General features: G+C 41.7%; 2 protein-coding genes across 3 annotated transcripts; both read left to right on the top strand.

The window, feature by feature from the left end:
- Window positions 1-18,603: 18,603 nt before the first annotated feature.
- On the top strand, window positions 18,604-48,523 carry GABRR3 (gamma-aminobutyric acid type A receptor subunit rho3). Its single transcript, XM_074572845.1, has 9 exons — window positions 18,604-18,731; window positions 27,035-27,147; window positions 36,610-36,677; window positions 37,840-38,063; window positions 40,957-41,039; window positions 41,895-42,035; window positions 44,785-44,937; window positions 47,136-47,332; window positions 48,221-48,523. Exons 1-9 carry the CDS (start codon window positions 18,604-18,606, stop codon window positions 48,521-48,523), a joined length of 1,410 nt encoding a protein of 469 aa, XP_074428946.1.
- A 4,582-nt stretch (window positions 48,524-53,105) lies between these two features.
- On the top strand, window positions 53,106-71,213 carry RIOX2 (ribosomal oxygenase 2). 2 transcript variants are annotated; one of them, XM_074597983.1, is made up of 10 exons: window positions 53,106-53,389; window positions 57,123-57,558; window positions 58,946-59,065; window positions 60,245-60,373; window positions 63,272-63,375; window positions 66,678-66,780; window positions 67,811-67,976; window positions 68,492-68,580; window positions 69,521-69,631; window positions 70,961-71,213. In XM_074597983.1, exons 2-10 carry the CDS (start codon window positions 57,127-57,129, stop codon window positions 71,120-71,122), a joined length of 1,416 nt encoding a protein of 471 aa, XP_074454084.1. In that variant the 5' UTR covers window positions 53,106-53,389; window positions 57,123-57,126; the 3' UTR covers window positions 71,123-71,213. The 2 variants fall into 2 exon arrangements, with proteins under 2 accessions (XP_074454084.1, XP_074454075.1); XM_074597974.1 differs by having other exon boundaries at window positions 53,384-53,408.
- Window positions 71,214-71,542: the final 329 nt, after the last annotated feature.

Below are 71,542 nucleotides of genomic sequence, written 5' to 3'. Positions count from 1 at the left end.
GAGGAGTTCATGGAAGTGGCAGAACAACCAGGTAAAACAGCAACAGAAATCTTTCCCTTAACTTAGCAGTTGCTGGTGAAGTGTACTGAAGGAAAACCAGGAAGGGAGCTGTCAGAGAAGACAAGGTCCCATGAACAACTTGCCTGAGACTTATGGAGACAGCTCGAGGAGATGATCAATTTTGTTGTCATGGAGGCACCAGCTAATTTCTGAAAGTTAGAAAGGTAGAGTGGGAGGAAGGGCAACTTCTTCAAGATTAGAGAAGTGCAGCACTTGTAAGCAAAGAAGATAAAGCAGTTTAAAATAATGGAGAGAATACTAGTACATGAAAAGCAAAGGAAATGAAGGGATGATTTAAGAAGAGTGCAAAATGGATTACTTTCCCCTGAGGTGTTGAAAAGACCAAGCTCTTAGCACAACTGACATCTTTGTAGAAAATTAAATCTCCTGAAAGCTGGAAGTAACATCTAGCAAACCACAAACTGCTAGAAAATAACTGCTTTACTGGGTTTCAGGAATAACTATCAATACTCTAACGTATGGATGCCGGGATGGCCAGCTGTCAGAGGGATCTATTCCACTTTCCACCCCCACCCTCCCCAATTCCCTTAAGATACTGGAGCCTCCATCTGCTCTTCACAACAAAGAAAAGCAGAAACCTGTTATTCTCCTTGGGAGGAGTAGAAATTCTGCACTGAAAAGCAAATTTTCTCTGCCTTCTTTTTGTGGTGATGGTGGTGGGTAGGACCAGTCTGATTAATTAAGAACTACCAAGATTAGTTTCAGGAGCTAAGCATACCTGCCCAGAGAAACCACTGTCACTGTCAGAGCTGGTACCAAGGATACATCCCAAAGGGAACACCTCATTCTGTGATAGCCTCCAAATCTTTGTTACAGCTCTCCCTTTCATCTGTCTTCTCTCTGAGTAGTGCTTCTTTTCCTCTTCTGCTTGTGGCGCAGGATTCTATTTCTTTGTTTTAAGGTCTTGTGGGCATCCAAACTTGCCAGTAAGTAACATGGACATTAAAAGCACATTTACATAGGGCCTTTACTCTTTAAGAAAAGAAAGACATGTAGAAAACGGAAGCATTACCTTTAAGCTTAATTCGCCTCACTGCGGCTGAGGATAATGGTACTAAGAGGATACAAGGTCTTAATTGCAGAGGTTTAAAAATCCTTTGATAGTCCAAAAGAGAGGGGCAGTAGCAGTGATGCCAGACTTTCAGTTTCACCATTCTCCTTTTCCACACTAGCTTTTCCTTCTCAGAAGAGATCATCTTCTTCCCTAGAGTGACTGGCATTTCTGTAACTACTGAGGGGTCACTTTACTTCCAGAGCATTTTCCTACACAGTATAAGGGTGCTGCTCCACAGCCCTCATCTTCCTGGCCTGTGGGTCTTGTTCCTTCTCCCTGCCTGCCTTGGAGCTGCCTGCTCCACCACTGCAGCACAGGCTGGGACTGCAGGAATGAGGTAGGAGTGGAGAACAGCAATGCCTCCCGTAGCTTTTCAAAAGCTCAGAACTATTTGTCACTCCTGCAAATAAACATCTGACAGAAACATATGGCTAGGAATGAGCAATAGCCCCCTACGCTCACTCACACGGGAGCTGGCTTGATGTAACGTACGGAAGAAAGAGGGAGGGGGAAATGAATTTCTTTAAAACTAGGGAATTAAAATGTCCTCAAAAGTGATCTGTGCAAAATAGCTGCCAGTTCCAACTGCTTGAGTAGTGTTTCTCTCAAATTTTGTCTCTCCTAGCTTCCCACAGTCTAACTATTGCAGGAATCAAGCAGTCATGTACCAAATTTCTCCATTGTGTTGTATCTTGCATTCGAGGTGGTTCTGCTGTGTTGGCTTGTCACTGCCAACTGCCTGCTGTCCAGATGCGGAGTTTACCTGTCATCCTCCTCCTGTGAGTTTTGCCCAAACATCCAGAATTTTCTGAGCCTTGCTGGGTCAATTCTGGTCTTCTTTTTGTATAAATAGTCGAGGTCTTCAGTGGGACTAGGAAAGAGAACTGCTGAGATTCAAGCAATAGGTGCACAGCAGCTTTATCTTGGCAAGTCTTATCACAGGATTGTCCCAGAGACTCCGTGGAGGTTCTTGGGAGGAGAAGATGTGGCTGGAGCAAGTGGCCTAAGGCAGCCCCAGGCCACAGGGAAAGACATGAGAATCTGGGCAATACCCTGCAACAAAATTCCACTCCACTTGTTTGTATCCATGGCTCCTCTCCTTCCCTCTGTTTTGCCTCAGTTGATAATAGGGTTGTTTATTTTTAGGCTAGTTTTCCTAAAAATGCATAAAATGTTCAGGACCATCTAAACTGAGATCTACAGAACAGGGAGAAAATGTCAGCTGGGAGTCATTCCTGGAGCTGGAGGCTAGAAGGAGCACCATTTGTGGCAGCTACTTTAAGCGTTCCTTCAGCAGTGGAAAGGTCATCTGGTTACACCATTGCTTTTTTTAAATCTCTATTTGTAAACTGGTGGAGGGAGCGAGGGAGCGTCTGAAACTAGGTGCTGTGATCTGTTCTTCAGAGCAGTACCTCTCTGCTCTGTACAGAGAGCAGAGATAAAACACAATGGATGCCCACAATGTACTGTACTCTTTCTGTACAATGTTGATGGCAAATTAAGATCTGACACTATAGGCATGTGGAATGCAAAGGTATTAGGGGGAAATCACAGAACGCCTTTGCAACTGGTTATTCAGGATGCAACATCTTCTCCCTCCTGCTGTGAGCGATGTTGATCAGACAGTTACTCGAAGTTGTTGTTTTTAAAATAATCCGGTATTTCAGGGGTTTTCACAACCTCATCTCCCAAGTCAACCATACCTGAAGTGATTGCCTTCAGAGGATTCTCTTTCCCTGACCAGTTGAGTCTGCCGATTCTCCAGTACTGTGCATACCTGATAACAACTTGAGGTCTGAGCAACCACCATGTCAACACACAGAAAGAAAACAATGAATAAACAATAATGCAATAAAAAATAAAGCAAGAGCACAGCACAGACTTTTTAGGCTATTTTATGCTGTCTTCCTGATTCAGACCTTGAATTCCTGGTCGCACTTATTTAAGACTTCAAACTCCAGGTCAATGCTGTGTTTCTGTTTTCTATAGCCTGTTCTTGGTGTGTGGTCTGTATTGACTCTTCATAAGGAAGATATCTGCCTGCCTATTGCATCTCATGTTTTCAAGTTCGGGATGACAAATTTCCTTCTGGTTCGCCAGTAGAAGCCAAGACCACACTCCCCGTACCTTTTATCTGTTGAGACAGCAGCAATTCTTCCTCAAAAATAATAGTTTTTTGATGCCTTTCTCATTTCACAACAGTTGCATTGGGCAACTCTTCGTTTTGATTTCTGGAAGGTGAGCACAGAAGGGTGGAGCTCCTGTACTATGCAGTTGTCTTCCCTAGAAATGCAGAAAAACTGGACTTTCTCAGTTCCAAATACTGTGTGAAGTAATGAGTTTCATCATTAACAAAAGAAGAGGAACTCATACCTGCAAGATGGGCTAGGCTTACAAGGAAATGTAACATGCATCTGTATGACTAATTAAAAGCTACAAGAACACAAAGTTTGCACTTAACCAAACATAAATAATTATGGCATCAAATTCAAAAATAGAACGGGTCTTTAATCAACTTGTAATCAGTGCGATTCCCACAGAGCAGGTATAAGCATCCCTAAGTTTTCACTCGCACTTCCACCTGCTTAAAGTCCACTGGACCCGAAGATTGCAGGAGAAGTTTAAGGGCTGTTTTGGGGTGTTTGTGTGACCCTGGGCTCTGAAGAATTCCAGAGTGCTGTGTCCCAGACTTCACAATGCTCATTCGGTATGCTGTACTATTAACTGGCAGGAAGTCTCATGGAGTTGGTGGAGAAATTGTGTCTTGTTTTCAGGCCAGACTAAATTTAGGAAAAATGCTGAATGAAACAGACTCCTCCATTTTTCAGGATAACCATCAGGAAAAGTTTAGCTTTTGGGAGACATTGTTCCTGATCATCCTTCACAGCTGAACAGATATCCCTGGTAGAACACCACCACTTTAGCTTCTTTTTTTAAAAAAAACCTCAAAAACTCTAAAGCTGAGTAACTTAAGAAAAATTGTTATTTTGATGGGTATTTATTTAACAAGTCATTTCATGGTGGAAACCCCTTCATATCAGAGACTGCTGAGAATAGTCTCTTCCGTCAGCATAGTTCAGCCTTCAGAAAAGGCTTCTTTTTCAGGAAAATCGTATTTTCTATTTTTGAATAAATGTTAAGGTGCCTTTCTGTAAGTCTTTTTAATCTTGCTGGAGGTATAAAACAAGATATAAGCAGAAATTAAATTAATCTTACTTTAGGTGCTAGATTTAGGCACTCATGTAAGTATGTTGACTTCAGCTATGAGCAAAGTTTAACACGTGATGAGTGTCTGTTTGATGACGGCCTTCTCTTTCCCCTTCCCCTCACTGCTGTTGGGTTCACCACTGTCCTCTCTGCTGAGGAGATGCATGTAAGCCCTGCCCGGCAGTGGCAGCAGCATGGCTTAACTCCACATTAGGTGTTATGGCAAGATAGCTGCCATCCCATCCCTGGCAACCAGGCTGCTCTTGGACATTGATTAGGAAGCAATTGCAGGAGTTGGGAACCGGCAAAATATTTTCTTTTTTCTCAAAATATTTTCAAAAATATTTTCTCAAAAACAATGCCAGAGAGGGCATGTTGCAGGAAGAGGGAAATCAGTTTCCCCTTTTCAGATTATTCTAATGAATGGCCAATAACTTCTGCACGGCCTCACTTCCATGAGAGGCTCAAGCTGGCCCAGAAGCTGCCACCACAGCAGCAGCAAGGACATGGTGACAGCCCAGCCGCAGTGGCAAGGAGCTGGATGGCAGCTCGCTTCCACTGCTCCGTCTGCGCTGAGCTCGCTGCCCGAGCTCCCAGGCTGCTCCTCCAGTCTGCTCACCAACCTCCGCGTTTCGGGGCCTGTGGCATCACAGTAGTTTTAGGTTGTCAGACCATAAGCCAGCAACAGATCTGTAGATGAACGGACCGCAGGCTTCACGTGGTCGTCGGCAATGACACAGAGGAAATAACGTGCTGCGGGCAACACTATGCTTAGCTCTGCCTGTCAGCTTCAATTTTAGCTCTTTAATTTCCTGTGGCTGCAAATGACGGTGAAGGGCTGCGCTATCATTTAAAGACTCTGTCTTATACTACATGTTTTTTAGAATGGAGACTGTAATTTTTTTATATCCATCCTCAGGATCTTGATCTGATGCTGCTCCTTGACTAAAGTCTTTAGAAACTATCCTAGATTAAAAATATTAATTTGTATTTTTTATATATATATATTCAAGGGGCTTTGAGGACCTGAAGAAAATCACTTGCTTTCTTCTAATCCTATAAATGTTGGGAGCCATTGTGTTTTATCTCCAAAATTCACTACTATAGAAAAGAAATAAGAATTGTGTTGGCCCTGTCATATTTGATTGTACTGGGTATATGCATGTAGCTATTTAGATGAGGTGTGTTTGCATTTCTTCTCTTTCTTCTTACTGCCTGCTAATCAATCCACTGGGTTATGTAAAATGGAGAAAGTGGAATCATACATCTGTTGTGAAATGAAAGCCAGTGGCCTGGATGGCCCCTTTACAGTGTTTTAAAGTCTCCCCCCCCACCACCAGAAAGGGTAAAATGGATTTTTGATGATCTCTTGTTTTTCTCTGGAATTTTTACATGAATAACAACTACTCTGTCTTCACACCAGAAAAAAAAAAAAAAAGAAAAAAAAGTGGTTTGACACTGAGTAAGCCACCCTGGAGATGACTCATGAGCTTTTACTTCAGTATGACTATTGTAGCATCCTGACCTATACTTCCCATTTGAATTTGAATTCTCCTAGCTGGCCCACGGTAGAAATCATCCCTTTGTCTTGTGTAAGATCTTAGAAAAAGAAGGATATTCCGGTGTAATGAAAATGCATTATTTTCAGTGATGACAAAGCCAATAATAACACCCTTACCTAATCCTTTTATACACTTCGGAGGTTTTGCTGAGAGTTACAGCTTTTACTTGACTAGCTGTGTTCTGGGCAGGAGAAGATGAAAGTGAGAAATTGTCTTGTAAAAACACATGGAAACACATGTCCACAAGAGAAAATTTAAGGCAAAGAGGATTTTCGAAGTGTAAACAAAAGTGTGAATCATTGCCAATGGGCATTAAAAAGCTTCATGACTGCTTTTTACTTCAGTTTGCGTAGCTGCACTTTCAGGCTCACTCTCGGTGACCAGGTACAATCTTTCTAAACCCTACATTTTCCTCCTGTAGATAAAGCTTCATATCAGAGCATTGCTGATCTAGGGTTTAATAAGGAAAAGGATAAGGATACAGCTGCCTACCTCACTCCTTCTGTAGTAGTAACATTTGTATTAATACGTATTTTTGTATATAGGTTGGAATTGAGATCCTGCAGGATCAGAGAATTGACACAGAGGGGTAGAAACTCTACCGAAAACAAGCAATGAATGTTTACCCAATGCTTTCAACTACAAATACAATAAAAAATACAGAAGTGGGTATGTTCATTTGATGCTGCAGAACAGAAAACAGCTTTTCAAACAGCTTTTCTTACAAAATGCTGAAAACCCTGCAGGCTGCAGAAAGCAGATGGTTAATAACTGACCCTGTCTCTCTGTTGCATTGAATCATGATACGCTAGATGCTGTATCCTTTACACTATCCTTTTCTCTATTGCTGAACACCTCGATCTGCAGCCTGAAAAGCAAAGAGGTAAAAGAAGCCTTGTGAAAAGCAGAAAAGTGAGAAATGATTTTTCAGTGAAAGATTCAGAATCAGTTTATTTATCCCTAGGATTCCACAAATTGTGATTTTAGAGCCCTGAGTTTCTTGCCTCTTTTTCAGTTCTCTCTTGACGCAGTGGGATGAGACTCACATGATGCAAACGGGGATGCTATCACATGTATTTTCAATGTGATTTTTTTTTTTAAAAAACAGCTAGGAATAAAATCCCTCACTATCGCCATTGGTGGGAGGCACCCACATACCAAATAATCCATCAGTGCACGTAGATGTGGTGTGTTCGCCACAAGTTCATGGGGCTGGGAGTTGTGGGATGTTAACTGAGGCTGCCGACTGTAACTCTGGAAGCCTGGGCGTGTTGGAGAGTCTGCCTGCAGTGGGACTGAGCGATACCTCCTGCTGCGGGAGGGTCGCACACTTCGGGAATGATCAAGCCTAAGTAAGTTACACAATGGTGTGCATTGACAACAGCTGCACGTTGCCCTCCATGTGCTGAACGAAGCTCCTTTTGTTACAGAAAGAAAAAAAAAAATCCACTTCAGAAATATTGGAGAGGATTCTGTAGTGAGTCTTAGGCAGCGAGTTCCTGAGCCTGTGAAACCCAGTGCTTTGCTACAGGTTTTAATCAACTCAGTGTTTATTCAGAAAGAGGCATAAATCCAGTGCCCCTAAAAATTAACCTAATTTTTGACTAGGACTCAAGGTCCTAGGTTTCAGTTAGCTCATACTTCTGGAAATGTCTCAGGCAGAGTTTGCACGTACATTTCCCCATCCACACAATATTAATCATACTCCTGCCATCTCAGGGTGCCGGAGTATCTCTGCATTTATCTCTGCATTTCCCAAGCATAAAATTTGTTTCTTTCTCTTCATATTCTCCAGGTCCACGCAATATGGACTGACACCCCCCCCCCCCAGCTATACCTAGCAAGTTTAGCACCTTCCTTTTTATGGCATTCTGCTGAACACTGTGGACCTAGAACAGGCTGTAATGTAATACTTGGCAGATCAACACTCCCTGTGAAACAAAACTTTCTTTTATCTTGTTATTGGAAAAGCTTTTAAATGTGAACACTCAAGACTAGCAAAGTAGAAGGCAAGCAAAACAGTATCTCATATCTGCTATTGAAAATCACTTATCCTCAAGTCACCCTGACTATTTGCACTTGGCAACTTTTGAAGTTTGGGGACAAAATTTCCACATCGGCAAATCTGTAGTCTTTATTTCCACCACAGATATCTTGACAGTCCTGCTAATATTGGTGACAGATGAAGGCCATTGCTGAGTCTCTAGGAATGCCTTATGCTGAGGTGATCAGATTAAAAGTGAAAAAAGGACGTGGGCTGTAAGGAACCTTTTCCCCTACTTACCATGTGCAACAGAGTGATGCCACCTGCATCAGGTCACAGATGTCAGTGCAGATGGTATGTCACCTTACGTAATCTGGCAGAGGCCATGCGATAGTAGGACACTCCGTCTGGATCAGGTTATACAACAGAGGAGGTGTTTCAGTCTGATGGCACGAACCAGCATCTGGACTGGGGCCTGTGTCCCCCTACATGCAACGTGAATTACAAGGATTCAGAGAAACTGGGACCTCTTGCAGTTAATAGATTAAAATATTTTACTTAAGATCTCCAACACAAGCAATCCCAAGTAAATAAAGAACAAAACAATGCACAAGGAATGCCAGAAAAAGGCGGTGGCAGAGGCACGTTCAAGACGAGGAGGTATTTCTCCCCGGGCTGGGTATCGATGCTGCGAAGCTCCCTGCTGGGGGCTGTTAGGGATGCTGGTGCTTTAAACTGTGTCTCTCTAGCCAGGAACACTGTTTCTAAGCAGACTCCACCTGCGTACCACCACTAACTACAATACGCTTAATCTACATAAGGTAATTAGGCTATTACCAATACTAGGTTATTCCTGGAGAGGTGTGCTCATTTCTTACTAATGAATGTCTTCAGCTTTTTCTAGTGTTCGTATTTCCGATCAGCCTGACTAAGGCCCATCTGTTCACCTACAGCTACTTGTCGTACGTCATGTAGCTCCTACCTTTATTTCAATTTTAAATGATTTCTAATGGTCTCTTGTACCATATAATATACTGAGGGTCTCTAAAGGAATTAAGATTAAATTATAGCCACCAGAGCCTATTTTATTCTTGTGCTAAGGGTTGGAAATCAGTCTCTGCAAGGAATGTCAGGACAACCTGTGTCAAAGGTCTGGACAAAAAGGCTCTGGACAACCTGTGGCAAAAGTCTGCTGAGGAAAAGCAGGCTGCTCAATATGGACTTGTAAACTGGGCTCCTCTTGGCCAAACTGCGACATATCACAAGCCCCACATCCACTTTTTTTTTTCCCCCCCCTCCCCTGATGCTGTCCCCTTCTCTTTTTATCAGCTTATACTTTCCGAAAATCCCCGGCTCAGACGGCCTGCTGGCCTTCATACGGCTTTTGTCTCACACCGTTCTCCGGATGAGGACCCTCTCCCTCAGGTCTGCTGAAGAGCCTCCCTCCCCCTGCAGCAGCAGGCTCTCCCTCTGCTCCACCTGCCACCCGCGGAGGCCATTTTCTCTCCTCCCCCCGCCCCTCCCCAGCCTTTCTCGCCCCCCACAACCTTCCCCACCGCAGTCGCGGGAGAGGAAGGCAGGCCAGGCAGCCGCCGGGCCGTGGCCCCCTCCCGCCACGCCGGAGCCCCCGGGCCGCCCGCCGCCGTTGCCGGCGGGGGTGGGGTCCTGCCGGGGCTCCGGTGAGCCGCACCTGTGGGCGCCCCTCCGCCGCGGGCGCGGCTGGCGCTGCCATCTTGCGGCCGTTCGTCGGCAGTGACCGTTCCTTCGCAACCGACATCTCTGTAGCGGCGTTAACCGCCCCCCCGCCGCTGCCAAACGGTCACCTCCTGTCGGGGACGCGGTGTTCTCTGGCCGTCTGCCCTGTGGCCTCGAAACAGAAAGCACCGCCTGAGGACACTGCTTTTGCCACGATGTTTCCAGAATGAGGAAAATATTTGCGAAATAGTGAGCAAAAAAAGAGGGAGAAAGGGAGAGGTCGTCTATCTTGGGCCCCACATCAGCCTGCAGTGGTCAGGCCTGGCTGTGTGAGGAGGCAGAGCTGGAAGAGGGAACTACCTGTCGCTGCAGATTTCTCTGCATGCTTTTTTGTCTGACCCTCTCTCGCTGACATTGCCTCTGTCTCCGCTTGTGCCTATCTGGATACCTTTTCTGCATTTTGTATGTACACACTTGTGAATGACCGTGCTACTGTATGTCCTGATGTCCATCCTTGCGTGTATCTGTCATAATATTACATGCAAATAATCATCTGTGTGCTGATAGCCTGTAGAAACTTACGTTGATCTTGTGATGTCCTTACACAGCTATGAGGAGATGCGTCTTTGTGTCTGTCCTGGCTTTGAAAAGCTGATGCCCCACTCTGTTTTTTCTGTGGGCATCTGTCTGTCTCTCCTTTTGTGACACGGCAGGCACTCGATGCTCGTAGGGAAACCATGTACACATGTTCCAATATCCCCCATAGCTTTTCCTGTGTTTAAAGGCAATTAGTGGGTTAACATTTCTGCATTGAAGGCATCACAGCAGGGGTGATTTTGCAGTGAAGGTGTTCCATTTTATTTGCGATCTCCGCTATACTTGACCTGTCTTTTACTGATGGAACATGGCATAGCCAGGATACCTGTATTGTAGCTCAGAGCCCAAATATTTGTATGGAATTATCTTTATGTTAATAGTGGAATAATGAACAGGAGAGCTAGAGCTCAGGCAACGCCTCAGAAACTGGATTAGATTTAACGCACATTCATATTGGCTTCTCCTGTCAGTCACAGAAAGGTCACAGACCTGCTGAATGCCTGCATCACCCTGTCTTTCAGTAGACACTGTGAGACACTTGGACAGGTGGGGTGGACTCTCCTCACTGAAACGTGCGATCAGCAGTATCACCATTCTTGTCATCTTGTGGGACAGCCTGGCTTGAGGGGCTGGTGACTGGGGGAGTGACGTGCTGGCACATGGGAGTTTTCAGCAGACAGAATAAACCTTTTTCTCCTCCTACTTCCGTCCTGGTTATCTCTGCCTTGATTTAAGATTTTTTTTATTTGAAATTATGGGAAGGAGCGGTTCTTATCAGGAACAGACATTTTTATGTATCGAGCAAATTTCAAACCAACGTTCAGTGCTGCTGTCCCTCACTTAGCTTCTCTCTCCTTCAAGATTTTCTTAATACCCAAGTGTCAAAAGACTGAAAGAGAAATGGAAGAAACTCAACAGTAGCATTCCTTGTAAATCCTCCAGGGAAATATTCCTGTTGTACACTCAGATGCTTCCTCTTGGAACTATAGCTTCTGCAACACACGAACCTAAATTTATTTATTTTTAACAGTTGCTTCATTTCAAATGTTGCTTATTCCCTTTATGTCTCTATGTGTCTGTGTCTATGTGTTTGTCTTGGTCTTTGCCCATTCTACCTTGCAAGGTATCCAAATATGTAGAAAAAAAATAGTGGTTTTTTTCATTCATTGGTAGGAAATGTGAATTGTTCAATTGCTTATTGTTTTAGAAATACATTCTTTTGTCAGCTACTAGGAAAACATAGATTGTAAAACCTTAGAAGACCCAAACGTGGGTATCACCTGCTAAGTCTTTAGTATATAAAACTTAAATATGAATTTCTTAAGAATACAATTCAGGTAGTCAGAATTGGCTTCCCAGTTTGAAATGAGCACCTGCTCTGTGATGTTAACATACGTTTCTCTGGAAGTTATCAATGGGGAAGAAAAGCCTGGAAAACAGGCACACTAATGGTGCCTGATGGCTTCTGAAGCTGTTTTATGACCAATAGAGATGAGACTTTAATCAATAAATCTGTCTCTGTTTTGCCTGTAAAATGAAAAAAAAAAATTTGAGTGCCAAAGCCAAAAAGCACATTTTTTCCCACTATTCAGCAATTATTTTTTTCTCCTCATGTTCACTGGTGACAGAAAAGGAGTTTTGTAGGGATGCAATACATTTCATAAATTAGTTCCTATTGGAGATATTGTTGACTCCTGGACGACAAACTGGACACGTTCTGATATCCCCTTTGTAGAAAATGCTTAATAGGCATCAGCGTGGCAGCAAGAAAAGAGTAAACACAGTTGCTGAATTGTTTTGTTTTAATCTGTGGAGGGAAATGAGCCAAAAGAACTTCAGATAGCAGTTAGGATCTGACTGGTAAGTGCTGCTGAGAGACAGTGCCACTTGCCAGATTGGCAAGGAAGAAAGGAAAAAAAAAAACATCTGATGCAGTATACATTGCTTTTCGGATTGAAGCGCAGTGTTCAGGCTATACAGATGGCAAACTAGCTTACTTCTTGGGGATACACCGTGCGGTTGCAAATTCTCATTTTCTGTGAATTGCTCAGGCTTATGGGTCATCCCCTTGATCTTCCCTTCCTTTCCCTTGTGAAAGATGCTAAAAGGTTTTTAAAGAAATATATCCTACAGACGTAAAGAGGCAAACTCTAGAAACTCCTCCTGGGAGGAGATGGACATAAATGCAGGAGTCAGATAACTGTATCCCATGCCTGTGAGCAACATGAGGTGGCAGAAAGGCAAAGTTTTCTGACAATAAGTTTATGAGAAGTGTAAATCTAGGAAGAATGTGGCTGCTCGTTTTTCCAAGATCACCCTCAAGACATAGATTGTTCCTTAACTAGAGGCAGTAAAACTGATTGTTTTACTTTCAGAATTTCTGGTGTAGAAGCTAAGTAAAGGGATTTAGGGGTGAAGTTAATTCAGTGGTTGTTCTGTCTGGGGTAGAACGATGAAAGGGAAAGAATCCCCAATTTAGAGGATCTGGAAATAGGGAATGCAAAGAATCAGGGAAGTCTGTAGTTTTTCTTTGTTGTTCATATCACTTTTTCAAACCAAGTATCTTATTGTACAAAAGTGTGCAGCCACCACTATTCTAGAGCAAACAGAAACCTGAGTTTTGTAAACTGAAGGAAAAGCAGAAAAGACCCCTGTGCCAAACAGGGTCATCTGTTCGAGTCTGATATTAAGAAGCTGTCTTATATCAGAAAATATTACTTCCTTAGGTGGATTATGGTCTTGTCAGGATCCCCCACTTCAGTTCTAAAATATTCCTTTGGATGAATGGCCAATGGATGAAGACAGAAGGAAACCGGACAAGTTTCAGGAGTGGGATTTAGTCTCCAATCTTATGCCATTTTAGTGCCAATTCTCAAGGCCAACAGCCGCTGCTCTGGAAAGCTGCAAACCTTCTACAGGTCCATGCCCTGTTTGTGAATGGATGTCTCAGATACCTGAGGAGACCCCATGTAGCATTACAACTATGTTCAGGCAATTGTGTAGCCGTCCTTTACTTTTTAATGAACTGCACTTTGTCTTAATGAAGCATAAAAAATGATTGTTCTCTAATGAGAAGCAAAGGCAGACCACTAAAGTTACACTTGATTCTGTGGTTTTGATCTCTCATCAGCATGTGTTGCCAACTTGTCTGTGTATGGTTTTCAAAGTACTGATTTTAAGATGTGTTGACCCCTCAGTTGCCAGTGAAGCCAGCTAGAAGCCAAATATTTTGTATTTCTTGTAGTGGCTTCTAAGTTCATGTCATTTCCCAATTGCGCTTTAGAGTTTAGAATACAAGGTTGAGATTTAGCTTTACTACTAATAGGAATGTTTGAGGGGTTGGAATAGTGGAATAGCTTCAGATCCGTGGCTGGAAGAGCTTGTCAGAACAGAGAATTTCGTAGGAAAACATGCCAGAGACTGTGTGTTCAACATGCTAAAGCAGTTGTGAAGTGGGCCAGACTTCACAGACATCACACAAGACCAAACTCCTGTGTGCAGTCTGGATACGGGCGATATCTATGTGCAGACTGTACCTGGTGACTGTGCATCTATAGTTTCTTTTCCTTTGCAGTGGACTTTGCCTGATATCAGGAACGCTCCCTTTGATGATATGAGAATTCCACAGACAGCAAGATATTAAGAAACAGTAAATCCAGAACTATAATGTCACAGGAAGTTTGTACTCAGGTTGCAAAAATTTTATGTCCTGTAAAAGAGAAAAGGAAAACAATCAGGATTTTATTTTTACAGTAGAACTAAATACTCATTGGAAAATACTATGTGCTTACTTTAATACTATTGCTATTTTTCATATTGCCTAGAAGAAATTAATGGTACAGTTTAAGGTTGGCTTAAGCCAGTCTAGCCATGTGTCACCACAGAGAGGGGCCAGTTCCTCCCTCCCACACTGCTGCCCATTCCTTTAACAATTGGCTGAAAAATTGCTGATGGTGAAGCAAGGGCAGCAAGTAGTAGCGCACTGCAGGGAGGACAGTGTTTCAGCAGTAACCCGATACCCGATAGTTCTGTTTAAGCTGGTTGTAAAACTCCAGGCTGAGAGCCCATCTCAGTAGGCACCATGCAAAAATCTTGCACATATTTTGAGCTGAGCTGTGGGTCTTGCTGGCTTTTGAATTCTTTTCTCTTTTAGTACTTTGCAGTTCTAACATGCCCAATTTGTTACCTCAGACTATTTGGGACAGTGATGAACGTTCACTTGTCAACCCTACTAAGAGACATGATAAAGAGCAAGACCATAAGAGCTGGGTTCCACTGCAAGTGTTAAGTAAAGCGCTTCATCTGTTCTGAGATCTGCAAACTGGAATCATAATGCTCAGTCTCTGCTTTCCTCTCACTTCATCTTGTTAGGGAATGTGAATGGATACCTTATTCTGGAAACTTGGTTTGTCATTTGTGTTAATATAAGCAGGACAAAGTGTCATTAATTCTGACTAGTATTTTTTCAAGTCACCATGATATAAATGGTAAGTGCTATGCACTGAGTCTGTTACCATAGAAAAGCAAAATGCTGCCTATTCTTGTGCTTCAGTGTTGCATTCACACTCTCACAGTCACTGCTCTGGTTAATCTGCTTTTTATGATTTGCTGGTTGTTTATCAGAAACAAGTGCCTCTTAGGAGACTCTTAGGAATGTTTTTCTCCTTGTGTTTCATTCTCTGATTAGGAGATTAAAAAACATATGCCAGGTAAACCTACGCTCCCCGTTCTACATTGCATCTCTTCTCACTGCAGCCAGGTTGTTAAGTGCTAGTGTGCTATGGTATTTCAGCTCCATATGTTTAAAATGGCATTTAGATGTGCTCAGATTTTCTGCAAAATTTCAGCCTCTGAAACATCTCTTCATCCCTGGCATTTTTCTGTTCTTTAGCTGTTGTCAGTTTGCTCTGCTTTGTGATCTGTGGCAGAGAAGGGTCTGTGGTTCCAGACTGTAATTACCTGAGACTGTGTTTTATTTTGCTCACTAAACGAAGACATCTAATTTTTTGAGACTAGGTGGTGTATTTACCTTTGTTTCTTTTGATTGCTTTGTTGTTTGTAAACTGTTCCAATGAGCTTATGCACTGTTACCATGCACTGGGTTTTGTCCTTGAAAAATAAGCATTACAAACTTTTCATGGGCTACAGAGAAGAGATAATTTTAAAGAAATATTTTAATGATAGCAAAGAGACAATGTTCTGTGTTTAATCACAAGGATCTATCAAAGACTTACCCAATACAAGCAAAGTGTATTGTCTTTATTCTTCTGCAAAGACGGATCTTTTTAGAATTTATTACTGACAAATGCATGGGAGATTAACCTGTTTTCTTAATGGTAATTTATAATGATATTATAATCTGCTCTGTGTAATGCTCTCTTACCCAGAGGAAATGAAAACAACCCTAGTATGAGGAAACCCTGTTGCTGTGGGTGACATCTAGTTGCCCTCACTGATATTACATGCTTGTTAATGGAAGTGTTCACCATTTCATTCCGCAGGAGTGCCTCCTGAAGACTTTGCGTGTGTGGGCTAGACAATTAGTTTCTGGAAATATGCCATAGCCAAGGACAGAGGGGTAGCACTTAGATTTTCAGTGTGCTTAGGCAGGGCCCCTCAAGGTAATATTTAGTATTACGACATCAACAGCATGAAGGTGGTGGAATATGTCAGTGTATCCAGCCCTTTTTCTTTTTTACTAAAGCTGATTTCAGCAGAGGCAGTCAAAGGAACACTGAGCACACTTTAGAAATCCTCCATGGAGCAGTCATTTCAGCACCACAGCTTAGCAGTGAAGTTCTTGCTACGGCCAGGAATAATGAAACAGCGGGGTGCTGATAGCTGAATGAAAACATCTAATTGCCTCTTTCAATGTTAAAGACTCTCCTCTTGGCTGATGTGCCTTCTGGAGGGAGGGACATCCATATGCAGCTTGGCCAGGGATATGCCAGTCATTCTGCAAAGCCAACTTGCCATATTCCTGGAGCAGGGGTTCTAAGCGCTCCCTTTTCCAGCTGGGAAACAAATACACAAAGCAATTATTACTTATTTATTTTTAATGGACTCATTTGAATTCCTTGAGGTCAGCACACAAAGTCAATACATTTATGCATTACCATGACATGATTGAACCTCAGGTCCCCTTCAGAGCTCTTGGTGGATAACCTCAGCACCCAGAACATCCTCTCCTTCCCCATTCTGTGTCTTCTGCTTAGTGAGGATAACAGCTAGCAGTTTCAGCTAAAGATGATGTTAACTTTTAAAATACGGCTTTCCCAAAAGTCTCTGGAAACAATGTGGATGATTACTATTAGCAGGGAAGACAGTATATATGTGTTGTTACTCTTTTGCAGTTGAGGAGAATGGTTAACACTGATGAACATGCAGATAGCTGAACATGCAGAACTGTTTACATTTACCACACAGCCTACAGCCTAGTTATCTTTTTATCTGAATTGCTACTGTTGTTGCTACTGTTGGGCCTGTGCTTGGGTGGGGAAAGAGGAGGATCCAAAAGCTCTTTGAATCTCTTCTTGTATGTAATTTCATTAGGTGTGCCGATGCTTTGATATATGTAGGCTGGATGAGACTAGACAACTTAACCAAACTGGCTCAGGAACAAGTATTATCTCTACCTGGAATAAATTCTCATTAGAGTTATTGTTTATTTTCCCTTTTCCACCCAAGAGATAATGCAAATTAATAGAACCTGTTAAAGGTCTTATTAACTGCAGCTTGTGTTTACCTTCTCCAGAAACTCCACCCTGGGAATACATACAACAGACCTGCTGGAAGCACTGTCTGACTTTCCCTGGGTCAAGCTACAAATGATCTTCCATAAGTTTGCTGAACAGGAAAGAACTAAACTATGAACAATGTAGAATGAGATGGGTAATAAGGTTGAAAGCTTTTGATATAGGCCACCAAATTCAATCTAACACTGTTAAAGTTTGATGCATGCTTTGGAAGGGAAATGTTTATTTTATTTGTGAACAGGCAGATGGCTGTTGAACTCCAAATGGAAAAAACAGTGGGAATTAGCTGTCCTTTGATAACCTCTTCCTGGAAATCATTTGCATTTGAGAATTATTTCTTAGCCCAAGTGAAGTTAGTTGGGAATCTCAGGGAACTTCTGAGGAGGCAGGTGCCCGCATCACAAAATTATTATCCCAATGTGCGTGGGTGTTAACAGTCTCAGGAGACACAGTGTTTGGTTTGTTTTCATCCATCTGTTTGCCTTACTTAGGAAGAAGCCTGCTGCAGGGAGACCTGAATTACTTCTACATCTGTTAAACAGGGGTTGGGTATTTCCATTTGCCTAACTTTCAATCTCGTATCTCTAATTTTCTAGGTAAAGAAAAATAAACATGCACTGTCGACTTTGATAATTACTGAACTTGCTGATAGCTTGAAAAGGATAAATCTGACTGTGTCAGCTAAGAAGGTGTGTCCATGATTGCCCAGTTTTAAGCCCACAAGAAATCTTATCATCTTTCATAGGAGAAGCAGGCATGCTCAAGTTAGTGCTTAAGCAAGGTTTTGTTCATAGAATGTTTTGCAATTCAATCTGCTCTTGAACAGGGAGGGCAGGCTAAATGAACTAAAGGTAAAATTAGGGGTGGTGGAAGGATACTGGATCTTAGACATGAACATACCTTGTAAATTTAGGGTAAATTAAGTAAATAGTTTAGTAAAGGAAAAAAAAATTGTTGTTATTTCCAAATGTTATTGGGGAATATTGAAACAAGATTTCATTTTTAGTTTGGACTTGTTCCATGGTATTGTGCTGTCCAAAAGTAGTTCTGTATCTACAGACAAAATGCTTGCTACTGCAGATCACAGAATCAGAAATTATGTTAATGGTTGGGAAGACAATACGATGAATACAGTTAATGAAAGAGCTTGATCTGTACAGAAAATTATTCTGAGCAGATACACACATATATAGAAAGCAAGATTAATTTAGAGACCTTTGTCATTAAAGCAGATTTTTGTATGGTTTTGTGTGGGATTTAAGGGGGATTAAATGTTTGACATCACTTTGCCTGCACAGGCTATGTTGAAGAGGTTACTGAGGGGGTGATGGAGAATTCAAATATGCGCCTATGCTGAAAGAGTGGAAGCAATGGATCAGACTGCAGCCTGGCCAAATAAATTGCTGTATCTACTACATTTCTAAAAGCAAGGTGCTTCTGGTTTGAAAGCAGATGCCGCAGGGATGTAGAGATGAAGAAATTTGCCAAAATATGAGGGGAACTCGGCGTGGACATCAGAACTGGGATGCCCTTATCTTCTGTCTTCAGTGATGCCTTGCTTCAGATGCATCCTTTGTGTGCTATGCTGTTTCTAAACAGTAAAAACACTAAAAATAAAAACTCAGCAAGGTGGATTGGTTGATCAGGTGCATTTCTCTTCTGGAAGAGATGGTCCTGGTCATGAAACTTCTGTTCCTCACCTGCCTGTGGCCAACAGCAGTGCTACACAGTTCTCAAAGTCAGCATCACCATCTTCATCATCGGCAGCAATTCTCATTCTTAAGAAAGCATAACAGGTAAGCAATATACTATCTCTGTCTATGTTCATCTGATAAACTTTATGCTGTCAGCAAGCTTCCAATGCACCCTTTTTGTTCACTGTCCTGTTTTGCCAGTTCCTGGATTAATAGTATGTATAGTATTGATAGGGTGTTCCCAAAACATAAATGATGAACTATTATTTAATTTTTGATAACCAGACATTTCATATTGTGATTTCATGAATGCTTCATATATATGCAGATATGTACACACTGACACCCACATCCACCTCTTTTAATTTGTGTGATACCAGGCTACTTTTGTGATACCAGACTACTATTGTGAGGTACCAGCTATTCTTGCCCTCTCACTCCCTTTGCAAGAAGCAGAAGTGCCTTCCAAAATTTTATGCCAATGGTATAAAGTGAATTCCATTACCAAACCAGCAGAATAGCTACACTATCAAGATACAGAAGACATTTTTATGACACTAGGTGAGGTGAATCTTATTTGTAGTGGTGACAGTGTGTTGGCTTTCTGGAATATACTTATGCTTTTAGACACTGAAGATGGTCTCTGTTCTTAGTCTTTCCAATAAAGTAGCTGGTTTAAAATGAATAATGATACAAAGGTTTTTACATGTAAGTTTCTGTGCAAAGTGTTAGTGCTTTTTCCGATAAATGCAATTTCACATCTGCCATGTCAGGTCTCTGAATGTGTTTCTAGATTAATCGAACAGTATGTGAACAGACCAATGACTGCCAGTGATAATCCAAGCAAAATCTTCCCGTTGTTGGGGGGCAGGAGAAATTGTAATAAGTAGCTCCATTTAAGGAAGGAGAAGAGATATGACTTCTGTCACATTTTCATGTCATGTACTTGACCCCGTATTAAAATGGGCAGGGGAGCTCATAGTTTATTCATGCAATATCACATATTGAAGAAAAGTGACATAAGTGGACTCCTCTCATGTGTTTAAGTTGTTTTTTCAAGTTATGTGCTTTGTAGCAGGTATACAGCTGTTTACCTTCCGTATCACATTTTATGTGATAATCCAGCAGTGACGTATCTCTGAATCACTACATGTCTTGATAAAATGACGGTTAAGCAATGCAAGGCAACAGAACGTATCCCAGTGACACAATGGAGGTGCCTGGAGATGCTATATTGCTCAGTACTTCTGGATTTCAATTCAAGGTCATAGCCAAAAACTATGGTCTAAGCCAAAAGCTCATGAAAAGAATGGCTCTTCATCAGACTGTTTCAAACTCACTGACAGTTTTGGAGTGAGTGCTGGTGCATGATTATTTGTAATAACAAAACAAAATAAAGAGAATTAGCCCTAATATCAACATCAGGTCTAATCCGGTGCTTTGCTAGTCTCAGGAAGCAGTTAAGAATCAAATGGAAACAGAATAAAATATCTTCTTATCGCTGTAGTGGTAAGGAAGGTCTATTTTAAGATCAGCTGATACTCTTTTGTCAGTGGTAAAAGGGAAGCATATGCTACTGTTGTTTGCATTTATCCTGTTCTGCAATAGCTGAGAGGAGTTGCTCCATCACTGACATAAAAAATCACAGAGCAGGAGAGAAGCCGGGTGGCGGAAGACAGCATATTTTGTGGCATCCTGCTGGACATTCTTTGATGACCTTTTGCCACAGGACAGCAGTAACAATACTAGCACAGTGTCCCCTCCATCTTCACAGATCTTTACTAATCTGTACAAATGGATACATACGGCAATGCTGTGAGACAGGCAGAAGTGTGTTACCAGAAAGGAAGAATAGGAACAAGCAGGAATGCCAGGACTGTGCCTTCTCAGCTGATGCTAACTGGTGTAGCAGTTTTCTTTACACAAGGCAATGTTTTGGCCTTCCATGTCTCTATGTCTTCATTTCCTAGGTCCTAGTGATTTGGAACTGGGAAGAATGCAGAATTGAAGCCACAGAAGATCCCAAAGTTTAACAGCTGCAAATCAGCTTTTCTGTGGGAAGGATCCAAATACATTTAATTTCTCTTTGTTTGATTCTCTATTTTTGATCTAAAGGCAGCATTATCCTCCAGTACGTTGCAACAGGGTCTGACTTTACACCAGCCTCTTTTTCTTTCTGGGGAAAACCTTTCAGCCAGCACTAGGGTTATTAGGGACACAGCTGACAGATGGCCTTGGTTATATGGGTGGCCTTTTAAAAAGAATCCCATGTGAAAATGTTACTTAACCTACAAGTTCCACTGTTTTAATAGAGTAACCCAATTCTCCCTCCAAAGCCATTTGTCTGCATTCTCTTGTAAAGAAGATTTTAAAGCATTAACCAAAAGTACATGAGAAAGAGATTATTCTCATGGTCCATTTCCTACAGCAAAGAACAAAACATTTTACTGTCAAAATATTAGAGTTTTTGACAGTACATGTTACTGATGTTACTGAACACTTAGAAATGAATTTTTATGTGTGAGACAGAGAATGTAAAATTTTGATTATTACATTTATCTGGGTTTCAAGATTTGATAAAGGTGTAAAAATGTTTAAGAGATCACTCTGTTTTATAACTCCACAGACTCTCCTGGGAATAAGATTGCCGTAACTTCTACCTTTTGGATACGTTGATTTGGTAGTAGCTAAAGTATCTTGGGGACATAGCACTGGAAAGAAGCTTATGGCTATTAAATCTAAGGTATTCTTTTCATAAAAGGGTCCTTCATCGTATTCTTTTCATAGACTTACCTAGTTTCATTTTGAATATGATGAGAATTTTTTTCCCCACTACACCCATTCTGCAGCAATAAAGGCAGTGTGGTATCTTAGATACTAAATTAGTGTAACTGAAATCCAAAACCTCTCCTAACTATCCTTCCTAAGACATGAGTATCAGATTTTTCAAAATCTGTCGCAATGAGGATGGTGCTGGAAATGTGTTTATATCTTCCTGAATACCCATAGGTGCTCCAGCCTTCCTCCAGTCTCCTACCAAGAATTTTTACCATATCATTAGTTATGCAGGGCATTAAAACAGCAGAACAGCCACACAGGATCTTACCAAAGGTCTATATAATATAGTGACATGTTTCTAACAAGCGCTGTAAGCACAAGTTTGGAAGAATAAGGACAGGGCAAACAAATAAGTTATTTCCCTCTAATATTCCCACCTGTATCCAGTCACCAGATTTCCCTCAGAGACTTCCTGTATTGGATGTAACTTCTGCAGATTTGGTGACCTTCAGTGGATTTCTTTTCCATTAACTTGTCCGATTCCTCCTTGAATAAGCGTACACTTTTGATAACCTGTTAAGTTAAAGACAACCAGATGGGATACTAACCACATCAGTCCCATGAATGCCACTGGTTATGGAACTGCACTGATGGTGTTATGTGGTTAAATGCTTTAACTAAAAACGATCCAAGTACCCTTGAGCGGACCTTTCACCTTTCATTCACTATTAAGTATTCAAGCTTAGGAGGAGCAGCTAAATTTGCCTTTAAAAGCCTGACACATATTTGTCCGTTGTTAAAGAATTTTGAATTAGTTGCTTTGGTTTGTAGGCAGTGACAACTGCTCTTTGAGAGCTCTGTCAGATACCAAGGCATCGAGCCATGAGTCCATATAACAGTATTGGGTAGTGAAGTGCCCAAAGAGTACATCTTACTTTTTTTCATCCAAAGAGCTAGTGCTTCCATTAACTTCCTATGTAAGTACCAGCAGGGGTGTCTTCCCTATGTGATCTGAAACACTTCAAGTGCTTTTTATGAACCTCTGTTGGAATTTAATTATAGATTACCATTTCATTTGCATAATGTAAAATGTTGCTTGGCATACAGCTGTGGAGAGCAGAGCTATTATAACTGGAAGCAGTAGTTTCTTGAGCATGTGCCTTGCTGAGACCAACAAATTCATATTTATCATTACCCAGATCTATGCCAATACCAAGCCATCTGTCAGAGTTCCCTTTATTACTACTACCCCAGGTAGGTAAAGAGAGATTTCCTTTCCTTAGGTACATGTATCCGCTGATACATGCATCTGCTAATGATTTCACAAAAATTTCTTCACCGAAAGAGTTATCAACATTGGAACAGGCTGCCCAGGGAAGTGGTTGAGTCACCATCCCTGGAGGTATTTAAAAGACATGTAGATGTGGTGCTTAGGGACATGGTGTAGTGGTGGTTTTGGCAGTGTTAGGTTAATGATTCGACTCAATGATCTGAAAGTTCTTTTCCAACCTAAACGATTCTATGATTCTATGTGGGCTTTTCCTCTGAAATGCCACAGCCTGACATCTGCCATACAATGAATGTGCAGAATCAATGACTGCATTTAGACTCCTAGATTATGGTGCACTGGCCAGAGCTGCGTGATAAAGACACCAGGGTGCCAGGCCACCGAAATATAATCTGTGTCTTTGCTGTGCTTCTATGAGAATGAAAAGTATGTCTTGACTGACCTCAGGAAGCTTTTCTGAGACCTAGGCTAGTTATATCTTTCTCTTCTGCTTTTTAATGGAATTGGTGCCATGGGAGGAGCACTCAAGAAAACATCTGCTGATGATTTCACAATGCTGTAGTGCTGATCAATAGTTAGATACGGGTCTAGGATTTCTTGGAGTAAACAAATACATACATGCAACTCTCTTTGAATCATCAGTTAAAAAACTGTAATGCTGCAGTGAGGACAATTTAATACTGTAACTCTTAGCCAAGAAGCAACATCTGGAGTCCAGATGCTGATGTTAACAAACATCTGCTGGAGAACACTTCTTAGCCTTGGGTGGGTGAAGCAGTCAGGAAGGAGAAAAAACGTGAAGCAGAAGTGTATTTTTTTAAATAATTTTAGAAATTTTTATGGAACTGTTCTAAGTTTGGTACCTTTACACATGCAATGTTACCAGTGTCCTTCATGGACATTAATTCCAAGTACCATGAGCATATATCTCTGCATGTAAGCCTGTTTTCCTTTACAATAAAAAAAATATATATTCTGCCAAAGGAAGGTACTGAAGAAAAGATGTAGCATGTTTGTAATGAACGTGCTATTCTGATCCCTGCAAGAATTGCCTAGCTTGAACAACCACTTTTGATAGCAGCTAGAAATAATTATAGATACTCCACCATTTGTATATAAAAAATCAGCTTGAAGAGGCTGTTCAAGTAAGCGGGCACAGAAGCTTTTCATATAGGCAGCATTTCTGTTTATTTTGTCGTTATCTAGGAAAACAGAAGGAATATCAAAATCCCATAACATCTCTTCTCAGGGGCTCATTAAGAAAAAAAATTCCTGCACTGGTGGCTTATGTTTTGCCTCTTGTGACTAGGGAAAGTCTTCCTCAGTAAAATACTTGCTTCTAGTAAGAAGCTGTAATAGATGTATCATAGTTTTAGCCTGCTTTTTCCAGTGAAATCATTGGAGCATCAAACAGGTATTTTCCTTCACATAGCCAATGACAAATAACCTAATGCTTCCAAACTGTATTAGCTGTGCCATGGGAGTCTGAACAGAATTCATCATTTTCTCTTATACGTGTTCCCAAGCAGCAGGATTTCCTCATATACCTATTGCAGAGCATTGCAGGTGTTCAGTTCTACTGCCCATTCTACTCTAATACAGGCTTGCTCTGTGGTGATTTTAATTTTCTGAAGCCTAGGTTTTCATTTTAGCATCCACATAATTTTCATACTTAGAAAACTAAAGTCTGTATTTGAAATGCCTGATGGGCATTCTGATTGCCATGATAATTTGGTTCAGACAACACTGCCAGAGACATTCAAGAAGACTAAGGTAAATTAATTGTTCAAGCCCAACAGTTCTGAATAGCCCAGCAGCCACCACCATTCCTGTAACATAGCATTTTTAAAAGTAATTTCTTGGGCTTGATTATTAAGAAAAAAAGGGGGAAACAAGAAAAAAAAAGTAAATACAGGTGCATACCTTATCCTAAGGTATTCCATACCTCATCTTAAGCAGTGCTTGACTACAGAGGAAACCTTCGGAACAAGATTTCTATCATTCAGTCTAAAGTAATAATTAGAGTTGCTGGCAACAGAGTCCCTGAGAATCACAGAAGGCATGAAAGAAATTATGTCTAGGGAGAGTCCCTTGGCTGTGGAAAAGCAGCTATATTTAAGTCATTCCTAGAGATATATGTCTAACCTATTCTTAAATAGCCCAAGCGAAAGGAGTCTCAAAACCTGCCCAAGCAATGTGTTCCCATGTTTCACTGTTCTCACCACGAGAAAGGTTTTCCTAAATGTGTACCACGGATCTCCCTTGTTGCCACTGCTTATCCTACTGGGGAGTGGACATGGAGCAAAGGGCCCTGTAAAAGCTCACGATGTGTTCTGAAGTCTGTGATGTGTTCCCTCAGTCTTCTTCCTCTAAATTTGACTACACAGGTTCTTACAATCTTCCCATGCCTTTCCTGAAATGGTGGCCCAAAACTAGGCATAATTCTGAAGCTGAGGTATGGCTAGTTCTCGTATTACTTGTGGCCAGCCGCTTAAAGCAGGACATGCAACAGGGATTGGAAACCTAAGGAGACACCATAGCATTTTCCTTATAGGAGAACCAAATAATGTAATGGATTCTTTCTAAAGCCTGTGTACCCCAGCTGCCAGATCTCACTGTCGATCTTGCCTGTGTTTTAACCCAATACCTTTGTGATATGGGCATGTACCAGACCCCTCTGCTGTCTGTGCCATGGTTTCTTTTTATAGGAATAACAGAAAAGGAGTCCGCGTAGTGATGGGCATCTGCTGTTCATTTTAAATGCAGGCCCAGCACATGAGATTTCCGTCTGGAGAGCTCGAGTCTATTCTTAGGCATGTGGATTTCCCAGTGGAGTTTGGGATGTTCTGTGAAGGGAAGAAAGTTAGCAACAGTCATCAGAAAGAAGTACAGAATTCATAGAATCATAGAATCTTCATGGTTGGAAAGGACCTTTGAGATCATCAAGTCCAACCATACACACACACACACAAAACCCCCTACAATCTCTGTCACTAGAGCATGCCCTGAAGTGCCAAATCTAGACGTTTCTTAAATACCTCTAGGGATGGTGACTCAACCACCTCCCTGGGCAGGCTGTTCCAGTGCCCGACCACTCTTTCAGTAAAGTAATTCTTCCTAATATCTAATCTAAACCTTCCCTGCCACAACTTCAGACCATTTCCTCTGGTGCTGTCATTATTCACTTGGGAGGAGAGGCCAACACCTACCTCTCTGCAACCTCCTTTCAGGTAGTTGTAGGGGGCAATGAGGCCTCCCCTCAGCCTCCTCTTCTCCAAGCTAAACATGCCCAGCTCCCTCAGCCTCTCCTCATATGACCTGGTCTCCAGACCCGTCACCAGCTTGGTAGCTCTCCTCTGGACATGCTCCAGCACTTCAGTGTCCCTCTTGTACAGTGAGGCCCAGAACTGAACACAGTACTCGAGGTGAGGCCTCACCAGTGCTGAGTACAGAGGCACGATCGCTTCCCTGCTCCTCATGGCGTCCTGCTTAGAGCACTGGTTCATCTGTGTTGCCTTGGTGCTGTGCAGAGGCTCAGTTATGCGTGGCATGGGGAAAAATGCAGAGACAGGACTCCTTATACAAAGAAATACTGCATGTCTGAGCAGCAAATAAGCGGATGAGCTAATGAGTAACTTGGCCAAATCTGAGTGATGTTTAAGAAGATCTCAAAAGACAAGTCCCTGGATCCAGGAACATCAGTTTCTCAGTCCTTCTGAAAAATTATTGACTCATTTGAGCTCCTAGGAAAAAAAAAAAGATTTATAATAAAAAGTATAATTGTCTCTGATATGGATAATGTATGAAATGGTTTAAAACTATGGATACATGATGTTATTTCCAAGTCTGAGTTGCAAGTGGTTATGTGAATAATAAGGTCAGGTTGGACAGGGCTCTGAGCAACCTCATGTAGTTGAAGATGTCCCTGCTTATGGCAGGGGGGTTGGACTAGACAACCTTTAAAGGTCCCTTCCAACCTGAACCATTCTATGATTCCATGATTCTATTTTTTTCAAATAGCTATAATCTCTTATATAATGATAGATACAATAGATACATATATCCCCCAACAATGTTGAGGGGAACAAAAGAGCTAGATGTTCCTCCTGGGACTTTTTATATATAGTTGGTGTTCCTCATGGACCTGGGCACCCTCATGCTTGATTTCCCTACCTTTTCCAATATATCCCTCTCCAACTTTATTAGCACATTTTTTTCCCTTATCATATCAAATTCAACTATCCAGTATTCTTGGGTCCCTGCTTCATTTAACTAGCACTCTGGGTGTCAGGCAGGAAAGAAATGAAGTTTCTTCTTTTTTTTTTTTTTTTAAATATAGCAAACGAGAAATTAAAATGAGGAAACTTGACAACACGAAAGTCCGGCCACTTAAATCTGAGCAGCTTCTTCGCATAGAGGACCATGACTTTGCGCTGAGACCTGGATTTGGAGGTAAGCAGCACATGCCTGTGCTCTGGTTAATAGTTTATGCTCTCTCTGGAAGTTTACTTAAACTCAGTATCACTTAAAATTGAATGACAGACTTAATTGCAGCTCACGTCTTTTGTTGTACTCCAGGAAATAAAAGAAAAGAAGTAGTACAGAAATATTTGAAGGCAAGGGACTTTTTTGTCTACATGAATAGTAGAAACTGTTCAAATTGTCTCCTTTTCTGAACTAATTAGAAAAAATATTATTATAATAAGATTCTTTGAGAACAGTAATTAAGGTATGCCTGTAAACTGCATAGTCTAGTAGCAATTAGCAAATTACTTAGTCATCAAATTTGTTTTGAGAGATTGAAATGAACCATCAATTCCTAAATCTGTTTGCTCTGTACAAAATTAAAAAACTACCCACAGGCCTTCAGTTTATTACCATGTTGTTTCTGTGTTGTTGGGCACTATGATGATTGGTTCTTCATTTAACTAAATTGCATGTGGATAAAGGGAGTATTCAATGGGATGTTCACAGTTTGGATTCAGTTTTGACTCTCCTTCATGGAAGGTAAAATGAGAAAGCTGCCTCACTAATAAGCTTTGTCTGAGCCTTTGCATCACCAGTTCCATGTTCATGATTCATGCAAATAGACCAAACTGCTCTGGATTATGAAGCCAAAATAAAATATATGAGGACCAAACATAAATCTGGGAGGCTAGCTGAAGTCTGTGGAGCTATTCTTGTTGACACCAGCTGCAGGGAGACCTGGAGTAAGAAGAGCCTCTCTGGATGCACTGGGAGAATATGAAAAGGTTTCTTGTTACCCTAGAAATTCTGTCTTGTCAGAGAGAAAAAATCTTGCCTGATTTTGAACAATAGTTGAGATACATCTGTTTCTTGAAAACAAAAGTTAGGATTACCACTTGCCTAATACCTGTCTAGTCTAATATCAGTTAGCCTGGACATCTTCTTGTTACCACCTGCTTTACCACACAAGGAATTTAAATTTTTGAGAGTGTCATCTCAGAAAGGAAGTAGCATTTCCATGAAAGCAAACAACAGTTTGGGATGTACTTTAGCGCTGGATCATCCCAGAAAGCAATACTTACGATGTACGTAAAAGCAGCTTTCAGAATATACCTTGTGATCTGGCAGTTTGTAATTTTCCACAGGCAGTGAGGATTTTTTTACACCCAGCAAATCTGTACCAGGCTTTTTCCCCTTGTCCTTTTATTTTCAGATGACTAGTCATAGAGCCCATTCAATTCCTATTGAAGCCAGCTGTAGTTTTTCCACTGACTTCATTGCACAGGCCTCTCAATCATCACATTGCCATGGGTATGATTTCAGCTCTACTCCTGTCTTTCAGAAATAGCTTTCAGCAGAAGAGCGCATCGGCTTTGCTTCTCTTCTACCATCCACATCCATAGTGGCATGGGAGGCACTTTTTTCAGTCAGATCCAATAGTTCACACACTCCCAAATTTTCAGAATTTACCCATGAATCTCTAACACTAAAACATAAAGCCATTAACATTTTTACAGCACACAGAGAAAAAAGTCTCAGCAAAATGAATGTCAATCCCAAATTTATACTCCATTATTCCTATCTTACCATTGATTTCAGTGATGTTACAGTAGTAAAGAATGATTTGTTTTTCACAAGAGGCGTGTTAGTAAGGCAGGAGCAGAGAGTTAGTACACAAGTGTGACCTCATCATAGGACAAAACTCACCAACTGAAACATCAATCTGAATAACAGATCCAGAATTATTGTATGACAGCAGAGACAGAGTATGGGTTTTGCTGAAGAACGCTGATGTTTAAGTGTGCAGCAGAAGGAAACTTAACTAGAGAATGTGAAATTAGAGATACCATTGCTACAGTCATTGCCACGGCAGTCATAACATAGCCCCGAACTGCATAAAGACTTACAACACTGTGGCTTTATGTATTTAAAGCAGGTGAATTTTGGGGTTTGTTTTTATCAAATCTAATGAAGCATTTCAGTACTGTGATTCATGAAGGTCTTGTATCTGTCACATGCCACAGTGCATGATTTATTCAGCTCAGCACAGTGCATCAATTCATAATACTGATGGGAGAAAAAAGAAACAGGTCAAAACAGCTGGGTGAAAAACATTTTAAAATTATTCTTTACCTTTAGAAGAAGGACAATTTTGCCCTCTCCTATACCCCATTGCAATTTTCTGGGTATGTCAGGGAGTTAGAATGACAGATTTTGTTAATCTGGCTCAACTATGCCCCTTACCCTGAGAAGGTCAATCATCCTTTGCCCAGTTTGGGAGAAAACACAGCTGGAAAATTCATGCTGTTATGAACAAGCTGGAGATCCGTCAGTTCAGGGAACTCTTAAATCTAAATCTGGCTTGTTTGATTTCATTTAGCCCCACACGTGCAAAGTAAATGAGGCAGACAACAGGACCCAGAGTTTTTAGTATTTATAATTAAGTAACAAAGGAAAAACAAAGAGAGCACATGCTGAATTTGGTTTGTGAACTGAGAGAACATGCACAGGAAAAAACCTGGGGGAAATGAATGTAGAATTGTTGGATACTGATGCTACCAGCTGCACTATTACTGGAAATAATTGTGACTTTGCTGACATGACTGGTTGGTTTCTCCTAAAAGTATATCATTGCTCTGTGGAGGTAAGAGATCCTTTTTTTTGACCAAATGGACACAACTCAACTCAGCTGTCATTTATGTGAGTGTATTTTGGCATTCTTCTGTTGATTGCAATGCCATTCCAGATGCACAATTAGAATTTGACTCTGACTGCTGATTTTAAAATTTAGTCCTGACATTGTCCATTTATTAACAGATTGGAGGTCAAAGTCTGAGGGGCATACTGTGTCAAGATGAAGCAAAATCGGCAAGCTGCTAGCAAGCTGTTTCTACATTTTTGTTAGAAATGCTACTTTGTCTGCAGTTCATTATACAGTGAAGTTGAGTGAAGCAAACCAATAATTCAGTACACCCAAACATTCTTTTAAAAATTGAGCTTATATTGTTACATTGCACTTATTCCCTAAGGCAGGCTCTTGGGTTGTTGTTTGGGGGGAGGGGGAGAAGAGGGTTGTGTTTTTTTTCCTTTCCTGGATTTTGTTGTTGTTGTTGTTGCCTTCTATGTAATGTCATGGTCCTCTTTTGTTTGGCAGTCTCCAATAGATGGACCCCCGCTGATGCAAACAAATGCGGACCAGCATAGTGATTTGAGTAATTCCACTAGACATTGAACTAGGAGCACAGATGTTTCCTTTGCTCCAACAGCTTTACCAACTGCATCAGTGAACACTGTAGGAATTATGTTTAGTCCTTGCTGATTCCAGAAGCACTGATAAAGGCCAGAATATGGGTATATGAGGCGTTCTGCAACGGTATAATAATGCTTGCCAGTTCTGGTAAGGTTGTCTGTCTGCATAGGTCCTACCAAAGGAAAAGGTCCTACCAAAGCAAAAAACCAACCTGTCAGTAGACTCCAAGTCAGATCTTTTCATGACTTATATATCTTTGTACTACTGTGGCCTGAAGTACTGATTTTTCAGTAGCCCACTAAATTGATAATCTGTGAGAAAATAGCTTAAGTTTGGACTGCAGAAAAAGTAAGACACTAAATTATGTTGCCAGCACTTTTTGGAATGGTCAAGACCGTGTTTTAAACTCAGTAAGAAAGGGTGAGCACAGGCCTATATCAGACAACGAAAAGAGACTTCTAGTAGCTCAGATCTGAGGGCCATGATGCAGGCTGCCTAAGCAGACAAAACTCTGTATGTTGAGAGAGTTGTTAGAGTGAATCCTTAGAAATACTTTAAAGTAACTTTCTTTTCTACTATACATCTATTTATCTATATCCTATTATTTGCTGAACTATCTTATTTCAAAACAATGTCAGAAGTCATTGGTGTGAGCTCTTGGTTTCCTGAGTTCTGTGTTCACTTACTAAAAATTAACATTGCCATTAAAAAAAATATCTTAGACTAGCATATAGAGGAGGTCATTCTTTTATTCCTCTGTGCCTTGGTTTTCCTGACAGTAAAGCCCTTCCATGCACTCTCTGAACTGTTTTGCAATCTAAAGATTATGGTACCACATGATCATTGTCATTGTGTACATGCAAATTCTGACTGTGTTTATATATATTGAAGAATGACAATTTTATTTTCCTTCTACATTGTGTCTTAAGGGCCTATCATCTCCTGTGCTAACAGTGTTTTAGTTAAAGAAGTCTTAAAAACGGTTATCTCTGCTTTGTCAACCAATATAGAGGATAAAAACATCAGCAAGTACTAGAAATGATGGAAAAGAATTTAGTAGCATTTATCTGGTCAAGAGGTAATAGTCTTTCTAGGCAGTTTGCATCCCAATCTGCAATTAAGCATAATCTTAATTCCAAATTTTCAGAGGATCAGAGATCCCATTAGGTCACTCCCCCTTACTCTTCCTCCCTCCTCAAGCTAAATTAGTAACACTTAAATTCATCTGAAGGTAAAAGGGGGGGAAAGGAAAGAAACTAGGGCCCAATGAATGTTCAAGAAATCCTGCAATTCTAATAGCTCTTTGCCACCAAGTTGTCTTTTCTGCACCACAGCCCTCCTTGAAAGGTGAGAAATATCTTCTCATGGTGGTGAAGACTCACTCTGATGAAAGGGGGATGGCTTTTTCTCATGTGTTACTGGAAGGAATAGCTGAGGTCCAGAACCAAAGGAAAATATTTTGGTAATTTGCAAGACCTCTAATAGGCTCCTTCTGGATTTTTTTCTCTCACATTGCTAATTCTTTGATTCCAAGAGTTGACTACTGCTAATACCAGTTCAACTTCATTTCTCACATAAATAAGAAAGAAACAAAACAGTAACAAGAATAAAAAACCTTTGCCAGAGGAAAGTAAATACATCCACATAGCTTTACTTCCCTGGGGCTTGTTTACTTTTCTATCTGGTTTTCTTCCTCTACAGGCCCACAAGCCTTTTTTAGAAGTACTGCTATAGACCTTAATCCTTCCCTGGTCTCTGTCTCCTCCTGGAAGCTTTCTGTAGACCTAGCTTTTTTTCCAGCGTACACTGTTACAAAGCGAACTGGGATACAGTGGGCAGTTTTTCTAAATTCAACATTTATCTTATGGAATTTCAGATGCAATACGTTGCATGTTCAAAGATCTATTACAAAAATACTATAGAATTCACTAAACCAGTCATTATTACTGTAGAAATTGATCCTAAAATGCTAAAAGGATATCTGTTTTATGTAATATCCCTTCTAAAAAGGGTATTATAGAATTTGCCTGCCATACTATCTATTAAAAAAATTCCATGCTCATCAAGGAATTCTTTTGCTATGTTTAAACCTTTAAAATAAAAGACTGGAAATGGTTTATGTGAAGGTAAACCCATCTGAAAACAATTCTGTTTTTTCTGCTGAGGAGTAATTATCTTGAAAATCTGTGGACACTCCATTGTGAAAATCACTAATCCCTCTAAAATAATGATTTGTAGCAACGCTCCAGAAGCAACTGAAGCTGCTCAATTTAATAACAAAATCCTCTCTGCCATCCCCAGTTTTGTCATACTGGGAAATAAAAACCACAGCTTTGCGATGGTTACTTTTTTTCAAAGTGAATTTGATGTTGTTGCCTGGTGGTCAGACAGAGATTGAAATTCTCAATATACTAGGGAGAAAGCTACGGTGCAGACTTAGGGGTAGACAAATCACTTCACTGTTGTGGCTGGTTTAGGATCCTTTCCAATGCTTATTGAAATGTTATTTTTTAAAAAACATCCAATTGTGGTAAAACAAATCCAAGTGATGAAAAAATTACAGTTCTCAGGAACCTGTTCCCAATAGTTAATTATTACTGTTTCTAGTGGAGTTGGCTTTCAATCACAGAAAGAAATGTTCCCAGAAAATGACAAAGCTCAGAAGGCCTAGACCAGAACAAGGCCAATATGTATTTTATGGGGTGGTGGTGTTAGTGAAAATATAAAAATGCTTTAGATTAGAAAAGTGATTAGAAAACAGCACACAACAGTGACTGAAGTCACATATATGTGCAGTGTTTAGTGTCTTTATCATTGACTTACATTTGTTGCCAAAGTAGAGTCAGAACAGGAAGAAAATATTCACAGCTGCTATGATCTGTCAGTAATAGGTCAGGGCCGGAGTCAAGGGATGTAGTTTAATAATTGTCTGTGGTGAAGGCTAGACTGAACAGCATTTTCTCATTAAGCAGCATGAGTATGGTCTTTGGCCTTTCACCAGATAGAGAATAGGAATCTCTTTTTAAGGAGTCTGTTTCACAGATCTAGCATTTCTACCTAATCAGGAACAAATTTCATTGTGACAGTTCCCTTTTTATTTAATTCATTTTAGAACCTTCCACTGTATTTCTCCTGGCCATAGCTTTTGATCTCTATTATGCTATTCACTGTCTCCACTGACTTACTTTTATAACAGTTCCCAACTTAGTGCAAGCTGGCCTTTCAAAGAATCAAGTGCCTCTGGGTGTATTTATGTATAACTGGCACTTCAGTTTGTGTGCACGTAACCAACATAATCATAAGCTGCCACTAATTTCTACTTCTGTGATCAGTTCCTTTATATCTGCCCAGACGAGGTGAATTATTGAATGAAATTGTGTCCACACTGGAATAGTGCTAGTTGGGGTAGGAAACTGTCTGTGATTTTTGCAAATCCTGAGAAAATATTAGGAGGGCCATCATCACACTTTGAGCTTCTGTTACTAAGAAAAACCTTTTCCTAAGTACACATGATATATGTATACTTAGAAAGACAGTCGTTCTATTCTGTGATATGATTTGTGGGTAGCTCCTTGCCTGTTTGAAGAATGTTGATGGTTGACATTTAACTTTATTTGATTTAGACTTGTCCTTGACTCAGAAACTGCTAATGCCGTTGTTTTATGAAGAGAGCTGCTCCCCTCTCCTCCCTTTCCAACCCCATAATTCTACATGATTAGGACTAAATCCACTGTTTTTAATATGCTAGTCATGCAAATCATCCCCCAAAGTTTTAGTAATACCAGTTAAGATCAAATGTGTGCTCAGGTATGAGCACTTCCAGTATATCCTACCATGCACCTCCGCCATAATCCCCAGAGTAACACTTTGGACCCACCTACAATACAGAGAAGTTGAAGCTTTGTGGTGGGTAAGGTTAGATAATATACAGTTCATCTGCCTATTTGCAGTCACTCTAAGCAACCCTGGTAACCAACAGGCATTTCCAAGCCACAAGCCACCTCACCCCAATTAGAAATCTAGAAACTGCCTATTACATTGCATGGACATGAAAGGGAGCCAAAGGCCATGAGGCCAGATTTCTATCCTCACTGCTGTTGGCATAGTCGTCAGCTTTAGTTCTGATCATGCTTCTGGGCTGCAGCGTCATCCTTCTACAGCTAACCTGCTCCCTGAGCCACCCTGCCTTGTGCACAGCTAGCTCAGGTGTCAGCTCTGCAATGTAGGCTTGTCCTGTTCCATCACACAAATGAGGAGCTTGATAGACAACACCTCATCTTTTTGCAGTGTTTGCATTTAAATGATGTGCGAATGCCACTTGTGAATGATGTTCCCGTTATATATAAATCCCACATTGACCTCTACTTAGGCAAAACCTGTCTTTAGTTTGAAAGACAGTTTAGATTTCAGTGGAATACTGACAGGATGACTCCACTCAGATTACAAACAGGCATTTTTGTACCAGCTCTTGGTACAAGTTGGTATTTAGCATAAAGTAAACTAGTTGTGTGGTGTGGTCGAAACAAAGACAAGAAGTGGTCAAAGCTGGTTTAGGAGAGGCATAAGAATTTTTATTGGTTTGTGTGAAGAATCCTGGCTGGATATATACATTGATACTCTTGTACGTCAGCCTCTAGGGCAGATGTCTCCTGCTGCCTGTATTCTCCAAAACAATCAGCATTTTCCCAAGTGCTGTCTAATGTTTTACTAATAAACTAATTGACTGAACTTTGTTGTCTGGAGTCCTGAATTTTCAGCTTTGGCCAACAGACTGAGCAATGCATTCCTCTCAGAGGGAGACATGATTTCTGAGCCAGAGAGCACAGGTCGCAAGGTCAAACCCTCCATTAAAAAATACAAGTCGAATCAAGAGATTACAGAGACAGATTTTAAAATACTTCAAAAATAGTTCAAGATCTCTACTGGTAAGAACTGAAGGCAGCTGTGTAATCCTCGAGGGCTGCTATTTTAAGGATAATTCCAAAAAGAGACACAGCATTGAGGCTGGTTATCAGGAGAGTGATATTTCGACTATTTTGACTTGACACTGATAAAAGGAAAAGACAAGAGAAAGAGACAGACAAGTTAAAAAAGCTGTTGCTATCTCCTGCTGTTCAGACTTCCTTGTACTCATGTTTTGTACCAGGTTATTTTAAATTTGTACTTTAAAAATATTTTAACTGACTATTTTTAACAAATGTAATTGGAACCTCATGTACAATAATTACTTTTGATTTTCATGCCAAATGCAGAATGTTCTTGGGGGGGGGGCAAAGTGTATACACATATATGCCTACATCTCTCTCATCTCCCTCCTCTGTAAGGAAGTACTTAGTTAATTGCTTTAGTGGAATGACTGGCTTTCTGAAAATTACACAGTTTCATAACCCATACAGAACTAGATCCTTCATTCTAGATATTGTACAGTGAAGAGACTGGAAATAATTTTATATTTTTGCTGTAATTTTTATTTGATTTTTAGTCATTTTATTGTAAAAATGCAAATATCATTTTATAGTTTGTTCGTTCAGATCCCATTGTTTTATAAACTCACAGCCTTTTTCAGTGGCATGGAAGAGTTGGGTAGTATACAAAATAAAGTCACCTAGTGCGGTATGGTATGTATTGTACTTGGTAATAAATTATGTACTAATAGACAACACTCCATCACAGAACATGCTTAGTATGTGTAAAGCTTTTCCTATATGAGGTAGTGAGCAAGTAATCCTTTTTCACAAATATCTATGCCAAACTTTAAATAGTTAAGTAAGTAAAGATAATTAGGAACCTAATAGATATTTTGTTTGTAAGTGTGGGAATAAGCATTGGAACTGGTAAGTAAGCTTTGCAATCTTTGATGTATTTGATATATTTGCTCAGCTTTTCCCTATGACAGTTCTAAATAGCACTCCAGGCAGTTCATTAGCTTTGGCACCACAAGGAAGCTGTCACTGCTGTCCAAACTGCACTGCCAATACAACTAGTCTGGCTGCAAAAAGATTTTGTACCTATTTTTACAGCTGTTTATCATTGGGGTTTACTTTGTTGCCATGGACTTTCTCATTCAGTGTACTAACGTGGACAGACCATACTAATTACTAGGATGGGGTGCTATCTGCACGTTGCTAGTATACAGTCTTGCCTTTAAAAATACGGATTTACACTCCTCATCACTCTTTCATTCTGTTACATTAAAGGGTCACCAATACCTGTGGGCATTGATGTGCAGGTAGAAAGCATTGACAGCATATCTGAAGTTGACATGGTAAGTTGGATAGTAGAACTGGAATAAAGAATTTGAGCCAAAATGCAGGGTGTCAGAAACATCTAGCTGGATGATACAGAATAATACAGTTAAAGAAAGCAAACCCTTAAAGAGCACAACCTTGCCTGGAAGCATTGCGAGTCATCCTCATTGAAGCTAGCGATTGTTATATAAGAGCACATGTTGAATTTCTCCCTGGGCAAGAGGAACAGATCAGAGTGGACAGTGCTCTGATTGGCTTCCACGTGAGCTCTTAGTGCTCTGCACATCAGATGATGAGGCTTCGTGTCCTTTGCTTCGTGTCCTTTGCTTCCTTTGCTTATGCAGATCTGAATATTCCTACCATTTCTGGCATGTGGAGCTGTGGTCGTAACAAACGGAAATGGGAAAATCAGTTCCAGGAATGGTCCTAGGAAGGAGACACCCTCACTGCAATCAAGGACCTGTAGCACTGGGATGCAGGCTGTTCATTCCTCAGCCAAAATTGTCACAAATAATGCCACCCAGACATTAGTGCCAAGTTGGTCCGTCCTAGAATAGCAGGGCATGTTAACTTTGCGAAGAGATTTCATTTACAATATCTTTTCACAGTGAGTGTAGCTCTAGTCGTAGCATTGAGTTTGCAATGGGATCCGTCAATATGAGCCCCTGCATTCCTTTGCAAACCTACCGAAATCATAAAATCATATTACAGGAGCATAAAATCATATTACAGGGGAAGACCTAAGTATCTTTCCAGTGTTCTTATCAGAAGTAATTGTTCTACTGAGATAAATGATGTCTGCCTAATAAAGCAAAAGTTATATAGGTGAGCACAGAGCAGTCAGCCCTTTCCATTTGCCTTTGGTTGGTTTTAAAGTCTCTTTTTCACTTTACTGATGGCCCAATCCAGCAGATCACTGAAATCTGTAAAAGTTATATCCAAGTATAAATGAAGTATGAACCTCAGACATCAGTGACGAGGCAAACAGCCAGGATCTCAAAGGTAGTTCCAATCTATATTTAAAATCATTGAGTGGCATTTGATTCCTCTCTTTGAGGATCCTCCAGATGATGTCCAGAGAAGAAATTGATCCTTTACATGAATTGATTACTTTGAGCTGTTTTTTATTGTATGTGACTAAAACAAGCATTGTCTTCTTTTGTTTTTAATTAAACAAAGGACTTCACAATGACATTATATCTCAGACATTACTGGAAGGATGAGAGACTTTCATTTCGTAGTAACAAAAATAAAAGTATGACTTTTGATGGAAGACTGATAAAAAAGATCTGGGTACCTGATGTATTTTTTGTACACTCCAAAAGATCTTTCATCCATGATACAACTGTGGAAAATGTCATGCTCCGAGTATACCCTGATGGCAACGTACTCTTCAGTCTACGGTAAGAACAATACTCTTTTATAAGAAAATACAAGACTGCAATTGTAGACCAATAGTCTGTACCATGAGAAACTACTGTAAATACATGCAGTTAAGATTCTGATACCAGACTGCCATTCATCCCCTGGCATCAGATACTGGGAACTGGAGACCGGTGTACGAGTGTGAAAATAAATTTAGGATCGATAACATATAAATGACATATTTTTCTATCAAGTACATATTGCTTCCTATCACAGGATAATGGCAGTTGTTTCATCTGTTGTAAATAGTGCTGAAGTGTATCAAGTGTTAATTCATTGCCAATGGTTTTAGCAATATTGCAGTAGTTTTACTGTTGAGTACAGTAAACCCAAAAATTATTAGCAAAGAACAAATGTGGGGTTTTTTTCCCCTGAATCTTTTAAAACTGTCTGTCTCAGCTATTTTCACCCTGGGATACCTGTAAACATACCATTGATATTCATCAAGGCTCCAGATAGGCACAGAGAGCAGATTATCAGTGCTGATACCAGCAGTGTTAGACATGTTGTGTGACTACAATGAACTGGAAAGTGAAACAGCAGTTCCAGGACTGGAACAGCAAGGTCATTAAATGTGTCTCCCTTATATCTATATGTTACTTCTTTTCTTTATGAAGCAGATTTGGATGATGTGGCAGAAATAGTTTTAATGGAGGAATTTTCCCCCCAGGGTAAAGGCCCTGAGGCCTGTGCATTGCAGAAATCACAGTTCTCCAGTTCATTACTAATTAGGCTGTGCACAGAGGTGATATTTCATCTATCTTGGATAGTTTGAAGATTTATGCAAACACCTGAGATTTTGCTTATGTAATAATTATTCCAACAAGTAACGAATTTATCTATCCTCTCATGAAGACATGCAGAAACCCTCACAACAACAGCTGTACACCACTTTAAAATAGTGTATGTTCAAGAATCACACTGACCAGGTAGAAACAATGAGGTGAAGTATGCATTTTATTGCTATATTCATTTCCATGCTTCAGGAGAAAGGGAGAGGGATTAGAGGAGCTACACTACTATACTAAGGCTTACGGCAGTGGCTCTCAATGTGAGGGGTTATGACATATATTCAGCTGAGGGAAGGAAGAATAGTGAAGAGACAGAAGATGGGCAAACACATTCTGTCAGCTTGCTGGAGGGGTAGAGAGTCATCAAGATTAACAGTAAGAAACTGTGCACAAATAGTAACAAACCAAAGGGAGCACGTGATGGGAAGGACAGAAATGGAGAGAAAGGAAAAAGTGACTTGGGAGGGAAGGAAAAGGAGGAAGTAGACCTGAAGGACAGCCACAGTGTGAATCCATTTGCTACGTTCTGCTCATTGCTCAGGATCCCCTTCATGACGGGATCCTGTGCCCTGTGTCCTGCGTTACATTTGCAAGCTGGTGCTCTACTTTTCTTCCTTGCCCTCGTCCTCTCTGCTCCCACAGTTATCTTTCCCTAACCCTGCATTACCAGATGGTGCATACCGGGTGACTCCTCCTTGTTCTGACACGTGAGCTTGCAGCCAGCCTCACCTTCCTGTGCCAGTGAACAGCAAAGCCCCAAAGTCCCTGCCAAACCTGTGGATTTCTTTCCAGACATAAGCAGGAAGGGCAGGTGTCCTGTCCTCTTCCTTTCCTCCTCTGTCAGTTCTTATCAAACTGAGAGGCAGGAAAAGGGTTGACCTAAACTCTTTAAAACCTTGGTGAACCAAGGTTTTAAAATTATTAAGGTGAAACAATGTGTTTCTAGCCTGAGTGGTGTTAATTCTTATGGTCCTAAAGAATCTGATGCTCATTGAAACACCCTTTTTGTATTGCCAGTTTTACATGCAGTGAGTAGGTTATATTGCAAATACTTATGTGCAAGAAATCTGCATATTCCACAATTCTTCTTCATTGCCTAGCACCCAGGATTTTATTGAAGCAAAGTGCGACAAAAATCCAGATTTGTTGCTAAAATAGTTGTTCCTCTGATCCTTTAGTCAATAGCTAAAAGACAGAAACAACACCCATACTTGGAAGTCTTATGCATGATTTTAAAGATGTGCCACTCTTACAATCTCATTTCAAGTCAGTAAAATCTTGCACTTGTACAAATTCAGCTACAGTGTGATTACTAATCACAAATTTTCAAAGATCACTTACATACCCAGTATATCCCTTATAACATAAATCCCTAGGATTTAAGTAGGATTCAGTTTTGGAAAAACTGAAAAATCAAACAAAAACATCAAATAACATGCAAGCCGTGACAAGAAAGGGAAATTTGCCAATATTTACCTTATTGGTTGAAATGTCAAAGGACATTTATCTTCTAAACATCTGTGAAAAAGCAGGTGGAACGCAAAACAATGTTTTTACCTAGTTTTCCTTAAGCTTTTTAAGGTACAAGGCATTTCCATGGGGTTGAAGAGGAGAGTAGGCTTCCAGAAATTGCAGCTTATCTTTTTATGCAATTAAATATTATAATCATTCTTGCTGGGACAGTCGCACTTGGAAGAATATTTGCTCTAATCTGTAATACTATCTACTTCAATCTATGAGAAATCCAGTCAAGAAATGTGAACTCCCCTTGTTAATTTTCATAAGTGTAAACCTTCAAAGCAAAACGTGTGAAAGGCTAATGAAGGATCAGGCCAGTAAAACATTTAAAAATCAAAGGTAATGTACTTAATAAGAAAGACTATGTTTAAAAAATATGTTCTCTCACTGATTTAGTTTAATCTCACTATCTTCAACCAATTTTAGAAGCACCTAAAAAAAGTAGAAAAACTCAATCATTAGGATTCTAAACAGTAGATTGGTTGGGGATCTCACTAAAATATCTGCACAGCTCTAAGAAAGTGTGAAATTTTTCATTGAATTTCTGTTTTCCTTTCTGCAGAATAACAGTTTCTGCTATGTGTTTCATGGATTTCAGTAGGTTTCCTCTGGACACTCAGAACTGTTCTTTAGAACTGGAAAGCTGTAAGTTTAATTCATACCTGTTCCTCACATGTGTCTTCTTACCAGCACTCCACCTTGTTCGTAATATCTTTTTCACTTATTTTGATGTGTGACCTGAACCCTTCAACCCGTACATATTAAACTGTGGACAGTTTGTGATCTTTCCACAATTCAGTGAGCTTTGGGAAGACAGAAAAACTATGATGCACTCTGCTTTGTTTTGACGGGGTTGATATTCCAAGGCTTAAATCTAAAAATGTTCCCTCTGTCAAAAATTGGGCTTTTTTCTGAGAAAAAAAGTGCATGTTAAAAGTAAAATAAGATGTCAATATTTGACCTCATGGAAAAATAAAAATGAGTGCTTGTGTTACTGTGAAATGTCTGCTTTCTCACCCCTGACTTGGTTATCTGTAGTAAGCTGTAGAGCTGGACAACAAAACCTTCCGGACAACAAAATGTTCTGTTCTGCACAGCCTTTTGATATCTCAAAATTTATTCTTATTTGGATTATAAGTAAAACTAGGATGCTGGTTTGTTGTTTAGTCTTGGAAGAGAGAACAGATCCCCATCATTCGGGCAATCTGCTCAGTGTGGCAGCTCCAGAGCTCCAACCCTATGTGCCTTGTGACCCTGAGCATGCCAGTGTCCCCCATCTGTTAGGTAAGCTGCTGGCAGGGCACAGGACTGGGCTCTGCTTGGAACAAGGTGGAATATGGTCTTTGCATATTTTTCCATGTTCACCACTGGCAAGTTGCTGTGAAAAAAATATTTCTTTATGGTTTTCCCAGTTTGTTTGAGGGGTCTTTTATCCCTAAGAAAAGAAAACAGAAGCATTATTGCAGCAGAAGAGGTGATTTAGTTTTTACTTTCTCATAGATGCATACAATGAAGATGATCTGATGCTATACTGGAAACATGGAAACAAGTCCCTGAGCACAGATGAGCACATCTCCCTCTCCCAGTTTTTCATCGAAGAATTCAGTGCTTCCAGTGGACTAGCTTTTTACAGCAGTACTGGTATAGTAAGCCCCTATCGTTAGAAGAGAGAAACACAGTCATGCAAAATGTCTTTCACATTCAAATTCGTTGCTAATAAATGACTGTTACTGCTGAGAGATCTCAGTTAAAATGAGGTCCATCACTCACACTGGTCTGTCGGCCTAGGCCCTCGGTTCTCTTTACATTACCAATGTAATATTTTCTTGATATTAGAAGAAGACACCATAATAATACTTGTAACTTAACATCCAACAATAAGAACCTGAAAAAAAAAGCACAACAAACAGATGCTGTTGTGAGCTCTGGCAAAATCGTCGTGCTTCTCTGAAAGCCATTGGGGTATTGGGTTTACAGGAATCTTTGGGTCCTTGTTATATAGAAAACCTTGAAAATGCAAACACTAAAGTGTCAAATACTAGAAAGCAAACAAGAGGAACCTCAGTGTGTTTTATTGTCTAAAATCTCCTCATTTTTGGAGCTGTAAAATGTCATTAAAAGCCTACTAACAATAAGATTTCCACATGAGAGCATTTATAAACTACTGAGGTCTAATTCATGGTTTGCTTAATGTTCCATGTTTATATATATAGTTGCAGAAAAAAAATCCCTTTATGTCAGTGTGCTGCATTGTTTAAATACAGATCTCTGCCCCAGACAGGTTTTTATTTCTCCCTATAGATCTTGAACTATACTTTCTGGCAAACTCCATAAGGCTTTAGGAGTTTATTATGGTCTTGATTTCATGCAAGGTGGGTTTTATTTTCTTTGTATTTGCACATACAATTATAAATTTTGAATTGCTTCTCTATGTAAGTAGTCTAACCATATGTTTTTAACCAGATAAAGTAGTATGCTTGTTACCCTACTTTCCAGTCTGAGTCAGTTCACTTCAGTGTCGATATTGCCCTTTATATCAAGGCAGATAAATAAAATAGAAATTATTCCGTATAATATGATAAAATGCATAACACTTTGGGAAAAACACCTTTAAGACATACAGGAAAGCTTCTTTTTGCATTTGAAAAAGAGCGATTCAAGTTTGAGGTGACTGATATTGAATGCAGAAATTCCAGTTTAAATTATGATGCCGACTAGGGAGTGAGGAATTCACAGCTTAATCAGGTTCTTCATCCTTATCTTTTGCTTGTGTATGAGCTAAGAACAGAGCTCCAGCTTCTAAGAGCCACTGTCGTGTGAGAAGAGGGGAAGTGATACCTTACCATCATAACTGTGCCTTGCTGAGAGTTACGTCAAATTTGTCCGTGTTGCAAGAAGGAGACTGGGATGTTTTCCATCATACTGCTATCACTGTGTGTTGAAACTGGGTTCCAGGAACTCAGCTGGCTTCTTTCTGCCTTGCTGTTCTCATCAAAAACACTCATGCAAGCAAATACAGCCTTCTGCACAACAGTGCAACCTCATGTCACCCCTGTACCCAGGCCTTTGCAGCACCTTTGACTTCGCAAAGTGTAACTGCTTAACGCTTACATGCAGATAGATGTTTTGATGATGAGCTTACTCGGCAGGGTAAAGGTGAAAGGAAAGATGTTTTTTAAGTCGCAGGGACCACTGGGAAGTATCTGAATAATGTGTGTACAATATGCATTAATTAGAATGCTGCCCTTTGTGGGTATACACTTTTCTTTGGCTTTGAGGTTTTGTTTCAGTCAGGCGGTTCCACTTTCTCACGTTCTTTTATTTTGCTTCTTGTTGGAAGAAAATGATTATACACAGCCCCAGCCCCCTGAAGTAATAGTGGGGAACAATCAGCACAACTCAAATGGGAGTCATCTCCCCCTGAAGAATCTCAGGCAAAAAATGGACAAAAATACTGCTCACGAAGCAGGCTTCTGCATTTTAAGTTCTGCATATCCTTTCCTGTGAATCTCAGTGACCTACACATGCGTAGCATTTAGGCTTTTGGAGTTCCCTGGCCTCCAAAGGAGCAACAATTTCAATGCATTTTTGAGGTAATAATTTTAAAATCAAAACCCTTCTCCACAACTGAAAACACATAGAGCATGTTTAATATTAGATGGGATTATTGTTGAGATACTCTTTTTTTATGAAGTCGCTCTTCATGACGGCATGACTGCTCCAACACAGGCTCATTGATGTCTCTATTTGTACTGGACAGGCAGATGTTGCGCAGCTGGCCACTTTTGTCTTCTTTTCACCTCACTATAAACTGATTTACCTCCCATCGCGGGAGATGTAGCACACACGCTTTGCTGCACAGACAGAGCATGCCCCAAAATTCACTAGATGGCACCCTTTCCTCTAAAGTCAACGCTGGGCAGTCAAACCGGCCTGACCGTAGGAAAAGACGCGTGCTGCTTGTTGCTGGGTGTTTGTAGCGTCAGAGAAGGCAGGCTACTTTTTGGGGGAGGCAGGGTGTTGGCTTCACTGTCCTAGCTGGACAGGACAACACAGGACAATTATATATCTGTATATTCTGTCTGCATTCTCCTGGCAGTTTCACTTGAAGTCTATTTACTTTTTTTCAATTTCCTAACCTCAGTTGTAATATATTATTTTATTTATGCAGTTGTGATGCTTCAGTCCCAAGGCAGCTGTATTTTAATGAGGTATGATTGACAGTTTGTAAAGCACTATATAAAACCAAGGTGGTGGCAATATTCTTAGGCAGTTACTATTACTGATGTGGATACACCATTCCTACTGGAAGGAGGGGGGCAGTGAACAGAGCTCACAAATAACACAGCTCTCTTCTCCCGCAACCTGTTCCTCTCTCTTTTTCCAATAGGTTGGTATAATCGGCTTTTTATAAACTTTGCACTCCGAAGACATATTTTCTTTTTTGTGCTACAATCCTATTTCCCAGCTATGCTGATGGTGATGCTGTCTTGGGTTTCATTTTGGATTGACAGAAGAGCCGTTCCTGCCAGGGTATCACTAGGTAAACCTTTAATGTATATTTTTTGGGGAAGTATAGAATGGATAGGGGAGAGGTTTTGAAGTTATGTCGGCTTCCTGTTTACACAGGACATGAGCAAGTATATTTCATTCTTTTTTCTTTTCTTTTTCTTTTTTTTTTTTTTTTGCAGACTGGTTTGGTTTTTTCCTCCCCTTTTCCCAGCAAAGTAACAGGTAGTGACAAATAGTCAGATCCCTCCCCAAATCCATGGTTTGTGAGAGATACATAATAGGCATAGCAGAATCTATCTAAAAGCTTTGCAGCTCTGCCTTCTCTCTAGAAACATTTGATATCTTCAACTTGGAACCAGTTTCCTGACTTGTCCTGTGTAGCAAAGCCTTTCTTTGTTAGGCACCTTGAAAATGTGCTTTGATGGCTTAACTGTGCGAAGCACACAGTCTTCTGTGGAAGCCAAAGAGTAAGTTGGGCATCTTTCTGCTCTCATAGTTTTAGTTCTGAACACCACAGCTCAGGAGAAAAAGACTAATTACAGTGGGGTTTTGTTAATAATATTATTGTTTTTCTCAGTGATGATTCAGTTGATACCACTACAAGACTGCCTTTATTGGAAATTTAATGCTGATGGCCTTGGAATGAGTACTTTTTTTCAAAGATTAGCATCTCTGTGAAGATCTGATGGAAATTTTTTAAGATAGCTAATGTAACCACAATGCATCTGAGTCCTGCAACTGTTGGTTTAAGAATTAGTAAAGAAGCTCCTGTTCCTTCTTCTCACTGATGCTAGTTCCAGAAGCCAACTGTATGTTGCCATATTTCTTAGACAAATGAAAATTGGAGGGTCTTTGTTTAAGAAACAAACTTGCATGTACTGAGGGAACCCTTGATTTTTATCTGTAGCTATATCAGTCTAGAAAAAATAGAACTGTAGATACCTCAGATCCCTTTCTGTTGGCACAATCTAAAGCTATTAATACATGAGACATAAGTCTATTTGTTAGTCTAGAAATAAATTATGGTACCTCCTACCTACTTTTATTAATGCATCTACCAGTTCCTTTTATTTCTAATAAATGTAACTTCATCTTTAAAAACAAAGTTTTAATTCTCAGTAGGTCATTTGTAATGCTGTCAAGATGGTTTTGCTGATCATGTTCTTTTAATTTATATATGGATTTCTGCACAAGGTTATGCATCAGGAGTTCTGTGAATAATACACATTTCATTAGCATAAGCATACATAATTTATAGGCAATGTTAACAACAAAGTTTAAAAAGCTTAGCTCCCTAGCCTAAAGTATACTTATTTTAAATAAATTGATTTCCTCTTATATGCTATATTTCAAATCCATCCTTCAACCTAAGAAACTTGCAAAGAGGGAAATCTTGTATGTTCCAGTGAACTTGAACAAGCATAAAACTGGAGAAAGGCTATATTGAGACCCAGTTGAAAGGCCATGCTATCAGCCAGTGCTGTCTCACAGATGTTATTGAGATGCCTTCGCGTCCAGCATTACATTCATTTCTTTGAAGGCAGGGCTGTGGTTGGGTATTGGGCGTTGGTGTTTGCTTTTTTTTATCTGAGATTGAGCAAAACAAAATGAGATGAATAGCTGCATGTAAAAGGAGAGACTGAAAAGCTGAGGGTGAAGTTCTGGACACACTGAAGTAAACAAAAAATATTTATTAGTTTCAATTAATATAGAATTTTTATGCTAGAGTGTTTTTAGACACCCAAGGACTTATGACAGAGACATATAAGGTGATGTATGTTCTCAAGAAGTACAAACTGAGAAGGGGTTGGGAGGGAAACTGGTGATTCTTTACTGATTGTCTGGGACAAGAAAGTGTGTAGTGGAGACCCTGACTCTGGGAAATGAGGGAAAAACACAAACCGCTTTCACTTCTCTATAGCAGTGCCTAAAGCTGTCACAGAAATGTGCTCCTTGTGCTGCTGAATCACCGGCGTTGTGTCCCCAGTGTTCGAACCTGGTGTGCCGCAGCCCTAACAGTATGCACTAAGCAGAGAGACGATCTACTGGTTTCAGTATTGTATGTAATAGGTCCTTCATGGTTCACTCCGCTTTCCAGAGCCTGTGCAATGAAGTTAAAGGCAGTGTCAATCCCATGCCCTCACAAAGCTGTACCTTCCAAGAAACAGTGACAAGCTAAACAGAACCAGATGGCCAGTATTGTGATAACCTCCCCTTTTTCTTTGGCAGGTATAACTACAGTGCTGACAATGTCAACCATCATGACAGGAGTAAGTGCCTCAATGCCTCAAGTGTCTTACATAAAGGCTGTGGATGTGTATTTATGGATCAGCTTCCTTTTTGTCTTCCTGTCTGTCATTGAATACGCAGCAGTGAACTATCTCACCACAATTGAAGAGAGAAAGCAACTCAAAAAAAAGGGCAAGGTACAGTCCTCTGTGTTTTGTTGCCTTCAGAAAGCATCACAGAAGCCACAGAGTAATCCTGATACACCACTGTGATAACAGTACAGTAACCACCTCTCTGGCTCCACTCTGTATCTCACTTTTCTTTACTTGGCTGAAGGGAGGAAATGTATCATCCTCTCTGAGATTATGAGAAGGGCTGTGCTTCCTCTCCCTCCCTTTTCTTGTGGCAGAGGTTAGGGAGCACATCTCCTGATTACTCCGCTCCCCGCCTTGCCAGAGGAAGGTAACCTTCATTCTATTCTCAAATACCTATCGATCAAGGTATTTTTCCTCTCTCTGAAATATACCCCATGAGTGTATACTCATGTAATATTCCCTCCTGTTTCCCGTGAAGCAGAGTCTATTTCTCCTTCTCCTGCATTGTCATTTTCAACTGGGGAGATGGGTTTATTGATGCCTTTTTGTCTCAAGACCAGATGAATGACAAGGTCAATGAAGCACTCACTTAAAGCACTCATTTTGCTTCGAGAATATCCCCTCATGTAAACTCATTTGTTGGAATATCACAAGGGAAAAAACACAAAAAGGGTGCATATGTTGCTCACATGATTTGAAAATCCCATCAGAAAACTACTCATGGAAATATCTGAAGTAATTTCCCACAACTCCAGAAGCTGCCAATAATCAGTCAGACAAGTGTATTTTATCACGTGTATCCCCTTCCTCACTCATGTCCTGTGCAAGGGGGCAAGCCCCACAGATAGCAATACTGAAAGGTAGCCCTGTTCTCCATATGCTCTCCACAGAGGGAACAACACTGAAGAGAAGGCCTTCATTATTTTCTGTTTTATTTATTTATAATTTACTAAAATGGCTCCTGCTAGAATAACTATTCTTTGTTGCCAGGCCTCAGGAATGTATAGTATTGATGCAGTGCAAGCAATGGCTTTTGACGGCTGCTTTCACGACACAGAAGTGGACATGGACCTGACTGGTTTCTCAGACCGCTGTGAAGAGAATGAGACTCGAGCAGGTGCAGCCAGCGTCTCCAATGTGGACACACCTCGCATAAAGAGGAAGAGATCTCTGAAGGGAAACGTGGGCAGGATTATTTTACAGAACAATCATGTTATTGACACATATTCCAGGATTATATTTCCCAGTGTGTATATTGTGTTCAACTTTTTTTATTGGTGTTTGTACATATGAACAAAAATCATTATAAGCTAGACATTATTTTGCATATGAGGGGAGCATCGTGCTTTAAAAATAATGCAGCAGCAGTAGAGGAAAGGGTTAAAAGTTTCCGAAACTGACTTCTGCCTCATACCAAGGCTGGTTTGGTTAGCAGCAAAACTGTTAATGAAAAACTCTCATGAGTCTGGTTTCTTTTTCATTTGGACTGTGCAGTGCTTCATTGGGGCAATCTAATGCACATGCTACTACTGCAGTAGCACAGAAGCAGTGTGCTGACTAAGGGAGCCCTTTGTCACACACCTAAAGAGAAAGCAGCTCCCACCTGAAGTACTATCCAGTCTCTACCTACGCTTTAATCATTCCTCTTTAATCAGCCTCTCTGTTCTCCAACTGTGGTCCATTTTAGTAGGCAATCAGCACCAACAGTCTTCAAATAGCTTCTATCCTTCTTTCACTTGCTGCATTTCAGTTTTGCTAGGCAACCTGTATTCACCTAAGGAGCCTTTGTCCTCGCCTGGTAACTAGGGGGAAAGCAGTTATGGCTTAACAGTGGAGTAGGGACCAGCAGGAAGCAATCCTGATGGGGCTTTGTACGTTGTGCATCATCAACACCTCAAGAAAAACCCTCACTCTGTCAGCTGTCCCTGACTTTCTGCAGGACCACTGGGAAGGGCCTCTATTTCGGAAAAATCTTGATCACTAGTCCCAGAAGCAGCAGAGGAACAATGTCCCTGCCAGACCCGATGCACTCAGTGTCTTAGAGCCACCTCCCAGGTGGATGACTAGCATCACCTGCACAAGCGATGCCCCTCATGTGACACCCACACACCTGTGCCTCATCTAGACCTGCTGTAACCACCTGCTTTCTGCATAACTCTTCAATTCAGAAACATAGGCTTTGAGGCAGAGATTTTAGAAACTTTGTCAAGAAAACAAATCAACCACGTCTTCAGCAGAATCTGGTTCTTCTGCTTTATGTTGCATACATGAGCTTGAGGTTTTGCCTCTCTCCCCGACTTTGGCTTTTGAGATTGAATGTTACAGGGAGGAGAAGTTACATATGCCTGCTTGCAGCATTGATCCCCAGCAGAGTTTAAGATACCACACCGAGACACACAGGAAATAAAAGGAAGCAGCTGTGCCAAAAGAGGAATACACAGGAATCCCATCTGTCCCAGATGAATCCTGCATGGAAGTGTCCTTAGCCTCAGGCTAAGGAGGTTGAATTAAGGATCTTCGGGGACACACAAAAAGTGTTCAGAGCTCCAGAAAAGAATCAAGATTACTTTTGCAACTTTCCCAAATAAGGAGCATCTTTCCCTTAAATTTCTTGAGTTTGTCTGTCATTTAATGAAGTGAGTTTAAATTTACAAAGTCAGTTCAAAACGATAATTTGTGGTGGCAAAAAATGCCACAAAGTAAATGCTTGGTCACTGGCTTGGTCAAGATTAGGAAATGGGAATAAATTTGGAAGCCTGAACCATTCTCTGGTTTATTTGATTTTCCTACTCTGTTATTGTTTGCTCATAGCATGGTGATGTCTTTTGCTGTTTCAAAAAGCTGCGTTAGCCAAGCTCCCAGTCACAGAGCTGAAGAAGCTGGTGACACACTGTATGCCGGGTGATTGAAATCTGATGGAGTGAGTGGGTACTTTGGCAGCCGGCTCGCTGCCAAACAAATGATCACAGCTAAGACGGCTTTGATACTCTTCCAGGAAATCCTGTCATGGAAAGCAGAGCTGTACCAGGAATGACAATGCTGGGAACGCAAAGCCAAAGGACACACAGGCATTGGCAACAGCAACAGCACACTAGACCTCAAGCTGAGACAATGTGCAATATAGATATATATAAAAAATACCACAACATCCTCGTTATTGCACTGATATTATGAAGGCATCCTGCACAGATGTTCCAGATTGCCTGAGAAGATCCCATCTAATTGCTCCAGATGTGTGTCCTAAACTTTTCACATGAACTAACATAACACCATTGTTTTCACATACATTTTTTTTATCTGCCTTGCGGGAAGAGGTATTTTTTCTGTAGCCAACAGCGAATCCTCAGCCTCCAACAGAAAAAAATACCCATGTGCTTCTTGACCCAACCCAGTTCCCTCCTCTAAATTTCTTACAGGATCTCCAGCAGCAAAAGCCCCGCAGCGCAGCCATGCCCAAGCCCCGTGTAGGCTGTCCTGGCAAGCAGGCCCACACATGGAAGTGTAAAGGAAAAGAGACTCCTGCCCGGATTTACCTTCTGGGCACATCCTATGCACGTGCCTGAACGCTGCACAGCTTGCTGCGATGGAGGAAACTGTGCAACTGTCAATGTAAGCGTTGGCAAAGTGTTCTGCCCACAGAGAGTACTACATAGCAAGTTTTATTATGATAATGAAGAAGGTTGCATGCTACGAAGATTAAACTTAACTGCATACTTTTACAGCCAAGCTTGTAATTTCTATCTTCTTTATGCAGTGGTAGGGATGGTATCAGGATCAATTATACTTCAAAAATCTCTTGCTTGTATAAATAGTAAAAAATAACAAACAGTATTTAAATACATTATTTCTTTAGAGTATGATCGAGGGCTGACTAAAACTCACATGACCCTCTTCTGAAGCTTGTATTATCTTCCAGAAGGGGATGGTAATAAATACTTTAAGTCAATTTGTCTAGACAGACCAGCATGGAAGTCTTCAAAAAAAAGTATTCACAAGTATTTCCCATTCCTATTATTTGTGGCGGGTTTTGCAGCCAGTCAAATACAGGGGTTTTACTTCCCACAGTGTTTACTAAAAGTTAAAATATCACAGCCATTATGTAAATACATATTTTTTGAGTATTCATTCTAGTGGTATTCAAGCAGTTATGCTGAGAGTACTTTGTGGATTTTTTGGAACAGAAATAACAGCTTGTAATGGCCTCTGTGACCAGATGAGGTGCAGGATGTGGCCTCCCTATTTTTAGCATCTGCTGCTACACCCATCTCTATTAAGAAAACATCCTGTAAGTGTTAATGTAGGTGATGCAAAATTTTAAGTCTAGAGAACTACTTCATTCTTCAAAGCTTTATAATTCTCATGAAAGAAGTAAGCAGAATTTCATGCTGGTGACCTGTTTTTCAGAGAGCTACAAAAATGTATGCCTTTGAATAGCCCAACTACTGGTGAGTGTTTACTCTAAAATATTCAAAATTTAATAAATTTTGCAAAGTGTCCTGAATGTTGAGTGACGTCATGATGAACTAAGTCAGCAAGTGGAGAATGTCATCTTTTTCTCCAAAAGTCACAGCCCAATGAAAGAAAAATGCTTTACAGAGAAACTTAAATTTTACTGATTCGTACACATTTGTACAATTAGGATAACCTTTAAGATTCACCCATGGCAAAATCTCTCTTCTGGTAACCCATCCACATGTTGATTAATATGTATTTCATGTTTAAGTGGCCACGACGTCTTGGTCAGCTGGTGACCCAAGTGGTCCAGGTGGTAAAGGAACAAGGATGAGCAGCGTTTGCCTTTTTCTGTCCTCTATCCCTTTTTCCTGTGTGTTGTATTTTGCCAGTTTCTCTATTCAGCACGTAGGAGTTTGCTGGATGCATTCACGAACGCAGAACCCACTGGAATCACACAAGTGTTTGTTCCAAAAGATCCAGCTAGTGCCAGGGAAGCAGGAGCTATTACTGTGTGAGTAACAACTACACCACAAGGAGGAACAGGGCTGCAAAACCATTTTCTATACAGGGAGGGATTTGAACTGGTATTTTAGATGTGAAAGGCTCTACTATTTCCCTCCACAACTTGTTGATAGAACCCAGTCCCCTCTCTCATGTGTCACGGAAAGGTCCTTCTAGTAGCTAACTTATGCCCAACATAACTTCCTACTTGCACTGTAAGGCTGCTGGGGTTTCCAAAATTCACCTTTTGCTGACAGGTGTGCTTTGTATGCTTCCAGCTATCAGTACACAAGAACTAAAGCAGCAAAACCTACCTAACAGTTTTTCTGATTTCTTTCAGCCAATGTAAATTAAAACATTAAGAGGCATCTTGAATAAAGGTAACTAAAACTATTTCTAGAAGTTTTCATGGGCGTGGTGAAGATTCCAAAGATTTCTTTGAGGGAGCCTCAGGGGTGCTCTGGAACAAGATTTTGGTCCAGGAAAAAATAACGCAGCTGAAGTGGTGGTACTTCTCTGTGTGGGAAGTAAAGCTTTATACAAATAACCACAAGGTTTCATGTTGCATCTCCTAATTTAATCCATGTAATAACTTTAGTGGAGATACTGTGGTGTAATTTCTGACTGGTTTCCAAAAAGAAGTCTCTCGCACATACACACTAAGTAACTTGGGTAGATGATGATGAATACACATCATCATGCACATATGTTTTCAACTCGGGATTGCTTTAAAACCTTCTAGTTTGGGAGTGGGGGGAAAAAAAAGGTTGACATTAAGTTGTCTCCACCAAGCCCGGTTACATGGCCACCGTTACCGGCCGACACCAGGGAGCGTTACTCCTGCTCGACATCTTGCTGCGTGTCTCCTCCTCCATCCCCAGCAAGCCCTGACTAAACGCCGGCCCTCGCAAACCGCGTTTCTCCACAGCAGGGCCGGGGCAGGAGCGCCGGACCCACTCCCACAGCCCGGGCCTGCACGCGCGATGCGTCTTCCCTTGCCCGGCGGCTCTCTCTGCCGCACCTCGCTGCCGCCGCTCGGCTCGGGAACCATCTCCTCCCGCTGCCACCCCACCACACCACGGCCCGGCCCGGCCCGGCCCGCACCCCCCCGTTGGCGGCCGCTCCGCTCCCCGCCCGCCTCCGCCGCCATTTCCTCTCGGCCACCTCCCCCCGCCCAGCCCCGCCCCGCCCGCTACGGCCCGGGTGAGTGCGCGCGGCCGGGGTGCGTGAGGGGAGAGGAGCCGTTGGGGGGGGGGGGAAGGGTAGGGTGTCGATGGCGGCGGGAGGAACGGGCCGAACCGCCGCCCCGCCGGGCTCGGTGCCCTTCTGGGACGCGGGGAAGGGCGTTGGCGGCTGCGAGGCGCGGCGCGGCAGCGCTGGGCCCGGCGGCCTCGTGGCCGGCCCTCCGAAGGAGCGGTTTAGGCACCTCTCCCCGCCCCGGGGCTCCTGAAGTGGGGGCCCCGGCAGCTGCGGAGCCCGGCCGTGCCCATGAGGCTGGCGGGGGACAGGGAGCGCTGACTGCTACCTGCTTTGAGCGCAGGAGCACAGTTTTATGTGTTTTTCCTTTCTGGCAAAAGTTTAATAGTAGCCCGGTGTGGCAGAGTGGTGAGGGGGAGTAGGGGAGGCAGTGTGGCCTCAGAGTCGCCGTGGCCATTTCTCTTCCCCATTGCTTTGGAGGGAGGCGAGTCCCCCTGCAGTCACTGGGCCACTTTAGAGGCCTGAACTTATAAACGGGTACATCTGGTGTGCAAGCTCAAAAATACTGATGTGAAATAACTGCTTCTCTCTGAAGCAGGAACAGGGCCGTTGCGTTGCTGGGTTTTTCCTCCAGTCCTCTAGAGAAGGGCTTTGGGGTACTGGTGGATGAAAAGCTGGACATGAGCCAGTAATCGTAGAATGGTTAGAGTTGGAAGGGACCTTAAAGATCATCTAGTCCCACCCCGCCTGCCATGGGCAGGGACACCTCCCACTAGACCAGGTTGCTCAAAGCCCCATTCAGCCTGGCCTTGAACACTTCCAGGGATGGGGCATCCACAACTTCCTGAGCAACCTGTGCCAGTGCCTCACCACCCTCATGGTGAAAAATCTCTTTCTAATATCTAATCTAAATCTACCCTTTTTCAGTTTAAAACCTTTACCCATCGTCCTATTGCTACGCTCCCTGATAGAGTCCCTCCCAGCACGGGAAAAACATGGACCTGTTGGAGTGAGTCCAGAGGAGGGCCACAAAGATGAGGGCTGGAGCACCTCTCCTGTGAGGACAGGCTGAGAGAGCTGGGATTGTTCAGGCTGGAGAAGAGAAGGGCCTGGGTATACCTTATTTCAGCCCTTCAATGCTTAAAGGGGGCTTATAAGAAAGACGGAGAGAGACTTTTTAGCAGGGCTTGTAATGACAGTACAAAGGGCACTGGTTTTAAACTGAAAAGAGAGTAACTTTAGATTAGATACAAGGAAGACTTTTCTGATGAGGGTGGTGAGGCACTGGAACAGGTTGCCCAGGGAAATTGTGGATGCCCCATCCCTGGAAGTGTTCAAGGTCAGGCTGGATGGGGCTTTGAGCAACCTGGTCTAGTTGAAAACGTCCCTGCCCATGGCAGGGGGGTTGGGCTGTATGATCTTTAAAGGTCTCTTCCAACCCAAGCTATTCTGTGGTTCTACAGCTGTAGTAACTATCAAAACACCACAGAACAGCACATTGTGTAAATGAAGATGCATTCTGTGAATAGTACATACCTGAATTTAACTTCGTTAAATACAGTGTGAGTGAGCTGAGAGGTTGATATGATGGATTTAAGTCTGGGATTTAAAACTGGCAATTCAGGCTTGGTTGCATTTGTGTTGCTGGTGTTTGGTGATTCAGTTTAGATCTTGGTGCTGGCAGCATCTTCAGATGTTGCTAGCAATTGGGGGCTACTTTTCAGTCTTTTTTTAAGCATTCCCTTGCCTCATGGAGAACTGCAGTTTTCTGCAGCCAGGAATGTCCTTCCTCTCAGGAAGGTGGTGATGTGGATTCCCTCCAGTGGGGCTAAGGTGACTAGGTTACTGTTGAGGTTTGGGCTGTTACACGAACTACTGATGAAACACTCTGCCTGGGAGCTGGTGGAGCAGTGGGGCTGTCCTGCGTACTGCTCCGCAGGAGAATTTAGTACTGCGTGCAAACCAGAATTCAAGTTTCATGATAAGGGATCTGCGTGAGTAAAAGCATCTTAATAAATGAGAGCATTTACTTTTGGGAGCAAAGCTGTCTTTTTTACTTACAGATGAAAGCATTGATGTGCTCTACCTCCTCATGTGTTGGCTTCACAAACTTGCTCAGACATGCCCAGAGTCAGTTTGGGTTGGCGAGCCCAGACCTAGCAGGCAAGCTGCTGTGCTAGAGGGCTTCGTGCTGGCTCATTGTCAGGATACTTAACTCAGCTTCTCAGGCAGGTTTGTACTACTGCCTGGTGCTCTGGGCTACTCTGGGGGGTGAAATGCTGAAGGCAAGTATGTCTGCATATACTATGGTGTTAGACCTACCGTTACTTGATTTTTACCTTAACTTTCCTGAGAACTTGGCAGCTAAACCCTTTGTGAATTAACTTTTTTGTTTTTACATAATGATACGCAAGCATATTATCTACCTGGAAAAACAAAGTAAATGACTTCCAACTTTAAAATTAAATGTCTGTGCTTGGATGAAAGAATTCTTTTTATTCTACATAAACCATAAAGTTTGACAGCTTTGCAGAAGTGAAAGCGGAATCTTGTAAATTTAGGTTTTGGTGTAAGAAAGGCCTAACAATGTTCTCTCTTTTCTGTAAACTTGGTTTTGCTAAACCTGGCCATTCAAGGCATGGAGACCCTGACAGAGGGTGAGATGTGGGCCACAGTGTGGTGAGCATCGCTAGGTGCCTGGCACTGTCACATGATTTAGCATAAAGCAGGTGCCCTTACTTCACATTCCTAAATCCCGCTCCACCTGCAGGGGAGTCTGCTCTGGGTGTTTCTGTTTCTTTGGAAACTGCTGTAACCCTCCTGCCAACTGAACCATCCTCACCCACTGAATCTGGTTACATATTCCTTCTTCCCTCTCTGCAATCTACTCTTTCACTTGGCATCCCTCTTTCCGTGCCCCATTTCCCTTTGTTTTCTGTTCACTGTATTTTTGTGTAGCCCTTGGTGCGTGCCGTTGTACCGGTGTCAGTGTCCCCTTGCTGCAGTAGCTGCCTTCTCTGTAAGTCCTGCTAAAGCTTTAGTGTGGTAACCGTACAGCTATGTAGATGCTGGGTTTATGATATGTAAGCCAGCTTGAAAGGAAAGCTTACCTTAACATACACCACACCAACCGCTGCGTTTAACTGGTTGGGTTCTGCCTGCGCTTGAAATGCCGTACATCCTCCTCCATCGTGCTCTGGCTGGAAGGTCGTTGGGAAGTCTTCATTGTGCTTTTTCCCCAATGTTAATGCATTTCAAGGAGGTGTAACAGGGTACAAGTTTCTGATCCTGTCCCCTTTCTCCACCCTCCCTGTTGCCATTAAATATCTTAAAGCTGAGTTAATTTTTTAATGATTTGCAGTTCTTGCTACGGAGGACCAGTCTACCACAGGTTCTTTGTGTGGGTGGATTCCTGCATTTGTAAAGATCTGTTGTGTGGGCTGTTGGGTTTCATTGCATGTTTTGTAGTATAAACTCAGCTGTGGGATTTGAGCTTCTGTGAGCAAGGGCTCTCAGTAGAGCCCTTTGGAGTTTGCTGAGGTTTGAGAGGGGATTGGAGGCCTACTGTGGGCTTTCATTTTTCTGCTGCTTGGAGCAAATAGCATCTGAAAGCAGAGCTGTTTGCAGCATGCTCTGATGTCTCCCTGGATAAGGCAAGAGGTGCTGCTCTGGGCCCGTGAGCTCTTGAGGTTGTGTTACTGGTTGACTGTTTGTGTTCTCTCTCTCTCCTCTTGAACAGGAACATGCCCAAGAAAGGAGGGAAGCATGCTGAAATGGGAGAAGAAATGCAGGCACAGTGTAAACGAGCAAAGGTGGAAGCAGCTTGTTCTCCATCAGTCATGAATTTTGAGAACCCCGACAGCCTCTTCGGAAGCTTGATCTCTCCCATCAAACAAGAGCTGTTTTTCAGGGAGTATTGGGAGCAAAAGCCACTGCTTGTTCGGAGAAATGATCCCCTGGTGGCTGCTTACTACCAGTCCCTGTTCCAGTTGTCAGATTTGAAGGAACTGTGCAGCCAGGGTCTATACTATGGGCGAGATGTAAACATCTGCAGATGCGTGAATGGAAAAAAGAAAGTTTTAAATAAAGAAGGCAAAGTGAATTACATGCAGCTGAAGAAGGATTTTGACCAGAAAAAGGCAACAATACAGTTTCATCAGCCTCAGAGATTTAAGGTTGGATCGTTTCATTGAATATAATTAAAGCAGGCTTTATAATGTGGTATACTTTGCTTGAGTAAAGCTAAACATAGCTTCATCTGTCCCCAGTAAATCTATGGGGAGCAGCTGCTATCAATGATCTGCTGAAATCTATACATGAAGTGTATCAATTAAAACATGGTTTATACTTCTGCACCGCCCGTCACATTTCAGTGCTCTGCAGTACAAAACCTGATTCATTCTATAATATTAAGTATTCTTTTTAAAAGAATGTGCTTTCTCACATAAAAGTTTAGAAAAAAAATAAATGCACAAAATCAATGATGATGCATCTGTGTCTGCTTAAATTATCCCTTCTGCCCCATCGTTTCCTCGTGCACATAGGGGCTTTTGTACCGCCTTCCTTCAATGGAGGGCAAGGTGTGAAACCATGTAAAACATTTCCAGGACGCTCCGCTGTTCCTGCCAATGCATTGGCTTTGAATTGCACCATGGAAAGGTACCACCCCATTTTAGCTGTGTCCTTTCTCTCTCTTGTTCCTTTTGATGCCTTTGCAGTCTTCCTGTATGAGAATGAGGCAGTGGTGTCTGCACAGTTCCGTAAAGGACTCGGACACTTGTAGGTACTTGGATTTAGGTATTCTTTTTTTTGTTCTATGGTGTCAACATACCTTAATTGTGAATTGTCCGTAAGGACCCAAATGCACAGCTGAGTCCCAAGTATAGTGTCGCTGGCTGATCTCAGTTTGAGTGTAGCTGTAGTGGCCAGTGTCAGGGGCATCTGCAGGTGAAGTTGAAATCTTGCATGGCTTATGCTGAAATCTAGAGCTTGAGCGGGACCTACATAAATTCTGGTTGAAGTTGTACTTGTGCAGGTCTGGTAGTTGGCATCTTATGATAAAAGAGTCATCCCTTTGGTGCATTGTCTGTCACATGTTAGATGTGGATGAGTAAAGTTTGTTCTTGAATATGCCCAAACAATTGGAATCACTGGAAAAAGGTCTCTAGCCTTTGTATGCTCTCTTTGATGCTAGCCCACATAATGCAAGTCCTGCATATGTTTATTGTCTTAAGATGTTTTGCTGTTCATGGGATGATGGGCAGTTTATTTTCCTCTGTCTAGCTTTGTTTCTCTGTTTTTGCAACCTAAAAATGGTGCAGGGAGGAGAACAAGCATTGACGCTATGTTGGGGCACCAGGCTACTTGGCTTACCAGTTACCTTCGTGGCAGCTCTCCTTTGCGTGTACAGTGCTTGCTTTCAGGAGGGGCACTCATACAGAGCATCTGCCTTCCAGCCTCTCTCTCCTTGTGATCGTTCTCTAGAAAAACCTCCTAAGCAGTGGGGAGGCTGTGGACTGGGCTGAGCTCTTCAGTAGTTAACAGCATCATTTCTTTTTAAAGGAGGAGCTGTGGAAGATTCAGGAGAAACTGGAGTGCTACTTCGGGTCTCTGGTCGGGTCGAATGTTTACATCACTCCCCAGGGCTCGCAGGGCCTTCCCCCTCATTACGATGATGTTGAGGTAGGACAGCACGACCTTGGCTGTGAAACTGTGTGTGGATTTTTGCTAGTGGCAGTGGATACCTGTATGTGTGCTCCCCCCCCCCATAAAATAGCTTATAGCAAAATGTTTTTCCACTGAAAACTTATGGTAATTGGTTGTAAGTTTGGCGTTTTTTTATAGTAATTTTTCTTCTATAATTTTACTGAAAAAGTACTAATAGTAATATGTAATGGTAATATCACATAAACTGTGCTTTCCAGACCTGGTATTTCCCAGCTGCAGAAGCTTTCTAGCATCTTTTTTTTCATTTTCACTTCATTTAGACACCCAAGAATCTAGAAGTCTTTTTTCCTTTACTAAGTACTTACTCTTTCTTCAGCTTGACAGTGAAAGCAGGCTAGTTGTGCTGGTTCCCATTTGTTCATCCTACTGTTTTTAAGAAGTTACTGGTATGGTGAAGTCCTGTGTTCCAAATGCATTTTAAATGAGCTTCTAAAAGAAATATTCAAACAGACACTGCATCAAAAAAAAAGGTTATCCCACTCAAGCTAAAACACAAAAAAGACCAAATTACATGTATCTTTTGCTTTTTATTATTTTAATTTCCATTAAATACATCTGGAGTTTCATTTTCCTTATGCTCGTTGTTCAGCAGCCCTGTTTTGGCTTATGTCATCAACCCCCAGCTCACAGCATTCCCTAGATGTTTCTGATGCTCTGTTTGTCAGTGAATGGTGATAAGACCTCTCTCACCTGATATTTTGAATATCTGTGTGACAGGCATTACTTTGGAGTTAGTTGTCTAGCGCTTATTTAAGTGACTGGAGAGACACAAGGATTTCCAAATGGCTACCTTAGGATAAAACCTCACACTTCACAACTCTTCTCTCTGTTGTCTCTAAGTAGACCCTAAAGAAACAGTGCAGATGTAAATTTCTGCATTGTAGACCTCTAAAAAGCGGTGAGAGAGGAATCCTGTTTCCATACTGTGGAGTAGCTGAGAGCAGGCAAGGTGAAATCTGTTTCTTCTGTTGTCACAAAAGCAACCTGTGTCGCTCCTGTTTACTTTCTATCCCTGATTTCTGGCGTGGTTCCACAGACTTCCCAAGTAAGAAGGCAACTTAAAATTTCTGATCAGTTGCATGTGTGAGGGGCGGCAAGGCTTCCTTATGCATTTAGATTTATGGTCTTTTGCAGGTGTTTATCCTTCAGCTAGAAGGCGAGAAACATTGGCGACTCTATAAACCAACGGTGCATTTAGCTCGGGAATATAATGTTGAATCAGAAGATAGGATTGGGAATCCCACGCATGAATTCATATTAAAGGTATTATAATTGAATTGCTCTATGTGGTCTGGGCTATGGTTGCCAGAAAAGTAGTCATGTTTAAAATGGTCCATTTCTTGAAGACAGTATTTTGAGTGATCGTGTTTGTGAAATTGAGGGGAGGGTTGGCACACAAAACACTGTGAGCATGAGAAATTTGGGTGACAGTTGTCTAACCTATGCTTTTTCAAAGGTATCCTTTGCATTAGTATTTAAATAATGGACCAAGAAACCAGTTATTCCTGGAAATTCTCCAGTATCCTCCAAGTTGGGCACTGCGACTCCTGGGTCATGTTTGTGGAGTTGTGTGCGGAAAAACCATTGGGTTTATATATGGTTATGGAACATTTTTATGCTTTGAAGCGCTGTCTGTAGTCAATCAGGCTAATGCTTCTATGCACCAAGACTTAACTGCTTTACCAAAGGTTGTCACTGTTCTGGTGAATGAGATTTAAATATTTATCCTTGGCTGATAAACAAAAGCATGAACTAAACCCCATATTAACTTGCTGTATTAATTGGTTTTCTTTTCCCAAAACTGAAAATCAAGTGTTTGGCTGTTTTTTGTTATTTGGAATAAAAAGAGCATTTCATGAAGATTAATGAATGCCGCCCCTTTGACAGGAGGGCATCTGGTACTTGTCCCTTTCTGTTTTACATGCTTGTGCTTTCGAAGCATGTTATTTATCCAGCAGACAGTGCTGCTCTGTGTTGGAAGCCTCATTAGTTTTTCTGCCTTTTGGCCTGTCACAGGGCCTCTCTCTGCAAGGTTTCTGCTCTTCCCAGCGTTCAGATGTGCCTTTGTGTGTAGGTAGTTTAGGAATAGTAGGACACTAGTATCATACGCTGGGTACAATACTGACATCGCTAGCTGTGTAGTTTGACAGATGGCAATACTCAATTGTCATGATGTATTGGGTGATGCAAAGTCTAGTAAATTCCCTTTTTAATTTCTTGAACATTTTGGGCCGGACTTCAATGCCTTTGATTTTTATGGAATAACGATGTATTCCACAAGCCATTTTACTGATATTGTGGAGGGAAAATACTGGCCTCTGAAAAGGTCTTAAGAATAAGTTTTTAATTTATTTTTCTTCTGTTTGATGTTCTTTACTTCCCATGACCCATTTCTTCTGGGTGGCTGCTGTCAGATTTTGATTGTCTGTCTGGAGCTGTCTCTGACAAGGATGCTGTCAGATGACTCTTGTTTCCTCCCTAAACATCTTTCTAGAGTATTTCTCTTCTCCTTTTTTGCATTTCTGTCTGCAGTCTGTCATCCTTGGGCAGTTTAGAACAAATGGATCAGTTAGAGACTATATTGGTGGTGTTCTCCCTTCCCACTAAAAACTGGTATCTGACTGAGAGCAAAGGCACCCTGGTTTCTGTATAAGGTCCCAAGCTGCAGTGTGTCTTGGTGACACTGCATGCACTTCATACATGATTTTCCGTTTAATTTGCGGGTACTTCTCCCTTGTCCACCCCTTCTTCCTCCAATTCTGAAGTAAGAAGGCAGCAAAGTGATCAGATCTGTGTTGTCGCTTGTCAAATGCTCTGTCCTGCCCTAATCTGGGTGTTGCCACCTGGAGTCTGTGAAGATTCTCATTATTTTAATTGAAGAGCGTTGTGCTTGCTGGCTTATGTGAATGATGTTGATGAGACTGCCCAGCAGGTAAGAGTTGGACTTTGCAGCGAAGATTTCTTTGAAAAATCATGATCCTGGCTTCTCAGTGGCAGGCATGGGGTGCTACAGTGTGAAATAATTTCTATTGCAGACTAGTTTGCAATCGCTCTGGTAGGTGTTCAGGGCTCTTACCCTTCCCCTATGCAACTGTCCCTCCAGTTTGTTTTCTTCCTGGGGATGGGAAACATAGCAAATTAAGAGAGTTTCAAAATACTCTTAGCTAGTTAGCGTAGTCCATACGCTTATAAGAAAGGCAGTTTATTAACAGCAGAGAGGCTTGCTTCAGAACAAGTAAATTGCACATAGCTGATCTGTGATGCTTTGCAGGTTTTTAAAAATGGATTAAGAGACTTGATCTTGCCAAGTCCTCTGAAGCCTCATAATCTAAGACGACCTTTTGATTCAGTGAAAATTCAAGTAGTATTCACTTGAAATATATGTGTTAGACAGTTTGGGAGGCTCTTAGAAGTAGGTGATGTGACCAAATTTAAGGAACAGTAAAATTAAAATGGAATTCAAATTTCATCATTGTTGCTTTCAGAATTTTCTCTTTGACTGTGTCCAACTATATAGATGTTTATAGGAGAAGCCATAAGTATACTGATTTTTCCTTCTTGGAGGCAGTTTTGTGTGCTGTGCACTTCTCTCTTATCTTGACTTTCCTAATCTAAATTTTTATCAGTGTGGAGATTTAATTTAGATAGGTGAGAAGAAAGATAAGGAGGAAGGTTATACTTGTTTTTTAAGTGTTTTAACTGAAAATTTCAGACAACAGTATTGTAACAGATTACCATCTTTACAGAATATTTGGCTTTTCTTGTGGAATGCTGGCCTTTTGACCTGATGGGACAAATCCACATTGCACTGCTCCTCTGCTAGCCCACTGTATTGTCAGCAGGTTCATCTCAGTTGCTTCTTTGTCCCCTTTATGCAGCTGAGTTGGATGTGCATGTTCTATAATGTTAAAAGTTTGCTTCCTGTTTTCAGACAGGTGTATAGTAAATCCTGACAGTTGGAAACTTTAAGGTATCAGACTTCTGGCATAGAGTGCTTTATTTTATGTTATTAAAGCGTATAATAGAGGAACTCTCTATTTTGTGATTTTAAAAAATATATGTTGTCATTTTGTCTGCTCAGAGAGTATTTTCTCTATTTTGACTATGATAAGGTTTGAACAGGTGTCCTAAATATAGCAATTCACTTTGATTTTCTTGCAGCCAGGTGACTTACTGTACTTCCCAAGAGGGACTATTCACCAAGCTGACACTCCTCTTGGGATCTCCTATTCTACACACGTGACCATCAGTACCTACCAAAACAAGTAATTATTTACTTTTTTCTTTCTTTTTTTTATTATGGCTTTTCTAAAAATGGCTTTCCTCTGCCAGATGATTTGTGTGAATAGTACAGACCTGAAACCAGTGTTTCAAAGAAGTTATGTCCTGTTTCTTAAAAAAAAATAACCACCTTGTAATGAGCTCTGCTTAGCTCTTTTCTATGTTCATTCTATTTAGCCCTTGTGTGGTTTGTTTTTCTGTGAGTAACACAGGGATAGGGCGTGTTACCTTCCCCCCAGAGATGTGGTGACATGGAATATATGTTAGTATCCCACTATTATATAGGTGCCCTGCTGTTAGTAACAGAATCTAAGCTAGTGTTCAGGTAGCAGTAATTGAAGTTTTGGGGTTTGGGGGAAGGAGGGGAGCGAGACCCTTGTTGTTTGAAGCAGCCTGTTTACCAGGTTTTCATGCAGCAAGCTTGATTGTTTTTTAATGGTTATTTTATTATTTACCAGCTATAGACTTTAACGTGGAAGATAATGTTGCAACTGCAAACTCACCTTTGTGTTTAAAAAATCTCTCACAAGTGGCTGAAGTTACTGTTCATTTCATAACCCAGATGGAGTCATGAGTTACTCCTTTCATCATGTTTTTCTCCAGCATTTGATGGTCACCCACATCTATTCTGACAGACTTGCTGCAAATTCTTCCTTTGCAAATATTTTCTACTTATCTGTGTTTTCCATCTCCTATCCAGTGCATACACATCTGATCCTTGCGCCCACTGAAACATTGTCATCACACAGGGAAATGCTGCTGCCACCGAGTCAGCCTCTCAGGTGCTGGGTTTGGAGTCATTGGCCTGAGTTAGGAATGGGGAAGGATTTCTGTTGGCCACAAAACAGGGCAGAACAAGTTTGGGCATATTCTAGATGGTTGTAAGATGAATCTCTAACCACCAGCTGTACCATTCTGGAAGCCCAGGATGTCAGCACTGCTGGTGACGCTTAATGTGGCCAGTCCTCCAGGTTGAAGAGAGGGTTAAGATGAAGCAGCTCAAAGGTGTAAGTCTTCATAAAAGTTGGGTTCAGCTGATTTTAATTTACAGTCGTTCTATTCTTCTATTCAGAAGGTAAAAAAAAAACGAAACAACAAGCTGTTTTCTGTAAACATTGACTGCTGTTGCAAAGAGTGACTTCATTTGTTATGCAGGGGCAATATTAGTGTTTAGCTGCTTTGCCAAGTTTGATGGCACATGCAGCATAATCAGTAGCGAGGGGCCTCCAAAGAGATGTCCTGCTCGTCTCCCCTTTCCCTGTCTTTTTCGTCTTACCGCTTCCTTGTGTTGGCCTGGTGCTTCTCTCATCCCTGGTTTAGTGAACTGAACAGACAAAAGAGTGACACTAGAGTAAGTGGGTGTTCGGACTGTTGATGGAGGCTGGGCTGGAGTGATGTTTTACTGACCAGTGTGTGGGAATCCTCCTGAATGCACTGAACAGGGTTTGTCCAGCCAGATCCATATGGAGTTACTGGTCAGGTAGTGCTGGGGAGACAAGAATTTGGTTCGTTTTACAGGGTTGCTGTAGACCTGACAGGCTTCTGTGGAGTCAGTGCTGTTTCTCTGTGACAGCGTAAGCCAAATGCCAGTCCAGTGAGTTACTTGAGAAGTGCTGCTGGGGAGCACGTTCCCTGGGTGCTTCTGCCAGAGTGAGGAGAAGGAAAAAGGAAAAACTTGAAGAGTGGTGTTCTTCTAAGGATAAAAAGTGGAATCATCATCCACTAAGGTTATTGGTAATGAAGTGCAAGAGCCTGCCTCTGCACCTGCTTTCAAAAAGCATAGGTAAAATAAGCAGCAGTCCTGATACAGGCTGGTAATTTGATTTGGCTTGTAGATGGAAGTATGGTCTGGAAACATTTCCTTGGAAAATTGAAGAGAACTCCTTGAAAATAGCTGTCCTTATAATGGAGGATGCTTGGACTTCTTGTGACCGCTCTGGGAAGTGACATGTGCAGAAGGAGCTGGGAGGGGAGGAGGTGGAGGTGGCACTTTCGGGGACTTTTAGGCACCAAGACAAAAGGGATTCCACTGTGTGCTGGAGGACGGTTCCTCTGGGCCAGATCCAGCAGGCAGAGAAGTGAGTGTGAGTTCATTATAAGAAGGGCAGTTCGGAAAAACAGTGAGTAGCTGAAGGTAGTTACTGGCAGATGGAGACTGGGGGCAAGAGAAGGGAAGCAGTAAGAAGTATAAGCTGCCTTAATTCTATTTATGGGCCAGAGTCCTTCCCTCCCAGCGTGTAGCAGAGAGTGGTGCACTTGAGTGGAGACAATTAAAAAAAAAAAAGTAAATGAGACTATAACAAGTCCTACCTTTTTCATTTTATTTTTTTTTTTTTAAAGTAACGTCTAGAGATCAGCCCTGAAAATGGGGAGTGCTGAGGGAGAGCAAGAGCAGAGGGTGAAGTGTACGTTGGAGGACAGGCCCTGCTCTGCTGCCTGCCCTAGTTGGGTGGGAGTCCTCTGGCAGCCCTGGACAGCCCTTCGCTTGCCCTGGTTGTTTGCCCATTAAACCAGCCTCTGACGATGTGGTAGGGAGAGGGGTCACGCATGGATGGGCCAGCACTTCTGTGTGAGCAGCACGCCTGTTCCTGATGCGGTTGACTCACACTGGGCAAAGAAGGTGCCCGCAGCAGTTCTCCCTCCCCTCCTCTAGTTACAATTGGGAAACAGAAGCACTGAGATCAAAGGCCATTTTTTTTTCTTATGTAGGCTGAGAATGGTGATTTAACACAAACAAGACACCTACAAGGTGCCTGTTAGGTATCATTAAAATCCCTGTAGAGATATATAGGGGTCTTGTTCCTGGGGTCATAATTAAGTCTGTAGCAAAGCTAAAAACTGATGACATTGGATTCGATAACCCTGGGTACGTTTCCTTCTTCAATGTAAGTGTCTCAAAAGCATGTTAAATGACACAACCCCACACACTTCATTGTGTGCAGTGAGGCCATATGCGCGGTTGGATAATGTCCCCGGTGTGAATTTCTTCATTCACTGTGGTCAGCTTTAAGCTGAATCCATTGGTAAATGGCAAGCACCTGAATCAGCACAAACTGGACCCTTCTGAAGCCAGTTCCTTCCTCTGTAGGCTGCTAGTGAGGGCACACATGCAGTTTGAGATGAGAGTGAGCCAGTGCATGAGACTACAGAGTGGTAATGGAAGGGCCAAAGGCACAAAGCAGATTCGGAATTGGAGCACTAAGTTTCCAGCCCTTGACATCAGATGTCTGTTTTATTTCAGTGCAACCATTTGAGTGCTTGGTTATTTTTATTTCCTCTCCTTCAGCTCTTGGGGAGATTTCTTACTGGATGCAATTCCTGGCCTTGTGTTTGATACAGCAAAAGAAGATGTGGCGCTGCGGACAAGCATACCAAGGCAACTGCTCATGGTAAGTAGGTGGGACTAAGGGAAAGACAGTGCATCCATCTGAAATGTCAGCACTGAGGCAAGCGTGTATCTTGTTGATCTGCTCTGAAAGCTCAGTGTAATGGCACTATCTACACTCTCACTCTCTACAACTACTTGAAAGGACATTGTAGAGAGGTTGGTGCTGGTCTCACAGGTGATTAGTGATAGAACAAGAGGGAATGGGTTCAAGCTGCAGCAGGGTAGGCTTAGGCTGGACATTAGGAAAAAATTCTTCACAGAAAGAGTGGTCAGGCACTGGAATAGGCTGCCCAGGGAGGTGGTGGAGTCACCATCCCTGAATGTGTTGTAAGACTCGTTTAGATGTGGTGTTAAGGGATATGGTGTAAGGGAGAACTTTATAGAGTAGGCCTTATGGTTGGACTCGATGATCCCAAGGATCTTTTCCAACCTAAATGATTCTATGATTCTATCATCTATCTTGTCTGGCAGCACAACCATGTCTTTTGAAGACTTCAGGATGAGTGTTCCATCTGAATGTTTGCTCCATCTGAAGTGTTGCCAAGTTCATTGGACCACCTGTCTTTCATATCACAGTGTCCTTGTATGGCTTGTTTCCTTCTAAATGTAATGGTATTTATTTGCTTTGGAGCTGTCAGACAGGCATAGTTCCTGTCAGGCCAAGCTTTTGAATCTTTAAAAGTTAGCAAAGCTGTAAATGGTTCTGTGGCCTCTTTATGGTAGTCCAGTTGTGCTGCTGATCAGCTCATCAGCATGCAGAAGGAGCAAGTCTCTCTTTCAATGACACTTGCAAGGCCTTGAGCAGTGCAGGTAGCCCCAGAGGGAAAGTGAGTATCATCAGCTTTGGTGTATGAACAGTGTGTAAAGAATGTGTAAAAGAAACTAAAAGTTAGTTGTTTTGTGAATAAACATTACCCTTTGCAAAGCTAAGAGTAATGTCCAGATTTTCACTGCATTACCGCACCTCTTTCTCTTTAGGTTAGTCTGTTTAGCTTGAATTCATGTGAGAGCAACTCTGTGTGAATATTTAGCAGGTGGATATAGCTGACTCAACAAAAAAACTGAGTAGCCTTTTGAGAAGGCTTGCAGACCGTCTGGAAAACACCAGAGAACTGAGATCATCTGACATGAAGAAGGATTTCATTATGAACCGGTTGCCACCGTGCTTGGGATGTGACGCTGATCCTTTGATGCCAGGTAGATTTTGAAGTTACTGAAGCTGGCTGATGTGCTTTAGAGCGGGTGCTAACACTGTCTCTTACGACGTTGGTATTTTATGGTAGGCAAAGATTATAGTGTAGCATCAGCTTCATGTTGTGCTAGGCTCTCCGTGTGCACATGCACATCTCAGTTGGTTAATTCCCTGTGTCTAGCGGAAGAGATGGCATGTCTCTCCTAGCGTGAAATAAAGATTATCCTATGCTGAAATTGGCAGCTTTTATAAACTACTGTGTACTGAAAATGTTTAACTGGTAGAATTTGGCCTTATGCTCTAGCTTGCTATTACAGCTAGTTGTAAACTGTAAAGGTGAGAGAATTCAAAAATCTCTCTCACTTCCTCCTGACCCCAGGTTTGAGAACACGTGGGTGTTGAAACATAGGGCAACAAAAAAAATCTAGCCGCAAGAGAGTGGGTTGTGCACGGAGGGCTCAATTTACCCTGTTCGGCTGGCTTCCTTGCTTTCTAATGGAGAACTTATTTTTTTTCTTAGGTGGTAAATTGCCAAAAATAGATAGCAAAATCAGACTGCAGTTTAGAGATCATGCTATCATTACGGTGGAACCAGATCAAGAGAATTCCGTAAGTATAATGAAGCCACCCTCGTACGCTTGGGGTGGGGAGTGCGAGGGATGTGAGTTGTTGCTCTGTTGTACTGGTCTCAAAGGGTCAGGCAGTTACACTTAGTTGGACCCTGCAGCCCATTGGGGTTTGTCAGGAGACCATGGGGTTGTTGTTGAGGGATATGGCACAGTCTTGCCTTCTGGAGGTGAGCTAAAGATCTGAGCTTAGTCTGTGATTCTGCAGGGTAGGTGCGTGGCTTTTATCTGAGGTGAGATGGGATAGATCATTGCAGCTGCTAAATGGCCTCTATAGCTCTTGATAATGGATATTTTTTTTTTTTTTTTTTTTAGTGTTTGTATTTAAGAGCATGAATAAGTTAGAAAAATAAGTTCCCTCAAGAGAGGGAATGCTCGTGGTTGCAGCTGCTGCTGACTCTGGTTGCATTTAGTCTTCACTTCTGAGCTATCTTTGTACCTAAGTAGGTGCCAGTGGCACTACTAAGTTGCTTCACAAGACAGATGCTGGCACTGTGGATTACGTTGTGTTCAGACTGCTTCTTAGCTATGAAGGGTTAATAGTATGACATTGTAGAAGTGGCTTTTGTTGCCTTAATTTAAAAAAAAAAGAAGGGGCTGGGGCAGGAACAGGACAGACTATTTTCTACACTGTTTTTTTGCATGAGTAAAATGTTAGCCTCTGAGAAAAAACATACCATGACTTTCTGATTTTTCTCCTCCCTTTTGTTTGTGCCCATATTGCTGTGAGGCCGTGTAGGTTTTGGAAACCTTTTTTTTTTTTTTTTTTTTTGCAATTTTTTTTGCCACCTTGCCTTCTGATGTCATATGGATCAACACTGAATGACAGCACACATGCAAGATGTGCAGAAATTGAGTGCGAGACCTGCCTGAATTTGAGGGTGTGGCCTATCTGTAACCACTTTATTCCTGCTGTCTTTTAGGATGAAATTCGCAGAGAGATGGTTTACGTGTATCATTCTTTAAAGAACAGGAGAGAAACTCACATGATGGGGACAGAAGATGACCCTATGAGTGAGGAAGTCACATCACAGGTTTGTTCCCACAAACGCACAGCAACAGCCGCATTGCCACCTTGGCTTCTGCTGCGTTAGGTGGGCTTGACTGGGAAGGTATCAGGGGCCTGGTTCCGCTCTACTCCTCAGCACCCAAAGCACTGCTGCCCATCCCCTAAGTGCCTGGATGAGCTGAGGCTGCAACACAGAGGCAGCTAATAGTACAACGAAGTAATGTGATCTCATGCTTAATTAAATGCTGGGGATGTTAACAGGATTTCTTGTGCATGCCCTGTATCTTAGCTAGCAAAGCTACTGGAGTGGCCAGAGGTGTCTCTTACTTCTGTGTCCTTTAGCCCATCCTTTATTAACGCCACTGGATATGCTGGCACATGTCCAGCAGCAGCTGGGATTGCTGCGCCTCATGTGCCATGTTTATACCACATTGAACCCACGTTAGATTCTGTATCCACTGGAGCATACTGCCGGATAAGGGTGGTCATTTTAGGGTGGGGTGGTCAGCATTGGGTGTGAAGAGTTAACTGTAAGGAGGAAACCTTGTAAAGTGTTAATAAGGCTGCAGATGATAGTCCGTCTCCATTCTTTCTCAGGATATGTACAGTGTGCTTTCACTCAAATCATAAATACTCCTAAAGCGTGGCTGTGAGCTTTGGACCTTTTTTTGTTCCCCTTTACGACACTAAGATGCTCTATCTTAGGTCCGTGACCTGAAACACTTCCAATAGGGGGCTGCACAAGTACACTGCAGAGGCAAAGCAGAACCCAGCCCGTTCTTGCCTCAAGTAATTACGGGAAGGCTTTGTGCCTGGCAGTTACTTACCTTTTACGGTAAATCTCACTGGTCTTCCAGAGTAGAGACTACGGGTAGCTGAGGTTGTACACTGGCACCTGTACAGTATGTGCACATCCCAGAATGTATCTTCCTGCCCTTAAAGACTCCAGCCATGGTAATGGAGGTCCTCTGGGGTTCTGTGAAACTATGTCCGAAGACTGCATGTGCCAGATAGAAAGAAATTTAGCTGATCTTCCAAAAATAATGGGTAGGGTTATGCAAGAGTGTACATTTAAAATTATTTCATTCTTCAGTGTGGAAACCACACGAAGAAGCCACACACCATAAGCCTCCCTCCCCCATCAGGTGTGCTAGAACATGTACGAGAGACAACTGTCTGTTAAGAAAGTTGGCAGGACGATACTGCATCATGTGCAGGATGCTCTCAGAAATCCCAGTGCGGTGTGGGAAAGGCACACACACCTGCTATAGCCTATAGCCTAACACACTCTTGTGTAACAAGGGACACTGCACTTAACAGAAGGATTTACCTTTTTTAATTATTTTTTTCCCAGCGGACTCATGGGCTGCGGTTTCCTTTGTCATACTTGGACGCACTGAAGCAGATTTGGAGGAGCAGCGCTGTTTCTGTTAAAGAGCTTAACCTTAACTCAGATGAAGAGAAAGAAAACCTTGCCTTGTCTCTGTGGACCGAATGTCTAATTGAAGTTCTTTGATGCATTTGTGAATTACCTGCTCCTATAAGTAATATTTCTGGCCATTAAGAATCTCTTGAGAGGAGGGCTTATTAAATCACTTTTTTATTCATCCAGCCTTTGGTTTGTATTGCTGTCTAACAAAGCATTGCAATATATATACTTTGCCACATGTTATTTTTCTATCCTTAGCTTTGGGAAAACAGGTAAGCTGCTTGTTGTCCGGTGAGCCACAGCTCCATGTCTGTGGATGGATGAAGTCACTCGTGACAACACGGGTGCTGTGGTATCCCCTTTTCCTCTGGATATATGCTTTGATGTGGAGGACATCTAAAGGTAGAGGTGGAGCAGGCTCCAGGACCTTGGGCAAAAACCAGTAACTTGTTTTCATTTGTGAAGTTCAGCAGCAAGGAAACCTTTTTGTTCTGTTTGTTTGCCCCG

This window comes from Larus michahellis, chromosome 1, assembly GCF_964199755.1.
Source record: "Larus michahellis chromosome 1, bLarMic1.1, whole genome shotgun sequence".
Taxonomy (NCBI): Eukaryota; Metazoa; Chordata; class Aves; order Charadriiformes; family Laridae; genus Larus; species Larus michahellis.
This window is presented reverse-complemented; position numbering and strand designations above follow the sequence as displayed.

What these genes read in the sequence shown, in the direction of transcription:
- GABRR3 (XM_074572845.1), top strand. Translation starts at nt 18,604, where the DNA reads ATGGTCCTGGTCATGAAACTTCTGTTCCTCACCTGCCTGTGGCCAACA. An exon ending in TTCTTAAGAAAGCATAACAG is followed by an intron (nt 18,732 to 27,034) that starts GTAAGCAATATA and finishes TTTTAAATATAG; the next exon opens with CAAACGAGAAATTAAAATGA. An exon ending in TCCTGCCAGGGTATCACTAG is followed by an intron (nt 44,938 to 47,135) that starts GTAAACCTTTAA and finishes TTTCTTTGGCAG; the next exon opens with GTATAACTACAGTGCTGACA.
- RIOX2 (XM_074597983.1), top strand. Translation starts at nt 57,127, where the DNA reads ATGCCCAAGAAAGGAGGGAAGCATGCTGAAATGGGAGAAGAAATGCAG. An exon ending in ATCAGCCTCAGAGATTTAAG is followed by an intron (nt 57,559 to 58,945) that starts GTTGGATCGTTT and finishes TTCTTTTTAAAG; the next exon opens with GAGGAGCTGTGGAAGATTCA. An exon ending in CGCATGAATTCATATTAAAG is followed by an intron (nt 60,374 to 63,271) that starts GTATTATAATTG and finishes ATTTTCTTGCAG; the next exon opens with CCAGGTGACTTACTGTACTT.